Source organism: Cherax quadricarinatus, chromosome 41, assembly GCF_038502225.1.
Source record: "Cherax quadricarinatus isolate ZL_2023a chromosome 41, ASM3850222v1, whole genome shotgun sequence".
Classification (NCBI taxonomy): Eukaryota; Metazoa; Arthropoda; class Malacostraca; order Decapoda; family Parastacidae; genus Cherax; species Cherax quadricarinatus.
In genome coordinates, this window is record NC_091332.1 from 25,651,681 (window position 1) to 25,723,769 (window position 72,089).

Sequence of the window (72,089 nt, forward strand, 5' to 3'; positions counted from 1 at the left end):
AACGGGACACTGGGACAGACGACCACAACAACGGGACACTGGGACAGACGACCACAACAACGGGACACTGGGACAGACGACCACAACAACGGGACACTGGGACAGACGACCACAACAACGGGACACTGGGACAGACGACCACAACAACGGGACACTGGGACAGACGACCACAACAACGGGACACTGGGACAGACGACCACAACAACGGGACACTGGGACAGACGACCACAACAACGGGACACTGGGACAGACGACCACAACAACGGGACACTGGGACAGACGACCACAACAACGGGACACTGGGTCAGACGACCACAACAACGGGACACTGGGTCAGACGACCACAACAACGGGACACTGGGACAGACGACCACAACAACGGGACACTGGGACAGACGACCACAACAACGGGACACTGGGGCAGACGACCACAACAACGGGACACTGGGACAGACGACCACAACAACGGGACACTGGGGCAGACGACCACAACAACGGGACACTGGAACAGTCGACCACAACAACGGGACACTGGGGCAGACGACCACAACAACGGGACACTGGGTCAGACGACCACAACAACGGGACACTGGGACAGACGACCACAACAACGGGACACTGGGTCAGACGACCACAACAACGGGACACTGGGACAGACGACCACAACAACGGGACACTGGGACAGACGACCACAACAACGGGACACTGGGACAGACGACCACAACAACGGGACACTGGGACAGACGACCACAACAACGGGACACTGGGACAGACGACCACAACAACGGGACACTGGGTCAGACGACCACAACAACGGGACACTGGGTCAGACGACCACAACAACGGGACACTGGGTCAGGCGACCACAACAACGGGACACTGGGTCAGACGACCACAACAACGGGACACTGGGTCAGGCGACCACAACAACGGGACACTGGGCAGACGACCACAACAACGGGACACTGGCACAGACGACCACAACAACGGGACACTGGGACAGACGACCACAACAACGGGACACTGGGTCAGACGACCACAACAACGGGACACTGGGTCAGACGACCACAACAACGGGACACTGGGTCAGACGACCACAACAACGGGACACTGGGTCAGGCGACCACAACAACGGGACACTGGGTCAGACGACCACAACAACGGGACACTGGGTCAGGCGACCACAACAACGGGACACTGGGTCAGGCGACCACAACAACGGGACACTGGGTCAGACGACCACAACAACGGGACACTGGGTCAGACGACCACAACAACGGGACACTGGGTCAGACGACCACAACAACGGGACACTGGGTCAGACGACCACAACAACGGGACACTGGGACAGACGACCACAACAACGGGACACTGGGTCAGACGACCACAACAACGGGACACTGGGACAGACGACCACAACAACGGGACACTGGGTCAGACGACCACAACAACGGGACACTGGGTCAGACGACCACAACAACGGGACACTGGGTCAGACGACCACAACAACGGGACACTGGGTCAGGCGACCACAACAACGGGACACTGGGACAGACGACCACAACAACGGGACACTGGGACAGACGACCACAACAACGGGACACTGGGACAGATGACCACAACAACGGGACACTGGGACAGACGACCACAACAACGGGACACTGGGTCAGACGACCACAACAACGGGACACTGGGACAGATGACCACAACAACGGGACACTGGGACAGATGACCACAACAACGGGACACTGGGACAGACGACCACAACAACGGGACACTGGGATAGACGACCACAACAACGGGACACTGGCACAGACGACCACAACAACGGGACACTGGGCCAGACGACCATAACAACGGGACACTGGGTCAGACGACCACAACAACGGGACACTGGGTCAGGCGACCACAACAACGGGACACTGGGTCAGACGACCACAACAACGGGACACTGGGTCAGACGACCACAACAACGGGACACTGGGTCAGGCGACCACAACAACGGGACACTGGGACAGACGACCACAAGAACGGGACACTGGCACAGACGACCACAACAACGGGACACTGGGACAGACGACCACAACAACGGGACACTGGGACAGACGATTACAACAACGGGACACTGGGTCAGACGACCACAACAACGGGACACTGGGTCAGACGTCCACAACAACGGGACACTGGGTCAGGCGACCACAACAACGGGACACTGGGTCAGACGACCACAACAACGGGACACTGGGTCAGGCGACCACAACAACGGGACACTGGGTCAGGCGACCACAACAACGGGACACTGGGCCAGACGACCACAACAACGGGACACTGGGTCAGACGACCACAACAACGGGACACTGGGTCAGGCGACCACAACAACGGGACACTGGGTCAGACGACCACAACAACGGGACACTGGGTCAGGCAACCACAACAACGGGACACTGGGTCAGGCGACCACAACAACGGGACACTGGGTCAGACGACCACAACAACGGGACACTGGGTCAGGCGACCACAACAACGGGACGCTTGGTCAGACGACCACAACAACGGGACACTGGGTCAGGCGACCACAACAACGGGACACTGGGTCAGGCGACCACAACAACGGGACACTGGGTCAGACGACCACAACAACGGGACACTGGGTCAGGCGACCACAACAACGGGACACTGGGTCAGACGACCACAACAACGGGACACTGGGTCAGGCGACCACAACAACGGGACACTGGGACAGACGACCACAACAACGGGACACTGGGACAGACGACCACAACAACGGGACACTGGGACAGATGGCCACAACAACGGGACACTGGGACAGACGACCACAACAACGGGACACTGGGTCAGACGACCACAACAACGGGACACTGGCACAGATGACCACAACAACGGGACGCTGGGACAGATGACCACAACAACGGGACACTGGGACAGACGACCACAACAACGGGACACTGGGTCAGACGACCACAACAACGGGACACTGGGACAGATGACCACAACAACGGGACACTGGGACAGATGACCACAACAACGGGACACTGGGACAGATGGCCACAACAACGGGACACTGGGACAGATGACCACAACAACGGGACACTGGGACAGATGACCACAACAACGGGACACTGGGACAGATGACCACAACAACGGGACACTGGGACAGATGTCCACAACAACGGGGGACAGACGACCACAACAACGGGACACTGGGATAGACGACCACAACAACGGGACACTGGCACAGACGACCACAACAACGGGACACTGGGCCAGACGACCATAACAACGGGACACTGGGTCAGACGACCACAACAACGGGACACTGGGTCAGGCGACCACAACAACGGGACACTGGGTCAGACGACCACAACAACGGGACACTGGGTCAGACGACCACAACAACGGGACACTGGGTCAGGCGACCACAACAACGGAACACTGGGACAGACGACCACAACAACGGGACACTGGCACAGACGACCACAACAACGGGACACTGGGACAGACGACCACAACAACGGGACACTGGGACAGACGATTACAACAACGGGACACTGGGTCAGACGACCACAACAACGGGACACTGGGTCAGACGTCCACAACAACGGGACACTGGGTCAGGCGACCACAACAACGGGACACTGGGTCAGACGACCACAACAACGGGACACTGGGTCAGGCGACCACAACAACGGGACACTGGGTCAGGCGACCACAACAACGGGACACTGGGCCAGACGACCACAACAACGGGACACTGGGTCAGACGACCACAACAACGGGACACTGGGTCAGGCGACCACAACAACGGGACACTGGGTCAGACGACCACAACAACGGGACACTGGGTCAGGCAACCACAACAACGGGACACTGGGTCAGGCGACCACAACAACGGGACACTGGGTCAGACGACCACAACAACGGGACACTGGGTCAGGCGACCACAACAACGGGACACTTGGTCAGACGACCACAACAACGGGACACTGGGTCAGGCGACCACAACAACGGGACACTGGGTCAGGCGACCACAACAACGGGACACTGGGTCAGACGACCACAACAACGGGACACTGGGTCAGGCGACCACAACAACGGGACACTGGGTCAGACGACCACAACAACGGGACACTGGGTCAGGCGACCACAACAACGGGACACTGGGACAGACGACCACAACAACGGGACACTGGGACAGACGACCACAACAACGGGACACTGGGACAGATGGCCACAACAACGGGACACTGGGACAGACGACCACAACAACGGGACACTGGGTCAGACGACCACAACAACGGGACACTGGGACAGATGACCACAACAACGGGACGCTGGGACAGATGACCACAACAACGGGACACTGGGACAGACGACCACAACAACGGGACACTGGGTCAGACGACCACAACAACGGGACACTGGGACAGATGACCACAACAACGGGACACTGGGACAGATGACCACAACAACGGGACACTGGGACAGATGGCCACAACAACGGGACACTGGGACAGATGACCACAACAACGGGACACTGTGACAGATGACCACAACAACGGGACACTGGGACAGATGACCACAACAACGGGACACTGGGACAGATGACCACAACAACGGGACACTGGGACAGACGACCACAACAACGGGACACTGGGATAGACGACCACAACAACGGGACACTGGGACAGATGACCACAACAACGGGACACTGGGACAGATGACCACAACAACGGGACACTGGGACAGATGGCCACAACAACGGGACACTGGGTCAGATGACCACAACAACGGGACACTGGGTCAGATGACCACAACAACGGGACACTGGGACAGACGACCACAACAACGGGACACTGGGGCAGATGACCACAACAACGGGACACTGGGACAGACGACCACAACAACGGGACACTGGGACAGATGACCACAACAACGGGACACTGGGACAGACGACCACAACAACGGGACACTGGGACAGACGACCACAACAACGGGACACTGGGACAGACGACCACAACAACGGGACACTGGGACAGACGACCACAACAACGGGACACTGGGACAGACGACCACAACAACGGGACACTGGGACAGACGACCACAACAACGGGACACTGGGACAGATGACCACAACAACGGGACACTGGGACAGACGACCACAACAACGGGACACTGGGACAGACGACCACAACAACGGGACACTGGGACAGATGACCACAACAACGGGACACTGGGACAGATGACCACAACAACGGGACACTGGGACAGATGACCACAACAACGGGACACTGGCACAGACGACCACAACAACGGGACACTGGCACAGACGACCACAACAACGGGACACTGGCACAGACGACCACAACAACGGGACACTGGCACAGACGACCACAACAACGGGACACTGGCACAGACGACCACAACAACGGGACACTGGGTCAGTGAATACAGTCTGTATCTGTATTTTATTGGATGTGAAAAAAAAAACTCTGACACTGCGTGAGCATCAACACTGCGTGAGCATCAACACTGCGTGAGCATCAACACTGCATGAGCATCAACACTGCGTGAGCATCAACATTGCGTGAGCATCAACACTGCGTGAGCATCAACACTGCATGAGCATCAACACTGCGTGAGCATCAACATTGCGTGAGCATCAACACTGCGTGAGCATCAACACTGCGTGAGCATCAACACTGCGTGAGCATCAACACTGCGTGAGCATCAACACTGCGTGAGCATCAACACTGCATGAGCATCAACACTGCGTGAGCATCAACATTGCGTGAGCATCAACACTGCGTGAGCATCAACACTGCGTGAGCATCAACACTGCATGAGCATCAACACTGCATGAGCATCAACATTGCGTGAGCATCAACACTGCGTGAGCATCAACACTGCGTGAGCATCAACACTGCATGAGCATCAACATTGCGTGAGCATCAACATTGCGTGAGCATCAACATTGCGTGAGCATCAACACTGCGTGAGCATCAACACTGCATGAGCATCAACACTGCATGAGCATCAACATTGCGTGAGCATCAACACTGCGTGAGCATCAACACTGCGTGAGCATCAACACTGCATGAGCATCAACACTGCGTGAGCATCAACACTGCGTGAGCATCAACACTGCGTGAGCATCAACATTGCGTGAGCATCAACACTGCGTGAGCATCAACACTGCGTGAGCATCAACACTGCATGAGCATCAACACTGCGTGAGCATGAACACTGCGTGAGCATCAACACTGCGTGAGCATCAACACTGCATGAGCATCAACATTGCGTGAGCATCAACACTGCGTGAGCATCAACACTGCGTGAGCATCAACACTGCATGAGCATCAACACTGCGTGAGCATGAACACTGCGTGAGCATCAACACTGCGTGAGCATCAACACTGCATGAGCATCAACACTGCGTGAGCATGAACACTGCGTGAGCATCAACACTGCGTGAGCATCAACACTGCGTGAGCATCAACACTGCGTGAGCATCAACACTGCGTGAGCATCAACACTGCATGAGCATCAACACTGCGTGAGCATCAACACTGCGTGAGCATCAACACTGCGTGAGCATCAACACTGCATGAGCATCAACACTGCGTGAGCATCAACACTGCGTGAGCATCAACACTGCGTGAGCATCAACACTGCATGAGCATCAACACTGCATGAGCATCAACACTGCGTGAGCATCAACACTGCGTGAGCATCAACACTGCATGAGCATCAACACTGCATGAGCATCAACATTGCGTGAGCATCAACATTGCGTGAGCATCAACATTGCGTGAGCATCAACACTGCGTGAGCATCAACATTGCGTGAGCATCAACATTGCGTGAGCATCAACATTGCGTGAGCATCAACACTGCGTGAGCATCAACACTGCATGAGCATCAACACTGCATGAGCATCAACATTGCGTGAGCATCAACACTGCGTGAGCATCAACACTGCGTGAGCATCAACACTGCATGAGCATCAACATTGCGTGAGCATCAACATTGCGTGAGCATCAACATTGCGTGAGCATCAACACTGCGTGAGCATCAACACTGCATGAGCATCAACACTGCATGAGCATCAACATTGCGTGAGCATCAACACTGCGTGAGCATCAACACTGCGTGAGCATCAACACTGCATGAGCATCAACATTGCGTGAGCATCAACACTGCGTGAGCATCAACACTGCGTGAGCATCAACACTGCGTGAGCATCAACAGTGCATGAGCATCAACATTGCGTGAGCATCAACACTGCGTGAGCATCAACACTGCGTGAGCATCAACACTGCATGAGCATCAACATTGCGTGAGCATCAACACTGCGTGAGCATCAACACTGCGTGAGCATCAACACTGCGTGAGCATCAACACTGCATGAGCATCAACATTGCGTGAGCATCAACACTGCGTGAGCATCAACACTGCATGAGCATCAACATTGCGTGAGCATCAACACTGCGTGAGCATCAACACTGCGTGAGCATCAACACTGCATGAGCATCAACACTGCGTGAGCATCAACACTGCGTGAGCATCAACACTGCGTGAGCACCAACACTGCATAAGCATCAACACTGCGTGAGCATCAACACTGCGTGAGCATCAACACTGCGTGAGCATCAACACTGCATAAGCATCAACACTGCGTGAGCATCAACACTGCGTGAGCATCAACACTGCGTGAGCATCAACACTGCGTGAGCATCAACACTGCGTGAGCATCAACACTGCGTGAGCATCAACACTGCATGAGCATCAACACTGCGTGAGCATCAACACTGCGTGAGCATCAACACTGCGTGAGCATCAACACTGCGTGAGCATCAACACTGCGTGAGCATCAACACTGCGTGAGCATCAACACTGCGTGAGCATCAACACTGCGTGAGCATCAACACTGCGTGAGCATCAACACTGCATGAGCATCAACACTGCGTGAGCATCAACACTGCGTGAGCATCAACACTGCGTGAGCATCAACACTGCGTGAGCATCAACACTGCGTGAGCATCAACACTGCGTGAGCATCAACACTGCGTGAGCATCAACACTGCATGAGCATCAACACTGCGTGAGCATCAACACTGCGTGAGCATCAACACTGCGTGAGCATCAACACTGCGTGAGCATCAACACTGCGTGAGCATCAACACTGCGTGAGCATCAACACTGCGTGAGCATCAACACTGCGTGAGCATCAACACTGCGTGAGCATCAACACTGCGTGAGCATCAACATTGCGTGAGCATCAACACTGCGTGAGCATCAACACTGCGTGAGCATCAACACTGCATGAGCATCAACACTGCGTGAGCATCAACACTGCGTGAGCATCAACACTGCGTGAGCATCAACACTGCGTGAGCATCAACACTGCGTGAGCATCAACACTGCGTGAGCATCAACACTGCATGACCATCAACACTGCGTGAGCATCAACACTGCGTGAGCATCAACACTGCGTGAGCATCAACACTGCGTGAGCATCAACACTGCGTGAGCATCAACACTGCGTGAGCATCAACACTGCATGAGCATCAACACTGCGTGAGCATGAACACTGCGTGAGCATCAACACTGCGTGAGCATCAACACTGCATGAGCATCAACACTGCGTGAGCATGAACACTGCGTGAGCATCAACACTGCGTGAGCATCAACACTGCGTGAGCATCAACACTGCGTGAGCATCAACACTGCGTGAGCATCAACACTGCGTGAGCATCAACACTGCGTGAGCATCAACACTGCGTGAGCATCAACACTGCGTGAGCATCAACACTGCGTGAGCATCAACACTGCCTGAGCATCAACACTGCGTGAGCATCAACACTGCATGAGCATCAACACTGCGTGAGCATGAACACTGCGTGAGCATCAACACTGCGTGAGCATCAACACTGCATGAGCATCAACACTGCGTGAGCATCAACACTGCGTGAGCATCAACACTGCGTGAGCATCAACACTGCGTGAGCATCAACACTGCGTGAGCATCAACACTGCGTGAGCATCAACACTGCGTGAGCATCAACACTGCATGAGCATCAACACTGCGTGAGCATCAACACTGCGTGAGCATCAACACTGCGTGAGCATCAACACTGCGTGAGCATCAACACTGCGTGAGCATCAACACTGCGTGAGCATCAACACTGCGTGAGCATCAACACTGCGTGAGCATCAACATTGCGTGAGCATCAACACTGCGTGAGCATCAACACTGCGTGAGCATCAACACTGCATGAGCATCAACACTGCGTGAGCATCAACACTGCGTGAGCATCAACACTGCGTGAGCATCAACACTGCGTGAGCATCAACACTGCGTGAGCATCAACACTGCGTGAGCATCAACACTGCGTGAGCATCAACACTGCGTGAGCATCAACACTGCGTGAGCATCAACACTGCGTGAGCATCAACACTGCATGAGCATCAACACTGCGTGAGCATCAACACTGCGTGAGCATCAACACTGCGTGAGCATCAACACTGCGTGAGCATCAACACTGCGTGAGCATCAACACTGCGTGAGCATCAACACTGCGTGAGCATCAACACTGCGTGAGCATCAACACTGCGTGAGCATCAACACTGCGTGAGCATCAACACTGCATGAGCATCAACATTGCGTGAGCATCAACACTGCGTGAGCATCAACACTGCGTGAGCATCAACACTGCATGAGCATCAACACTGCGTGAGCATCAACACTGCGTGAGCATCAACACTGCGTGAGCACCAACACTGCATAAGCATCAACACTGCGTGAGCATCAACACTGCGTGAGCATCAACACTGCGTGAGCATCAACACTGCATAAGCATCAACACTGCGTGAGCATTAACACTGCGTGAGCATCAACACTTCATGCTTATCAACACCGTGAGCATCAACACCGTGAGCATCAACACTTCATGAGCATCAACACTGCATTAGCATCAACTCTGCGTTAGCATCAACATTGCATGAACATCAACACTGCGTGAGTATCAACACTGCATGAGCATCAACACTGCATGAGCATCAACACTGCATGAGCATCAACAGTGCATGAGCATCAACACTGCATTAGCATCAACACTGCATTAGCATCAACACTTCATGAGCATCAACACTGCATTAGCATCAACACTTCATGAGCATCAACACTGCGTGAGCATCAACACTGCGTGAGCACCAACACTGCATAAGCATCAACACTGCGTGAGCATCAACACTGCGTGAGCATCAACACTGCGTGAGCATCAACACTGCATAAGCATCAACACTGCGTGAGCATTAACACTGCGTGAGCATCAACACTTCATGCTTATCAACACCTTGAGCATCAACACCGTGAGCATCAACACTTCATGAGCATCAACACTGCATTAGCATCAACACTGCGTTAGCATCAACATTGCATGAACATCAACACTGCGTGAGTATCAACACTGCATGAGCATCAACACTGCATGAGCATCAACACTGCATGAGCATCAACACTGCATGAGCATCAACACTGCATGAGCATCAACACTTCATGAGCATAAACACTTCATGAGCATCAATACTGCGTGAGCATCAACACTTCATGCTCATCAACACCGTGAGCATCAACACAGTGAGCATCAACACTGCATTAGCATCAACACTGCGTGAGTATCAACGCTGCATGAGCATCAACACTGCATGAGCATCAACACTTCATGAGCATCAACACTGCGTGAGCATCAACACTGCGTGAGCATCAACACTGCATTAGCATCAACACTGCGTGAGCATCAACACTGCGTGAGCATCAACATTGCATGAACATCAACATTGCATGAACATCAACACTGCCTGAGCATCAACACTGCGTGAGCATCAACACTGCGTGAGCATCAACACTGTGTGAGCATCAACATTGCATGAACATCAACACTGCGTGAGCATCAACACTGCGTGAGCATCAACACAGCGTGAGCATCAACACTGCATGGCAACGACCCGTGAGGTGATGATTCTCAAAGTTATGTCTGGGTGTGATACAGACAAACCAGGTCAACTTTGATCTTGTTTCCCCTGGTAACTGTCCGGTCCTTGCCAGAGGAAATCCCTCAACTATTCATTAAAGAAACTTGGTCAGTTAAGAAGCCAGTGGGAGGTAAGGCAATGATCTACTCTAAACTGTGATTACTGTATTACAATAATCATTGGGGAGCGTAAACCCGTACGGATTATACAGTGCCTCAATTCAGGGAACTGGAGCACAGATCCATTTCCCTAGCTCAAGAGCCCTTCGCCAGATGAAAGGAACCTCCCATGAGGGGCTTTAAACTTAGAGAATATTGGATTTTCTTCTGTGGTAAATGTTTAATCTCCCAAGAGGTTTTGCCAGTAGATGACAATCTGCAATATTTAAGAAATCCAGGGATAGGCAGTGTGTATATTGGTAATGGTGGACGTGTTTTATAATATTTATCATTAACTATCTTTACTGCTTTATGCCAAATGAGAAGCAGTGTATCTTCATCCATTTTTAGTTAAACTTTAGCTGTTAGTTTTGCCTGGGAGGTAAAGTGGGCAGCCATGTGATCTGCATGGATCTCATCCATCAGAAATCCGTTTTCTAAAGAAAACTACAAGCTTGTACGTTATATTTTTTTTTATTTGTCAGTGCGTTAAGGAGCACTTTCTGATCACCAGAGCGCTCAGGATCACAAACATGAAATTGTTATTACTGAATCAACAGATGATATTAGTAATCAGGTAGCAAAACTATAGGTTACCTGTAGTCACTACGGGGGTCACAGCCCCCTTTGCCAGGTCTCAGACAAAGTTTCCTGGTTGCTGGTCTGATTAACCAAGCTTTTGGTGGCTGCCGCCCGCAGTCAGGCGTATGCACCACAGACCAGCTGATTAAGTATGGACTCGAGGACAGCCAAGGGTTTGTTGGTAATCTCACTGATGTATGAAGAGAAGGCACTGAAGAATCTTGGTCCCTTTACACTCATTGAATTATCTCTTGAGGTACTTATCGCGCCCGTGTTTTTTATGGAGGTATTTTGTACCATTTGACAATTTTCTTGCTTTTATAACGCGTGCTTTTGGCGTACAGGTTTGGGACCAATCCCTCCAAAATCTTCCAGGCGAAGATTATGATGTAGTCTTCCCTGTATTCTAAGGGTTACAGTAAGAAAGATTTAAAGGGTTCCAAAAATTTAGGTGCTTGAGTAATGTTATAAGAGTTGTGAAGGATTTCTGTTCGGTCTCCGGTTCTGGAATTTCGCCTGCCTTGAAGAGGGCTGTTAGTACTCACCATTGTTCCAGCCAAAAGAGAATGAGTGAAGAGTATCATTGGCTTGGCATCTCTTATTTTGAAAGTTTTAGTTATTCAACTTATCATTTTCCTTGCAGCTGTCATAACAACGTTGTTTTGCTCTTTGACTGTGAGGTCAATATTATCACTCCAAAGACTCACATACAAACTTCCATTCTACTGAGTGATGTGCAGACTAGAGGGGAGGGCGTGTATGTGGGTTCACGACTGGATAGGTTAGTGGTCCTCTGTTCAGTCATGAATCCCCTAGGGCAGTGGTTCCCAAACTTTTTCAGCTTGTTACCCAATTTAACATGCCAAATAAAGCATGTTACCCCTTTCACAAAATGTTGTTATTATTGATATATATGGCTAAACGTGAACGTATACAGCCTCGCATACTCTGCTAATCCTAGCAAAACCATTGAAAACGTAAGAACCACACATACATTATATATAAAATTAATAATAGCTACAAATTCACAGTAACAGTGGGTAAATACTAACTATATACTGCACAGGGCAGTACACATACATACCAGCTTATGTCTACCTCGGCTGATGCTCACAGATAAACTGACAGTGTGAAATAGAGACAGCCTCAGGAAGTGAGTGACGTGTACTGGACAGGTCGATCTGGGCTACTGAGTGACTTTTGTCCTGAAGCATACTTGTCAAAATACTTTTGGGTTTCCACACACTTAGCTATATATTTCTTCTTTTCTAATACTGTATATTAGTTTTTGATGTTTATTGTTATTTGGTTTAACTTTATTACTTACTTATAATAGGTTTACTTTACAACTTTATATACTAAGACAAAGTTAACAATAATCCTCATACCGGGTACCGCATTGTTTTCTTGATTTTCAGAATTCATAACTTTTTTTCTGTCACCCCTCCATTACCCCCCAAAAATGGTTAAATTACCCCCAGGGGGTAATTTACCCCCAGTTTGGGAACCACTGCCCTAGGGCCTGCAGCCTCACCAGAGATTAACTGAAAATAATGGTTTTATACCTTTACGCTACATAGGCGGTGTGGTGTTGGTAGAGAGGCAATTGCAGGTCTCTGTTAAAAGGGAAATAGCCCGGTGGCCTGGTGGCTAAAGCTCCCGCTTCACACACGGAGGGCCCGGGTTCGATTCCCGGCGGGTGGAAACATTTCGACACGTTTCCTTACACCTGCTGTCCTGTTCACCTACCAGCAAATAGGTACCTGGGTGTTAGTCGACTGGTGTGGGTCGCATCCTGGGGGACAAGATTAAGGACCCCAATGGAAATAAGTTAAGACAGTCCTCGATGACGCACTGACTTTCTTGGGTTATCCTGGGTGGCTAACCCTCCGGGGTTAAAAATCCGAACGAAATCTTATATCCTATCTTATCTTATCCCTTGCATGTGGTAAAGTACATGAATGCATTCAAAGACTCGAGTACTTACGTGGAAGGAGATCTGTTGTTGTGTGCTGTCTGTTCCAGTAACCAGAGTCCGATTGCGGTGAATTAACTATCGGGTCGCGCGCGGTAACAAATATTTCAATGCAATGGATGTCACGAAGGAAGTCTCCTCATTTTTTCACTGGAGAAGGTGTGACTGAGTCCACTTGCCCGTAGATGCCGGCTCCTTGGCCTATAGGTCAGGGGGGGGGGGCAAGGTGGTGCCCAGGGTATATAATGTGTAGGACACATTATATACTAAGCTAAATTCTAACATAGCTCTAAAATAAGTATAAACGGTAAGGATAGTGTATAAAGTAACCTAGGGAGTTACTAGACTAAGTCTTAGAGATTAAGTATATGTATAGAATTGTGTCACCCCACCTGGGGGATGTTTAAACGCCTGGAAAATTCAAACGATATTTTCCACAAGTGACTGAGTTTAATTTGCACTCTTCCAAATCCTACAACTCTGCTGCTAACAACTGTTAAGCATGACTTACTTCCACTAGTGCTCCCCGCTCACCTGTTACATCTTCAGCTGCTACCTTTCACTTCTTTCTCCGGTATACAAGTTTCTGACCTCATGCCTTTGTTTCAGGCTAAGGAATTAACCACCTAACAAAGTTGAGCATCTGACCTCAAAAATTACCTCTTAACTTCTCCTACTGTTTGCAATGTTTCAATTGCCTGTATACGACTTGAAAAATCTGTCAGGCAGACAGCGTAAGTACCTAGGTGTTGAACATGTGTCTTGCTCATGATAAAAATTACCATTCACACATTTCATACCCGGGTTCTCCACACTTTCAGCGCTGACGGAAATGTCAGGAAGCTATCGCAACAACAGCAGCGTGGAAGTGAAGAGTGCAAGTGTACTGACGTCCTGATCACACCTGCCGGTTCCCATGACACTTCCCTGGGTGAGTGTGATGACTGGGTATATATACTTCTGGCCATCACTAGTCTCATACACCACTTTCATTCTTCATTTATAAAGGTAAGCCAACCTCTCTTTGTTATGAGTTTAGTAAAGCCTATTAGTTACAGTGGTCTACACAGTGTTGAGTCACAGTGGTCTAGTGTTGAGTCACAGTGGTCTAGTGCTGAGTCACAGTGATCTAGTGCTGAGTCACAGTAGTCTACAGTGCTGAGTCACAGTGATCTAGTGCTGAGCCACAGTGGTCTACAGTGCTGAGTCACAGTGATCTACAGTGCTGAGTCACAGTGGTCTAGTGCTGAGTCAGTGTTGTAATAATGTTGGTAGAATTACTAACAATATGTTTGGTAAAAAGACATTAGTGCAACTAATGAGGCATTTTATTGTAGCAACGTTTCCCTCTCCAGGAGCTTTGTCATTACTCTGTTATTACTCTCATTACTGTAATTACAGTGTCATTACTCTCATTATTGTGTCATTGCTGTCATTACTCTCATTACAGGGTAAAGAGACTAAGCAACACGGATCCTACCTTATGTCTAGAAAAAATTAACTCTGTGGCACTTGAGGTATGCTTAAGGCATATTCCCATAAGGAAAAGGAGAAGAAAACTAGAAAGAGAGAGGCGCTCCCTATACAAGCGAAGGCAAAGAATAACAGAGCGGCTACAAGAGGCCAATATATCTGCAATACGTAGGGAGACACTGGCCAGAGAAATAGCAAACATCGAACTAAAGCTAAAGGAATCTTACAGGAGTCAAGAAACGCGAGAAGAACTAAAAGCCATATATGAAATTGAAAGAAACCCAAAGTATTTCTTTTCTTAGGTCAAATCAAAGTCTAGAACAACATCCAGTATTGGGCCCTTACTTAAACGGGATGGGTCCTACACAGATGACAGCAAGGAAATGAGTGAGCTACTCAAGTCCCAATATGACTCGGTTTTTAGCGAGCCACTAACCAGAGTCGAAGACCTAAATAATTTCTTTATGAGAGACGGAATTTGGTGCACACACACCTATCTAATATTATCCTGACGCCAAATGACTTTGAAAAGGCGATAAATGACATGCCCATGCACTCTGCTTCAGGCTCAGACTCATGGAACTCCGTGTTCATCAAGAACTGCAAGAAGCCCCTATCACGTGCTTTAATATCCTGTGGAGAGGGAGCATGGACACTGGGGTCGTCCCACAGTTACTAAAAACAACAGATATAGCCCCACTCCACAAAGGGGGCAGTAAAGCAATAGCAAAGAACTACAGACCGTTAGCGCTAACGTCCCATATCATAAAAATCTTTGAAAGGGTTTTAAGAAGCAAGATCACCACACATCTAGATACCCATCAGTTACACAACCCAGGGCAGCATGGGTTTGGAGCAGGTCGCTCCTGTCTGTCCCAACTACTGGACCACTATGACAAGGTCCTGGATGCTCTAGAAGACAAACAGAATGCAGATGTAATATACACAAACTTTGCAAAAGCCTTTGACAAGTGTGACCATGGTGTAATAGCGCACAAAATGCGTGATAAAGGAATAACAGGAAAAGTTGGTAGATGGGTCTATAATTTCCTAACAAATAGAACACAAAGAGTAACAGTCAACAGAGTAAAGTCTGAGGCGGCTACGGTGAAAAGCTTTGTTCCATAAGGCACAGTACTCGCTCCCATCTTGTTCCTCATCCTCATATCGGACATAGACAGGGGTATAAGCCACAGTGTTGTGTCTTCCTTTGCAGATGACACCCGAATTTGTAAGACAGTGTCCTCCATTGAAGACACTGCAAGACTCCAGGTGGACATCAACCAAATCTTTAAATGGGTTGCAGAAAACTATATGAAGTTCAATGATGAGAAATTTCAATTACTCCGATATGGAAAACGTGAGGAAATTAAAATTTCATCAGAGTATAAAACAAATTCCAACCACACAATAGATCGAAAAACTAACGTCAAAGACCTGGGAGTGATCATGTCAGAGGATCTCACCTTCAAGGACCATAACATTGTATCAATCGCATCTGCTAGAAAAATGACAGGATGGATAATGAGAACCTTCAAAACCAGGGATGCCAAGCCCATGATGACACTCTTCAGGTCGCTTGTTCTCTCTAGGCTGGAATATTGCTGCAAACTAACAGCACCTTTCAAGGCAGGTGAAATTGCTGACCTAGAAAATGTACAGAAAATCTTCACAACACACATAACTGCGATAAACCACCTCAATTACTGGGTACGCTTGAAGTTCCTAAACCTGTACTCCCTGGAACGCAGGAGGGATAGATACATGATTATATACACATGGAAAATCATAGAGGAACTAGTACCGAACTTGCACACGAAAATCACTCCATATGAAAGCAATAGACTCGGCAGACGATGCAACATCCCCCCAATGAAAAGCAGGGGTGACACTAGCACGATGAGAGACAACATAATAAGTGTCAGGGGCCGAGATTGTTCAACTGCCTCCCAGCATACATAAGGGGGATTACCAATAGACCCCTGGCTGTCTTCAAGCAGGCATTGGACAGGTACCTAAAGTCAGTACCTGACCAGCCGGCCTGTGGTTCGTACGTTGGATTACATGCGGCCAGCAGTGACAGCCTGGTTGATAAGGCCCTGATCCACCATAAGGCCTGGTCACAGACCGGGCCCCGGGAGCGTTGACCCCCGGAACTCTCTCCAGGTATCTCCAGGTGTGCTGTATCATTACACTATCATTACTGTTTCAGTGCGCTCATTACTGTGTTATTGCTGTCATTACTCTTATTATTGTGTCATTATTCTTCATTATTCTGTTACGTCTTCGTTGTTTCCTATAATTGACAGTTAATGAATGCTTGAGTGCCAGGTGACACTCCAGTGAAAGCTTGAGTGCCAGGTGACACTCCAGTGAAAGCTTGAGTGCCAGGTGACACTCCAGTGAAAGCTTGAGTGCCAGGTGACACTCCAGTGAAAGCTTGAGTGCCAGGTGACGCTCCAGTGAAAGCTTGAGTGCCAGGTGACGCTCCAGTGAAAGCTTGAGTGCCAAGTGACACTCCAGTGAAAGCTTGAGTGCCAGGTGACACTCCAGTGAAAGCTTGAGTGCCAGGTGACACTCCAGTGAAAGCTTGAGTGCCAGGTGACGCTCCAGTGAAAGCTTGAGTGCCAGGTGACACTCCAGTGAAAGATTGAGTGCCAGGTGACACTCCAGTGAAAGCTTGAGTGCCAGGTGACACTCCAGTGAAAGCTTGAGTGCCAGGTGACACTCCAGTGAAAGCTTGAGTGCCAGGTGACACTCCAGTGAAAGCTTGAGTGCCAGGTGACACTCCAGTGAAAGCTTGAGTGCCAGGTGACACTCCAGTGAAAGCTTGAGTGCCAGGTGACACTCCAGTGAAAGCTTGAGTGCCAGGTGACGCTCCAGTGAAAGCTTGAGTGCCAGGTGACGCTCCAGTGAAAGCTTGAGTGCCAAGTGACACTCCAGTGAAAGCTTGAGTGCCAGGTGACACTCCAGTGAAAGCTTGAGTGCCAGGTGACACTCCAGTGAAAGCTTGAGTGCCAGGTGACACTCCAGTGAAAGCTTGAGTGCCAGGTGACACTCCAGTGAAAGCTTGAGTGCCAGGTGACACTCCAGTGAAAGCTTGAGTGCCAGGTGACACTCCAGTGAAAGCTTGAGTGCCAGGTGACGCTCCAGTGAAAGCTTGAGTGCCAGGTGACACTCCAGTGAAAGATTGAGTGCCAGGTGACACTCCAGTGAAAGCTTGAGTGCCAGGTGACACTCCAGTGAAAGCTTGAGTGCAAGGTGACACTCCAGTGAAAGCTTGAGTGCCAGGTGACACTCCAGTGAAAGCTTGAGTGCCAGGTGACACTCCAGTGAAAGCTTGAGTGCCAGGTGACACTCCAGTGAAAGCTTGAGTGCCAGGTGACACTCCAGTGAAAGCTTGAGTGCCAGGTGACACTCCAGTGAAAGCTTGAGTGCCAGGTGACACTCCAGTGAAAGCTTGAGTGCCAGGTGACGCTCCAGTGAAAGCTTGAGTGCCAGGTGACACTCCAGTGAAAGCTTGAGTGCCAGGTGACACTCCAGTGAAAGCTTGAGTGCCAGGTGACACTCCAGTGAAAGCTTGAGTGCCAGGTGACACTCCAGTGAAAGCTTGAGTGCCAGGTGACACTCCAGTGAAAGCTTGAGTGCCAGGTGATACCACTGCGGTTGTCAGCTGGATTATTATATGGGGGACGCTAAACCCGTAGGGATTATACAGCGCCTGTGGGGGAGGGGTAGAAGGCCTAGTTCAGGGAACTGAAGCACAGATCCAATTCCCTAGATCAAGAGCCCGTCACCAGCTGGAACACATTTGCTGACACTGGTGTAGAAGAGATGCACTCTACAGAACGTCTTTTAATTGGGACAGCATTTCGCCCTGTGTGCGGCGTCTGGTTGTCTTTGTTGTGGACGTTTCGCCATCCAGTGGCTGGCTGGATGGCGAAACGTCTACGGTGGGGATGCCCGGGTGTTGTGCATGTGTCATTTCATCCTGTCGGTATTATATACAATTCTTGTACTACTACTACTACTACTACTACTACTACTACTACTACTACCACCACCTCTTCCTGCCTATATATAGCCGTCCTGCTCCACCTCTGTTAGTGTGACTTTGTCAATGGTCCAAGTCGGACCGAAACGTCGTCGTAAGCTTCTGTCTTTTATGTGCGGGTTATTTGTGTATTGTTCCAGTCACGGTATTGTGCCTTTTTGTTATTTATTTATTTTGCGTAAAGTGGTATTAAACTGTACCATTGACAAGTATACACTTCCAAGCTTTGTTCCAATTTAATTTTTGTTATTTTTTTTTTTTTGGCAAATTGTCTTTTCTTCATCATATTTGGTCCCTGATTCTATTTCTGAAGCAACGGTATCACTGTTTCAGAAGCAACGGTATCACTGTTTCTGTAGGAACGGCATCACTGTGTCGCAGCGACAGACATCACATCACTACCGCCCAACATGTACAGAATCCTCACTGTTCTTCTGCTGCTCACCACCACATCAGCCACTGTCTTCCAGGACTGTGGTGAGTCTTCCACATATACTGTGTATACATACATATATGTACATGTGTGTGTGTGTGTGTATGTGTGTGAGTATGTGTGTATGTACTCACCTAGTTGAGGTTGCGGGGGTCGAGTCCGAGCTCCTGGCCCCGCCTCTTCACTGATCGCTACTAGGTCACTCTCCCTGAGCCGTGAGCTTTATCATACCTCTGCTTAAAGCTATGTATGGATCCTGCCTCCACTACATCGCTTCTCAAACTATTCCACTTACTGACTACTCTGTGGCTGAAGAAATACTTCCTAACATCCCTGTGATTCATCTGTGTCTTCAGCTTCCAACTGTGTCCCCTTGTTACTGTGTCCAATCTCTGGAACATCCTGTCTTTGTCCACCTTGTCAATTCCTCTCAGTATTTTGTAAGTCGTTATCATGTCCCCCCTATGTCTCCTGTCCTCCAGTGTCGTCAGGTTGATTTCCCTTAACCTCTCCTCGTAGGACATACCTCTTAGCTCTGGGACTAGTCTTGTTGCAAACCTTTGCACTTTCTCTAGTTTCTTCACGTGCTTGGCTAGGTGTGGGTTCCAAACTGGTGCCGCATACTCCAATATGGGCCTAACGTACACGGTGTACAGGGTCCTGAATGATTCCTTATTAAGATGTCGGAATGTTGTTCTGAGGTTTGCTAGGCGCCCATATGCTGCAGCAGTTATTTGGTTGATGTGCGCTTCAGGAGATGTGCCTGGTGTTATACTCACCCCAAGATCTTTTTCCTTGAGTGAGGTTTGTAGTCTCTGACCCCCTAGACTGTACTCCGTCTGCGGCCTTCTTTGCCCTTCCCCAATCTTCATGACTTTGCACTTGGTGGGATTGAACTCCAGGAGCCAATTGCTGGACCAGGTCTGCAGCCTGTCCAGATCCCTTTGTAGTTCTGCCTGGTCTTCGATCGAGTGAATTCTTCTCATCAACTTCACGTCATCTGCAAACAGGGACACCTCAGAGTCTATTCCTTCCGTCATGTCGTTCACAAATACCAGAAACAGCACTGGTCCTAGGACTGACCCCTGCGGGACCCCGCTGGTCACAGGTGCCCACTCTGACACCTCGCCACGTACCATGACTCGCTGCTGTCTTCCTGACAAGTATTCCCTGATCCATTGTAGTGCCTTCCCTGTTATCCCTGCTTGGTCCTCCAGTTTTTGCACCAATCTCTTGTGTGGAACTGTGTCAAACGCCTTCTTGCAGTCCAAGAAAATGCAATCCACCCACCCCTCTCTCTCTTGTCTTACTGTTGTCACCATGTCATAGAACTCCAGTAGGTTTGTGACACAGGATTTCCCGTCCCTGAAACCATGTTGGCTGCTGTTTATGAGATCATTCCTTTCTAGGTGTTCCACCACTCTTCTCCTGATAATCTTCTCCATGATTTTGCATACTATACATGTCAGTGACACTGGTCTGTAGTTTAATGCTTCATGTCTGTCTCCTTTTTTAAAGATTGGGACTACATTTGCTGTCTTCCATGCCTCAGGCAATCTCCCTGTTTCGATAGATGTATTGAATATTTTTGTTAGGGGTACACATAGCGCCTCTGCTCCCTCTCTCAATACCCATGGGGAGATGTTATCTGGCCCCATTGCCTTTGAGGTATCTAGCTCACTCAGAAGCCTCTTCACTTCTTCCTCGGTTGTGTGCACTGTGTCCAGCACTTGGTGGTGTGCCCCACCTCTCCGTCTTTCTGGAGTCCCTTCTGTCTCCTCTGTGAACACTTCTTTGAATCTCTTGTTGAGTTCTTCACATACTTCACGGTCATTTCTTGTCTCTCCTCCTTCCTTCCTTAGCCTGATTACCTGGTCCTTGACTGTTGTTTTCCTCCTGATGTGGCTGTATAACAGTTTCGGGTCAGATTTGGCTTTCGCTGCTATGTCATTTTCATATTGTCTTTGGGCCTCCCTTCTTATCTGTGCATATTCGTTTCTGGCTCTACGACTGTTCTCCTTATTCTCCTGGGTCCTTTGCCTTCTATATTTCTTCCATTCCCTAGCACACTTGGTTTTTGCCTCCCTGCACCTTTGGGTAAACCATGGGCTCATCCTGGCTTTTTCATTAATCCTGTTACCCTTGGGTACAAACCTCTCCTCAGCCTCCTTGCATTTTGTTGCTACATATTCCATCATCTCATTAACTGGCTTCCCTGCCAGTTCTCTGTCCCACTGAACCCCGTTCAGGTAGTTCCTCATTCCTGTGTAGTCCCCTTTCTTGTAGTTTGGCTTCATTCGTCCTGGCCTTCCTGCTTCTCCCTCCACTTGTAGCTCTACTGTGTATTCGAAGCTTAAAACCACATGGTCACTGGCCCCAAGGGGTCTTTCATATGTGATGTCCTCGATATCTGCAATACTCAAGGTGAATACTAAGTCCAGCCTTGCTGGTTCATCCTCTCCTCTCTCTCTTGTAGTGTCCCTTACGTGTGTGTGTGTGTGTGTGTGTGTGTGTGTAGAACCAGGCCTGTGGCAAACACCTTTGCAGTGAACATCCAGTTTATTTATCATTACTTTTTATATGGAAGATTTGTTACAATTTTTTCACCACAGTGAAAAAATAGTGAAATTCCAAGCACTTTCGTGATTTCTTACATTTTCAAGGAATAGTAAAAATATTAGTACAACAGAAGATATATAAGGCCGAGATATGACTCCATATGCTGTCATATTCTCGGAATGAAGACTAAAATAGTGTGAATATATATGTAAAGCTCTTAAAGTTAATGGGGAAATCAAATTTCGAAATCAAATTTCGTTTTTACTGGATAGATAATTTTGTAGCTAAGACAGTAAATGTGTACTGGCGATACAGTGTTTGCTCTCTAACCTATTCTGATCCAAACTCTCTAAATGCCCAAATCTCCTCATAAACCTCTTCTCGGCCCTTTGAAGATAGTGAGGTCCTTTGGTCCACATTATCTACTTTCTACGCTAGGAATTCTCTGCATAATATTCACACCACACATTGTCAACTATGACATCTGCACTACCTCCAACCTCCTCTACGTTGAAATATTTAATGCTCATGTCTTGCTCTCAGTGTTGGGACCAATATACGCTAGTACATTCGCCTTTTTTGCCTCCATAGATTAACTTCTTTTTCTCCATTTTTTCATCACATATACTGTACCACCTTTTCCACCCCCTCATCTATTTTATAGTTTACCTCGTCTTTCATTGACCGATCTTCTGACATAACCACTCCCAAATATATGAAATATTCACTTTTTCCGTACTCCCTCCAGTGTGATATTCAATCTCTTATTCTTTAGCTTTTTGTTATATCACCTTGTACTTGCCTGTATTCGCCTTTAATTTCCTACTTTTACAAACTCTCTCAAAGTCATCCACAAACCTTTGTAAATTCTCTTCAGGATCGCCGAAAAGAACTGTGCCATCGGCAAAGATGACCCCGGCGTTTTCTAGATTTCTTCAGTCAAAAATGATCGACCCGGAAGTGAAGGAATAAAAACCTAGCCTCACTCTAGCAGTAACAATAGTACTGCTAGACTAAGGCTAGGTTATAGGTATCTCTAGCAGTACTGTTGTTACTGCAAGATTGAGGCTAGACTACAAGTTTCTCCTGCAGTGTTGTAGTTTCTGCTAGACTAAGCTATAAGTATTTCTGGCAGTACGGTCTATATGGAGTTGTCAGTGATATAAAATGCAAGGTGTGTGAATGTCCAACCTTTCAGTGACACCTCCGTGCACGCCTTACAGGATATAAAAAAAAATATACGATATCTGAAATATTGTGATTGTATCTACATTTTGCATCGACTAGAATCACTAGATGAAGGAAGTTTTTATATAGGAGATTACAACCCAATTACGACCAATGTTTTTAGTGGTAATATGATATATTTTTTTGAGATTGCATTCTATACTGTATTGTGTCCATTAATTATAAAAAGTTATTATGAAATATGAAATGATTAATACTGTACCTCTTTCTAGCGATGGAACAAAGCTCAGTGAGTCTGACAAAGACCCATTGTGACTTCTGTAATCCTGTTTTTTTTTTCGTTACCACTCGAGGAATGAGCATGGGATGCACAATAAACTAGCTCCTCACAGGATGGGCGTAGGGGGTGCACAATAAACTAGCCGCTGAGGTGGACCTCTGGACGCTCTATCTTTCACACATCCATGACGGATTACATTAGGCTAGAACATTGGACACCCTGGAACTACCAATCATTATTATTTTACCCTTTAACTTGTGTTTGACGCTCGGGTAGGGATTTTGGTTGAATGAGGGTATTAAAGGAAATTAGGTAAAACATTATCATACCAGAGGTAAACCTAATTATAACTTTAATGTGCAGTCCTAGAAGTAAATCTAAATAATATCTGTTTATTCCATAAATATTTTATTCATATTGAGTATGTTTATTATAGGAATTTCATGACTTATGTTACTGAAAGTGCATCAAATTCCAGTGAAGCATTTTATATGATTCTTCAGTTCTATTTGCGCTCTCACTCTGGTTGATGTTATGGAATTTTCTTTGTGAGGAATGCTTGATTCCTCACATGGAATTCTCTGTTCCTCACATAGAATCCTCGATTCCTCACATGGGATCCTTGATTCTTCACATGGAATCCTCGATTTCTCACATGGAATCCTTGATTCATGTGGAAAATACTGTATATTTTCCAAAATACAGTGTATTTTTGCATGTAAATCAGTGAAATACATTTTAGTTAGTAAAAAATTAATTTGAAAATAAAAAAGGAACCAGCGAGAGGGTTAGCGTCTTTGAGGGACGCCATGTTTTGAACTGGGCAAGGCGAGAGTTAGTGAAATGGGAAGAATATTTTGTAGCTCTGCAGGTTAGATGTGGTTGAAACCTCTCAAATAGGAGCAGAAATTATAGGAGTTACAGTCCTACAGAATGTGAGAAACCAACGACTGGGCAGGACTCTGAAATTAGATGGGAAAAGGGATAAGAATTACATCATCCCCAGATAAATAATGTCTTTATATATTGAAATTCTGACAAGTAGTTTCTTCATATCTAGGCAGGGGGTTGTGGATGACAGACCAAGTAATCTCCAGACAAAATTGGTGAGTGCTAGTAATATAAATTCCCCTTCTGATATATAAACATATATATATATTCATTATGTGGAACATACTGTATATATTTTCCAGAAATACAGTAGTTATATGTAAATAGATGGCCATACTGTATTTAATAAAAATTATGTAATAAAAAATGGGAAGAAGCCTGTGCCTGTGCAGAAGATACTCGCCATTGTTGTTTGAATTGAGTAACAGACGTTAGTTAATAATGGGAAGAATTTTCGTGCTCAAGAGGTAAAATTGGGTTGACACCTCTCAAATAGGAGGCGAAATTGTTGGATATGCATTACTGCATAAATTGAGATATCAGATGACTGGACAAGACAGCTCCAGGAACCTCAGATAAGCTATCTAGATTCGTGTTATAATTCTGGCCAGTATTTTCATAAATTTAGTTAGTGAGGTTTTCTGAGTATGATACACCTTGATCTTCAGTCAAATTGGTGAGTGAGTTTAAGATATTCTCCTTCTGTTATGTATATGTGTATATATATAATTTATTATTTTTAATATACAGTTCACAAATTTATATATTTACCAGCATTCCTGGTGATATATATTTTATTTGTAATTAATGGGCCCAGAGCAACTTGTGGATATGACAATGGTAGGTATCGAAGAGGGACATTTTTTGCGACCTAGGTGTCCCAAATTCCTACTTGTCTAACTGATAAATAATAATTATCTTTGTTCATTTACTGTTATGTACATAATGATACATTCAGTTAAATGTAATTTTCCACATATTAATTAAATTAATTCAACATACAGTCCATATAATTTATATTAATAGTTTTACCATAATTACTGGTGATGTTTATTTCATTTGAAGTTAATAAAAGTCCAGAGAGACTTGTGGAAGTATGAGAGTAATAGGTATTCGAAGGGTGACATTTTCTGGCGACCTAGGATGTCTCAAAATTCCTACATGTCTCTATAACACTTGATAAGGAATAATTATCTTTGTTACAAATTACTGGTACGTATCTTATGAGGTTCATCCAGGTAATTTTATTCCACATCTCACATGGAATCCTCTATTCCTCACATGGAATCTTCGATTCTTCACAAGGAATCCTCACAAACGTAATACTAGTCAGGCAGAGTGCATCTTGAGAGTTGCAGCTGGGTGTGGACCATACCCATATAAATTCCAGTTACATATGAAAACCCGAGTATTCTGCATGCCTACCATGTTTCCCCGGAGGTCTGTCTGTAAGCTGTGTCTGTACAACAGGATTCTTATTATCTAATTTTACCATTGCTTACAGCAGGAATGTCTCTCTCTCGGCAGGCTCGGTGGGGTCGCCAGTGACGGTAGATATTGAAGATTGTGAGCTGCCTCCCTGCGTTCTATCCCGTGGACACTTAGCCAACGCCACCGTACAGTATACAGCCAGTGAGTACATCTAGGCAGTAGTCAGTGTACTGTTACCAACAATATCTTATGAGATGTTAGATTACCTAGTACATGTACTCATGGGTTCATTTTTCCAACAGTGAGTACTTGTATTAACATTTAAATTATCTACATTTGATTAGGCTATGCACTTGATAATTACTCCTGTCAACATCTATTTCATGTTACCGAAGAAAAACTATCAGAGTATAATAGCATCATTACCGTTTTCAGGAAAAATCTTCAGAAAGCAATACATTACACAAAGTATATATTATTACACGACTCCCTTTTCCCTGCCACTTAGAAAGTCAACATATCTGGATTAGAGGAAAATCTTTGACGATTTTACGCAACGTAATTTATTTTTTTCATTTATAATGAAATCAGACAATTTTTAAGTTAATACATCCATTAAACTTCCAAATGACATTTACACACAACAGAGTTTTAAACGGTAATATTAAAAATAATTCTTTATTTTTCCGATAATGTATTGGTTTAATTTAAGCAGTCCTTAAACAGTTGTTTATCCCAATAATATTTAATAATAATCGATGTGATAATCTTAATGAAAATTCCATCAATGTATTAGTGACTTGGCCTTTTGTTATTCTTCTACTTTTCGCACAGTCCTACTTTCGATAAATTAGACACATGTGCAACTCTTGGGTATCTTTATTGAGGAAACGTTTCGCCACACAGTGGCTTCATCAGTCCATACAAAGGAGAATCTTGAAGAACAGGAGGAGAATGAGGTAATCAGCCCCTCAACCTTGAGTCGATGTGGTCAGTCCATCAATCTTGAATAGAATACGGCATATGGGCGGAGAAGAAGCTTATAAACCGTTGGCAGGAGAGGTGCAGAAGTCATAGGTCGTGTAACATTTGTTCAATGTTGAAGTAGGTCGTGCCCAAGAATTAGGCAAGCGAAGAATTCCCAAGTATTAAGATCTTAATACTTAAGATCTTATTAAGATCTTATTAAGATCTTAATACTTGGGAATTCTTCGCTTGCCTAATTCTTGGGCACGACCTACTTCAACATTGAACAAATGTTACACGACCTATGACTTCTGCACCTCTCCTGCCAACGGTTTATAAGCTTCTTCTCCGCCCATATGCCGTATTCTATTCAAGATTGATGGACTGACCACATCGACTCAAGGTTGAGGGACTGATTACCTCATTCTCCTCCTGTTCTTCAAAATTCTCCTTTGTATGGACTGATGAAGCCACTGTGTGGCGAAACGTTTCCTCAATAAAGATACCCAAGAGTTGCACATGTGTCTAATTTATCAACATGTCGGTTCTCTGAACCATTCATCTACAAGTCCTACTTTCGCACATCCTTTTCTGCAGCGGTGTGTCACCTTTACGGGTTTAGTGATAAAACTGATGATACTACTACTACTACTAATGATAATATAATCATAAAATGTTACAGTTGAGATTCTAACAGGTTTAACTGACTGTGGCTCTTAATCCTACAGGACAGTTCCTTCCAGGTTCCCAACATGGAGAGGCTCCAAGAGCTAGCTAAATTTTTAATTAGCAGGCTTTTAATGCCACAAATCTTAAGGGTAAATTTACTTTCAGTATCTTAGTAGTTTTGGAGATATTTATGAGATTTTATACTATAGAGTTTTTTTTTTTTTAGTACACTTCATTTATTTCAATAAGCAATTTCGGGTACTGTTGTCCAGTAGCATTTATGCATCTTTCTCGTTTCATCACGATATTCGGAGCTGCTGACCAGCCGGGCTGTGGCTCGTACGTTGGTTTGCGTGCAGCCAGCAGCAACAGCCTGGTTGATCAGGCTCTGATCCACCAGGAGGCCTGGTCACAGACCGGGCCGCGGGGGCGTTGACCCCCGGAACTCTCTCCAGGTAAACTCCAGGTAATAATGATCAGAGTGAAAATGGACACGATATAAGCAACACTGTGAACTTTCTATGTATGTTAAACGTGAAGGATCTCTGAATCCTATGATTTAAAGTATAAACATTACTAAAACATCACGAGTGTTTTGTCAGATCCAGATGGGAATTTAATATTTCGATTTTGCACATGAGGAACACTGGTCATGAAGTTAACTGTGAAATCACTAATTCCTTGTCATTCGCATGAAGACGGTACTATACTTGAATTCTTTCTTATCGGCCAATGTACCTAACATCCTGGAAATTTTTGCACAGGATTATTTATCCTGGAGAGTTATTTGGTCAATAACTTGGTGAATGGAATCTTAATAGCGTAAAAATGAATGGGACTTCTGTACCAGGAGACGCTGTCACTTAAATTTTTTTAAGTAAAATTTTTTACATTTCATCATTCCTGCCGGAAGTTTGATCACAATGGGCCTTCATCTTGAGTTGGTTTGCTCAGTTGTGCTGCCTAGTGGCTCCTTTAGTTACCAGTTTGTCCTAGGCAAATGTCGATTAGACACTAGGCCTGTTGTATATGCGTGCGTGTATGTGAATGCGTGAATGTGAATGTGAATGTGTGTGTGTGTGTGTGTGTGTGTGTGTGTGTGTGTGTGTGTGTGTGTGTGTGTGTGTGTGTGTGTGTGTGTGTGTGTGTGTGTGTGTGTGTGTGTGTGCGCTCGTGCGCGCCTAATGGTACTCGCCTAATTGCGGTTGCAAGGGTCTAGCCTAAGCTCCTGGCCTCACCTCTTCACTGATCGCTACTAGGGTCTCTCTCTCTCCCTACTATATGAGCTTTATCATACCTCGTCTTAAAACTATGTATGGTTCCTGCCTCCACTACATCACTTGCCAGACTATTCCACTTCCTGACAACTCTATGACTAAGGAAATACTTCCTAACATCTCTAACTCATCTGAGTCTTCAACTTCCAAGTGTGACCCCTTGTGTCAGTGTCCCATCTCTGAAACATCCTGTCTCTGTCCACCTTATCTATTCTTCGCAGTATTTTGTATGCCGTTGTCATGTCTCCCCTAACCCCCTGTTCTCCAGTGTCGTCAGACCAATTTCCCTTAACCTTCCTTCGTAGGACATTCTCCTTAGCTCTGGAACTAGCCTTGTTGCAAACCTTTGCACTTTCTCTAATTTCTCAACGTGCCTGACCAGGTGGGGGTTTCAAACTGGTGCTGCATATTCCAGTATGGGCCTGACGTACACAGAGTTTTGAACTATTCCTTACTGAGGTATCGGAACGCTATTCTCAGGTTTGCCAAGCGCCCATATGCTGCAGCAGTTATCTGGTTGATGTGTGCTTCCGCAGACATGCTCGGTGTCATACTCACCCCAAGATCTTTCTCCTTGAGCGAGGTTTGCAGTCTTTGGCCACCTAGCCTATACTCAGTCTGCAGTCTTCTTTGCCCTTCCCCGATCTTCATGACTTTGCATTTGGCAGGGTTAAATTCTAGTAGCCAGTTCCTAGACCACGTATCCAGCCTGTCCAGGTAACTTTGTAGTCATGCCTGATCCCTATTTGATTTGATTTGATTCTTCTCATTAACTTCGCATTGTCTGCAAACAGGGACACTTCTGAATCTATCCCTTCCGTCATGTCATTCACATATACCAAGAACAGCACTGGTCCTAGGACTGACTCCTGTGGAACCCCGCTCGTCACAGGCACCCATTGTGATACCTCATCTCGTACCTTGACTCGTTATTGCCTCCGTGTCACGTATTCTCTGATCCATTGCAGTGCCCTTCCTGTTATATATGCCTGATTCTCTAGCTTCTGCACTAATCTCCTGTGGGGAACTGTGTTGAAGCCCTTCTTGCAGTCCAAGAAAATGCAATCAGTCCACCCCTCTCTCTCGTCTATTACTTCAGTTATTTTGTCATAAAACTCGAGAAGGTTTGTGACCCATCATTTGCCTTCCATGAATCCGTGCTGGTTGTCGTTCATAATCTTGTTCTGTTCCAGGTGCTCTACCACTCCTCCTCCTCTCGTCAGTGACACTGGTTTATAGTTCAGTGTCTCGTTTCTGTCTCATAAGAACATAAGAAAGGAGGAACGCTGCAGGAGGCCTGCTGGCCCATACTAGGCAGGTCCTTTACAATTCATCCCACTAACAAAACATTTTCCCAACCCAATTTTCAATGCCACCCAAGAAATAAGCTCTGATGTGAAAGTCCCACTCAAATCCAACCCCTCCCACTCATGTACTTATCCAACCTAGATTTGAAACTACCCAAAGTCCCAGCCTCAATAACCCAACTAGGTAGACTGTTCCACTCATCAACTACCCTATTTCCAAACCAATACTTTCCTATGTCCTTTCTAAATCTAAACTTATCTAATTTAAATCCATTACTGCGGGTTCTCTCTTGGAGAGACATCCTCAAGACCTTATTAATATCCCCTTTATTAATACCTATCTTCCACTTATACACTTCGATCAGGTTTCCCCTCATTCTTCGTCTAACAAGTGAATGTAACTTAAGAGTCTTCAATCTTTCTTCATAAGGAAGATTTCTAATGCTATGTATTAATTTAGTCATCCTACGCTGAATGTTTTCTAACGAATTTATGTCCATTCTGTAATATGGAGACCAGAACTGAGCTGCAATATCTAGGTGAGGCCTTACTAATGATGTATAAAGCTGCAGTATGACCTCTGGACTTCTGTTGCATACACTTCTTGATATAAATCCCAGTAATCTATTTGCCTTATTACGTACGCTTAGGCATTGCTGTCTTGGTTTAAGGTTGCTGCTCACCATAACCCCCAAGTCCTTTTCGCAATCTGTATGGCTAAGTTCTACATCATTTAACTTATAAGTACGTACTAGGGTTATGGGCACTCCCAAGCTTCAGAACCTTGCATTTATCTACATTGAACTGCATCTGCCACTTTTCTGACCAAGAATAGAGTTTGTTTAAATCCTCCTGAAGTTCCATAACATCTACGTTTGAATCAATTATCCTACCTATCTTTGTGTCATCGGCGAATTTGCTCATATCACTAGTAATTCCCTCATCAAGATCATTGATATATATTATAAACAACAACGGGCCCAAGACTGATCCCTGTGGAACGCCACTTGTTACAGATCCCCACTCGGACTTAACCCCATTTATGGACACTCTCTGCTTCCTGTCAGTGAGCCATGACTCGATCCACGAGAGCACTTTTCCCCCAATGCCATGAGCTGCCACTTTCTTTAACAGTCTATGGTGCGGAACTCTATCAAAAGCCTTACTAAAATCTAAGTAAATAATATCAAATTCTTTATTGTGGTCAACAGCCTCAAAAGCTTTACTGAAGAAAGTTAATAAATTAGTTAGACAAGACCGGCCTCTTGTGAATCCATGCTGAGTATCATTAATCAAGCTATGCTTATCGAGATGGCTTCTTATAATCTTAGCTATAATTGACTTTATTAATTTGCCTACAATTGAGGTCAGGCTTATTGGACGGTAATTTGACGGTAACGACTTGTCCCCTGTTTTAAAAATAGAAATTACATTAGCCATCTTCCACATATCAGACACTACACCTGTTTGAAGAGATAAATTAAAAATATTAGTTAATGGTTCACAGAGTTCCATTTTGCATTCCTTAAGAACCCTTGAAAAAACCTCATCAGGACCCGGCGACTTATTTTGCTTCAGTCTGTCTATCTGCTTCACAACCATTTCACTAGTGACTGTGATGTTACATAATTTATCTTCTTCTAGCCCACTGTAAAAATTAATTACTGGAATATTGTTAGTGTCTTCCTGTGTAAAAACTGAGAGAAAATAATTATTTAAAATCAAGCACATTTCATTCTCTTTGTCAGTAAGGTGTCCATAGTTATTTTTAAGGGGACCTATCTTATCTCTAACTTTTGTTCTATAGACCTGGAAAAAACTTTTTGGGTTAGTTTTAGAATCCCTAGCAACTTTAATTTCATAGTCCCTTTTAGCTTTTCTTATCCCCTTTTTAATGTCCCTCTTAATGTCAATATACTGATTCATAAGATGACCCTCACCTCTTTTGATACGCCTATAAATTCCTTTCTTATGCCCTAGTAGATATTTGAGCCTATTATTCATCCATTTTGGGTCATTTCTATTTGATCTAATTTCTTTATATGGGATAAACGCTCTTTGAGCAGCATGTATAGTGTTCAGAAAACTGTCATATTGATACCTCTCTTCGTTACCCCAGTCAACAGATGATAAGTGTTCTCTAAGCCCATCGTAATCTGCTAAGCGAAAATCTGGGACTGTTACTGAGTTATCGCTACTATCGTACTTCCATTCAATGCTAAATGTAATTGATTTGTGGTCGCTAGCACCCAGTTCCTCTGAAATTTCTAAATTATTAACAAGGGATTCATTGTTTGCCATAACTAAGTCAAGCAGGTTATTTCCCCTTGTAGGTTCTGTCACAAACTGCTTCAAAAAACAATCCTGAAATACTTCTAAGAAGTCGTATGATTCTAAATTCCCAGTCAAGAAATTCCAATCAACATGACTAAAGTTAAAGTCTCCTAGAATTACTACATTATCGTGCCTTGTGGCCTTAACAATTTCCTCCCATAGTAGTTTCCCTTGGTCCCTATCTAAGTTTGGGGGACGGTATATCACTCCTAAAATCAGCTTTTCATGCCCCTCTGAAAATTCTATCCAAACAGACTCTGTATGTGTTACTTCAGACTTAATACCCGTTTTTATGCAACAGTTCAAGCGATCTCGGACATACAATGCCACCCCACCCCCCTTCCCAATACTTCTATCTTCTTGGAACAATTTAAAACCCTGAATATGACATTCCGCAGGCATGTCCCGACTTTTTGAATTAAACCACGTCTCAGTTAAGGCAAATACATCAATGTTACCTGCACTAGCAACTAATCTCAACTCGTCCATCTTATTCCTAGCACTATGGCAATTAGCATAATAAACATTGAAAGACTCTCCTTTCTCTTTACCCTTCCTGCTCATTTCTATTTTTCTACTAAACCTATTACTGTCCTTATCACCCAAGGTCCCTGGCTTTTCAATATCTACCTCGTTCTTATTATTACTAGTTCCCCTAGAACTCGTAATATTACTACACTGGGACTTCACTGTTTTCCTGCCAAAACCCATACCACTAACTACTCCTAGTTTAAAGTCCTAACTGCTCCCTCCACTGCAGTTGCCAGTGCTCCCACCCCACACCTAGATAAGTGAACCCCATCCCTGGCATACATGTCATTTCTGCCATAGAAGAGGTCCCAGTTGTCAATGAATGTTACCGCATTTTCCTTACAGTATTTGTCCAGCCAGCAATTGACACCAATTGCCCTGGACAACCATTCTCCTTTTTTAAAAATGGGAACTACATTTGTCGTCTTCCATACCTCAGGTAGTTGCCCAGCTTCAAGGGATGTGTTGAAGATTGTGGTAAGTGGTACACACAGCATCTCTGCTCCCTCCCGCGATGGGACCGGACATCTCCCACGGGGAGATGTCCGGTCCCATCGCCTTTGAGGTATCAAGGTCGATTAGCATCTTCCTCACCTCCTCCTCAGTTGTGTGTATGTCATCCAACACTTGTTGGTATATTCCTTTTTGGTGCTCCCCTCTGTTTTGTCTTCCCAGAACCCTTCCTGTCTCCACTGTAAATACTTCTTTAAATCTCATGTTGAGCTCCTCACATACCTCTTGATCGTTTTTTGTAAGTTCCCCATCTTCCCTCAGCCTGATCACCTGGTCTTTGACTGTTGTCTCTCTCCTAATGTGGCTATACAGCAGTTTCGGGTCAGATTTGACTTTCGATGCTATGTTGTTTTCGTATTGTCGCTGGGCCTCCCTCCTTACCTGTGCATACTTGTTTCTGGCTCTTCGACTAATCTCCTTATTTTCATGGGTCCTTTGCCTTCTGTACTTTTCTCATTCTCTAGTGCACTTAGCTTTTCCCTCCCTACACCTTCGGGTAAACCAGGGGCTCGTTCTAGTCTTCCCATTATTTCTGTTGCCCTTGGAAATAAACCTTTCCTCTTCCTCCTTGCATTTTGTTGTTACGTATTCAATCATTTCGTTTTCTGACTTTCCTACCAGTTCTCTGTCCCACTGAACCTTCTGCAAGAAGTTCCTCATACCTGTGTAGTCCCCCCTTTTATAGTTTGGCCTTTCCCATTCAACTCCTGTTACCCTCTCCACTTGTAACTCTATGTATTCAAAACTCAGAACCACGTGATCACTAGCTCCAAGGGGCCTCTCATATGTGATGTCCTCAATGTCTGAACTGCTCAGGGGGAACACGAGGTCTAGTCTTGCTGGTTCGTCCTCCCCTCTCTCTCTCTGGTAGTGTCCCTGGCATGTTTTCCAGTACCACATCCATTATCTTGGCTCTCCATGTTTCGGGACCCCCATGTGGCTCCCGGTTTTCCCAGCCTATCTAGCTGTGGTTAAAATCGCCCAAAACCAGTAATCTCGCTTTGCCAGAGTGAGCTCTTCTCGCCACCTCAGCCAGTGTGTGTGTACTCACCTAATTGTACGAATCTAATTGTGGTTGCAGGGGTCGAGACTCAGCTCCTTCCCGCCTCTTCACTGATCGCTAGGTCCTCTCTCTCTCTCTCTCTGCTCCCTGAGCTTTGTCATACCTCGTTTTAAGGCTATGCATGGTTCCTGCCTCCACTACATCACTTGCCAGACTATTCCACTTCCTGACGACTCTGTGACTGAAGAAATACATGTACTTCCTAACATCCCTGTAACTCGTCTGAGTCTTCAGCTTCCAATTGTGACCCCTTGTTTCTGTGTCCCCACTCTGGAACATCCTCTGTCCACCTTATCTATTCCACGCAGTATTTTGTATGTCGTTATCATGTCTTCCGTGACCCTCCTGTCCTCCAGTGTCGCCAGGCTGATTTCCCCAAACCTTCTTTCGTAGGACATTCCCTTGAGCTCCGGAACTAGCCTTGTTGCAAACCTTTGTACTTTCTCTAATTTCTTGACGTGCTTGACCAGGTGTGGGTTCAAAACTGATGCTGCATACTCCAGTATGGGCCTGACGTACACAGTGTACAGTGTCTTGAACGATTCCTTATTAAGGTATCTGAATGCTATTCTCAGGTTTGCCAGGCGCCCATATGCTGCAGCAGTTATCTGGTTGATCTGTGCCTCCAGAGAATGCTCGGTGTTATACACTCCCCAAGCTTTTTCTCGAGTGAGGTTTGCAGTCTTTGGCCACCTAGCCTATACTGTGTGTGTGTGTACTCACCTATTTGTGGTTGCAGGGGTCGAGTCACAGCTCCTGGCCCCGCCTCTTCGCTGATTGCTACTAGGTCCTCTCTCTCCCTGCCCCATGAGCTCTATCATACCTCGCCTTAAAACTATGTATGGTTCCTGCCTCCACCACATCACTTTCTAGGCTATTCCATGGCCTGACTACTCTATGACTGAAGAAATACTTCCTAACATCCCTTTGATTCATCTGAGTCTTCAACTTCCAATTGTGACCTCTTGTGTCTGTGTCCCATCTCTGGAACATCCCGTCTTTGTCCACCTCGTCTATTCCGCACAGTATTTTATATGTCGTTATCATGTCTCCCCTGACCCTCCTGGCCTCCAGTGTCGTCAGGCCGATTTCCCTCAACCTTTCTTCATAGGACAATCCCCGTAGCTCTGGGACTAGTCTTGTTGCAAACCTTTGCACTTTCTCTAATTTCTTGACGTGCTTGACTAAGTGTGGATTCCAAACTGGTGCTGCATACTCCAGTATGGGCCTGACGTATATGGTATACAGAGTCTTAAACGAATCCTTACTGAGGTATCGGAACGCTATCCGTAGGTTTGCCAGGCGCCCGTATGCTGCAGCAGTTATCTGATTGATGTGCGCCTCAGGAGATATGCTCGGTGTTATACTCACCCCCAGATCTTTTTCCTTGAGTGAGGTTTGCAGTCTTTGGCCATCTAAACTATATTGTATCTGCGGTCTTCTTTGCCCTTCCCCAATCTTCATGACTTTGCATTTGGCAGGGTTAAATTCAAGGAGCCAGTTGCTGGACCAGGCTTGTAGCCTGTCCAGGTCTCTTTGTAGTCCTACCTGATCCTCGTCCGATTTGATTCTTCTCATTAACTTCACATCATCTGCAAACAAGGACACTTCTGAGTCTATCCCTTCCGTTATGTCGTTCACGTATACCAAGAACAGCACAGGTCCTAGGACTGACCCCTGTGGAACCCCGCTTGTCACAGGCGCCCACTCTGACACCTCGTCGCGTACCATGACTCGTTGTTGCCTCCCTGTCAGATATTCTCTGATCCATTGCAGTGCCTTTCCTGTTATGTGTGCCTGGTCCTCTAGCTTTTGCAGTAACCTCTTGTGAGGAACTGTGTCGAAGGCCTTCTTGCAGTCCAAAAATACGCAGTCGATCCACCCCTCTCTCTCTTGTCTTACTTCTGTCACCTTGTCATAAAACTCTAGTAGGTTTGTGACACAGGATTTTCCTTCCCTGAAACCGTGCTGGTTGTCAATTATACACTTGTTTCTTTCCAGGTGCCCCACCACTCTCCTCCTGATGATCTTCTCCATGACCTTGCATACTATACACGTTAGTGATACAGGTCTGTAGTTTAGTGCCTCATGTCTGTCTCCCTTTTTAAAAATTGGGACTACATTTGCCATTTTCCATACCTCAGGGAGTTGCCCAGTTTCAAATGATGTGTTGAAGATCTTTGTTAATGGCTCACACAATATCTCTGCTCCCTCTTTAAGGACCCATGGAGAGATGTTGTCTGGTCCCACCGCCTTTGAGGTGTCAAGTTCGCATAGCAGCTTCTTCACCTCCTCCTTGGTTATATGTACCTCATCCAGCACTTGATGGTGTGCCCCCCCCCTGTTCTGATTTCTTGGAGTCCTACTGGTTTCCACTGTAAATACCTCTTTAAATCTTGTGTTGAGCTCCTGACATACCTCTCGGTCGTTTCTTGTGAATTCCCCATCACCCTTCCTCAGTCTGATTACCTGGTCCTTGACTGTTGTTTTCCTCCTGATGTGGCTGTACAACAGCTTTTGATGCTATGTCATTTTCATATTGTCTCTGAGCCTCCCTTCTTATCTGTGCATATTCGTTTCTGGCTCTTCGGCTGATTTCTTTATTTTCCTGAGTTCTCTGTCTTCTGTACCTTTTCCATTCTCTAGTACACCTAGTTTTTGCCTCCCTACACCTTTGGGTGAACCAAGGACTCGTTCTGTTCTTCCCATTATTTCTGTTTCCCTTGGGAACAAACCTCTCCTCTGCCTCCTTGCATTTTGTTGCTACATAGTCCATCATTTCTTGTACTGGTTTTCCTGTCAGTTCCCTCTCCCACTGAATGTCTTGAAGGAAGTTCCTCATGCCTGAGTAGTTCCCCCTTTTGTAGTTTAGTTTTTCCCAGCCTATTCCTGCTACTCTCTCCACTTGGAGCTCAACTATGTAGTCGAAGCACAGAACCACATGATCACTAGCTCCCAGGGGCCTTTCATACATGATACCCTCGATGTCCGAACTACTCATGGTGAATACAAGGTCCAACATTGCTTGTTCATCCTCTCCTCTCTCTCTGGTAGTGTCTCTAACATGTTGATGCATGAGGTTCTCCAGAACCACATCCATCATCTTGGCTCTCCATGTTTCGGGACCCCCATGGGGCTCCAGGTTTTCCCAGTCAATCTCCTTGTGATTGAAATCACCCATAACTAGTAACTAGTGTGTGTGTGTGTGTGTGTGTGTGTGTGTGTGTGTGTGTGTGTGTGTGTGTGTGTGTGTGTGTGTGTGTGTGTGTGTGTGTGTGTGTGTGTGTGTGTGAGAATTTACCTGAAAATTAAGGGTGAATTTACTTGCAAATAATCTGCCATTTAATATTACTCTAAGTTTATTTTATATAGTCACGCAGTTACTGAATTACAACCTCGTGTTAGATTTTATGGTTGAGTTTTTGTTGGGCGACAACTGTGCCGAAAACCTCTCAGCTAGTTTCTGTCTATAATTCCATCTTTACTCCATATTATCTCAGTTAATAATATTCTTGTTGTTATGTGACAGAAAAGACTTCCAACGTTCCCTCAGAGTGGTCAGGCAACTTAACTATTCTTACCACTCTCTGTCTCTTAACAACCCACAATTTTTTCACTGCTTTATCCTTCGTCAATCATTTCCTTCTCTATTCTTACTATCAATCTTATGGCCTAAAAAACGAATGTTGGAAAGCTGCTGATATGTTTCTGCACATCTTCCTGAGCTCGTGAGCTCCGTTACTTCAGTGCTTAAATTTTTTCTTCTCTCATGTGTAAGACTGGTTCCAGCAGGTGTGAGGATTTTAATGAGCACTGAGTACATAAATGAGTAATTAAATATATTACCATCGCTTAAATTTACATTTTAATTGAATAATGAGATACATTTTTTTTTAGGTGGGGATCACAGCTTTAATGTTCTTGTAGATATTTATATTGTATAGAAATTACAATTTAGAGTTGACTGGCTTTCGCTTTTCCCTGGAAGATGATGCTGTTTTCTTGTTCTTGGTCTGGGAGTCGTGGACTGCGCGTAGAAACAATCCGAAGAAGGCAGTCCACTTAATCCCGTCGGACTAATGATTGAAGTAGAGCAAACAGTGAATTCTTACGATGAATTCACACTGATTATAAATAAAAACTGGAAAGAGACACTTCCAGAGCATCAAATGGTCTCCATTTCTCTTCCCAGATAGTAAAAATGTCATTAGCATATCTGTTCTATACCTTGTTATGAAGTTTCTATTAACTATGCATTAATTTCAAAGTTTTCGGTGTATATGTTGGTCAGAACCAGTGCAAATGAGTTGCCAATAATACTTCAGTTTTTTCTGGAGAAAATATTCATCAGTGAAACAAAAAATCTTAATAACAACACATAATTTGGTGAGAGAAATTATTTTTGGACAAAGAAAGTAGTAGTTAACACTAGTATTGATCCAGTTTGCTTTCTATGACAATGACAAAATTTTCAAACTAAAAAAAAAAAAAAAAAAAAAAAGTCAGCACTAGCACTCAGCATCATCAAGTCATATAGACGAGTGTACTCTATTTAACTGCTGAACTCTTGCGAGTGTTCGAGAATTTAGCTAAGAAGGGGTCGAGTACATGGTTAAGAAATTTAGCTAATTCGTTTAAAATTTTGAAATTGTGGATTACGTCAAAATCCTGCCTATCACGCATTTGGCCGAAATATTCAGTACTCTAATAATTTTTACTTTATTAACAAATATGAGTCGGTTTATGCCACTGACGTTTTTGTTTGAAAATGTATTATATATTATGAATAGTCTCAGTGTAATAAACACATCTTGATGTCCATTTTACACAGATCCTTTAAACCAGTAACACAGAAGTTACTGTACATTTACAGATCTCATACATTCCATGTTTATCTGTACTCTATAGGCCGGGCCTCGGAAACGCTGAAGATAGAGGCAACAGCCCAAATAGGGAATGTTGATGTTCCATGGCCCGGTATTGACACTGACGGCTGCCAGGAGACTACCTGTCCCATCTCAGCGGGAACCCACGTCACATGGAGCACCTCCATCTATATCGAACGGGAATACCCTGCGGTCAGTAAGGTGGTTGGTGACTGTAGAGTTTTTATATGATATGTAAATATTTGCTTGAAAACTGAGATTGTACAAGTCAACGAACGCTTAAAAATATATGTAAACAAGGCATTATGTAGACACGATCCTTGATCACTTTACTGGCATCCCCAGAGCACCAAGGCTGTGATAATTTAAGGATTTACATAAATCTGGGAATTGTTTCTTAACACCTGCTCGGCGACTTTTTATATTGTGTGAAGTTAGTGTTACTGGCATGTAGCTTTTCCTCCTCTTGTTTGTCGAGTGGAGCTTCGTCTCGCTCACTTACGATTGAAAACAAACTACCCAACGAGTGAAACTTGAAGCCATGGCAGTGAGTCCTAAAAATCATTGGCCTGTAACTTTTAGAACTCATCTGCCATGGGTTCAAACCCCCACCCGTTCCGGGATTTATTCGCTGACTCCTGGTTTACGCATTTCCTTTATTTACACTGGTGGTATTTATAAACATTAATGCCAGTTTTTGAGAATGAGTGAGCAGTGACTGAGCACTGACTTACACTTATTTTCCTTCAGATCTCGACCGTTGCAACCTTTAAACTGCTGAACTCCGCGAGTGAACCTGAAGTCTGCTTCCTCATACCCATCATCTTGGTCTAGAACACCAGACACATAGTCTGCTTTTTTGTGTAGTTCTTAGCACTTCTTAAGACTGTAATACTTCCTTTCTGTCACTGGAAGAATATGAGACCGGGTCTTGAGGAAGGAAATACTCAGACCCTTCCAACCCCCACTATAAAGACCCCCTCCACCACCATCCAAGGCACTACAACAACCATCTAGGGACTCCATCACAACCTCTACAACCATTCAGAGATTCCACTACCTTCAAAACCATCCAGGGACTCCACTACCACCTCTACAACCATCCAGGGACTCCACTACCACGTCTACAACCATCCAGGGGCTCCACTACCACGTCAACAACCATCTAGGGACTTCACTACCACCTCTACAACCATCCAGGGACTCCACCACCACCACCATTTGGATTAGTCAGGAATTTTCTTCCATGACTAAGTTTTATATCATATTTTCCTCATGACTGCCGAGAACATGCTCTAATTTTGAATTATTTTCATATGATATATATGTAGGTAAAATATACACATGCAATACAATGCAGAACAAGACACATGGGGATGGGAATCTTTAGCTCTAGATCTTTCGCAGTCTCGTGTGTCGTCAGGAGCTATGCAATGTTCCAAGACAGCAACATATAGGAGGGGAAATTCTCTAACACAGAGTGAGGACCGTCACCGACCCAAACACATTACCCCCGCCCAGTCCCCTCACACCTTTCTGGGGTAAGGGGAAGGTGGTCACCTCAGAGGTTGACAGAAGGCAAGTTACAGAATATTAAAGAAACGCAGCAGTCAGCCCAAAACGCATCTAATCGATATCAAGTGATCTAATACCATATGGAATCAATTACCTAAGTCCTAAGTGGTTAATACACCCAGACACTCAAGCTAAATGTAACATTGTATTATTATATGAATCAAATTAGCTAGTTGTCAGCCTATACTATCATACGTCACAGAATGTTCCAGAAAGTGTCAGCAGATAAGATTAAAACACATTTACCTACTACCTACATATTTGCCTAACGAGCTCCGTGACAATTGCACTGTTTCTAAACACTAAGACCACAGAGACGACGTCCATAGGCTATTTTAAGAAACTCACAGATACGATATTATGTAAAATGTAGTCACATAAACCTGTGTAATTGCACTCGTGTGCAGAGCCTAAGCAGACCACAAATATTGTGGAATTTCCCATATACGGCACTCGAGAAGGTGGAACGGGTTAAACGTGTGGGACAGTATCATAGACTACTCTCAAAACGAAACTAGAGTAATTGAGTGCTAACACGGGCACACCCACCTAAGGGAATGTCCAATCTCCATAGCTCCTGACGATGCACTGGAGTGCGAAAGATCTAGAGCAAAGGATTTCCATCCCAATGTGGCTTTTTCCGCATATATTAACACACATTAACACCAAGGTTGGGTGCCCCGAAAAAGATACTTTCACCATCATTCACTCCATCACTGTCTTGCCAGAGGGGTGCTTACACTACAGTTATAAAACTGCAACATTAACACCCGTCCTTCAGAGTGTAGACACTGTACTTCCCATCTCCAGGACTCAAGTCCGACCTGCTCATATAAAATTAAGTCCTTTCTAAAATTTTCTCTTATATGTTTAAAAATATATTTCTTTCATTTATGTTCATGTAAAAATTAACAATTTTGTACCAAAAGAACCTTAGAAAACTTACCTAACCTTATTATAACAAGCAAAATTCAGTTTAGCCTAATCCAACTGAATATATTTTAGATAAGTTTACAATAATTTGATAATAAACAAACACAATGAAATTATATATATATATATATATATATATATATATATATATATATATATATATATATATATATATATATATATATATATATATATGTCGTGCCGAATATGTAAAACTGGTCAATTAGCAAGAACTCATTTAAAATTAAGTCCTTTCTAAAATTTTCTCTTATACGTTTAAAGATATATTTTTTTCATTAATGTTAATGTAAAAAATTTTAATTTTGCACCAAAAGAAACTTTGAAAACTTACCTAACCTTATTATAACAAGTGCAATTTATTTTAGCCTAATCCAACTCAATGTATTTTAAATACGTTTACAATAATTTAATACTAAACAAACACAATGAAATATATTTTTTTCGTTAGGTTCAGAACGATTTGGGCGAAATTATTGCATACACAAATTTTCGCTTGTCCTATATGGCAAGATCGCAAGTTCTGCCTATTCGGCACGACATATCATATATATATATATATATATATATATATATATATATATATATATATATATATATATATATATATATATATATATATATATATATATATATATATTTGTTGTTTTGTTAGGTTCAGAATGATTTTTGCGAAATTACTGCATACGCAAAATTTTCGCTTTCCTTATTCGACAAGCGTTGCTGTTTAAGCCAAAATCGCAAGTTTTATATATTCGGCATGGCGCATATATATATATATATATATATATATATAGATATATATATATATATATATATATATATATATATATATATATATATATATATATATATATATAGATATGTATGTATGTATGTATGCATGCGTTTAATTTTATATACAATAACTTTAATTAAAATAATAAGACTGTTTAATGCAAACATTATAAGAAACACTTTGAAAAATCTGTTCTGAGCACATTGGTAATTTTGACATTATGATAAAAAATAATAATTAAACTGTTGTTACTACAAAATAGGAATAAGCAAAACATTACGATAAATGGAAGAACTGATTATCACAGAAAGAGAGAAACTCATTTCTTCCATTTTCAGAGAAGGAATATTTTCACTTTTGTAAATAAACAACTGATGGGAGATTTGGTCTTTCCATTTCTCGACTTGAAAGTTAATATTAATAAATGGTTCAAAAAACCGATAAATGAGACACTTGTGCAATTTTTGAGTAACTTTATTCTGGAAGAAGCCGCTGGCTGGTCAAACGTTCCCAGAATAACGATACCCAAATACCATGGTTTTTTTTTTTATCCTCCTGGAGCATTAAGTAATAGTGTTATCAAAATATGAACGTTATCTTACCCTCCTAGATCGCTAAATTATTTTAGAGCAGCGAGGAGGAAGCTGGAGGTACAGATGTCATGTCTGAGGGCAATGTTTGGTGTGAATATTAGGTAGAAAATACTTAGTCTGAAATTAGGAAAAGGTGTGAGCTTATGTAAACTATTATTTACGGGGGATATTGAGATGGATTGGGCATACAGAGTGCGCAAAACAGGAGAGTAGGAGGACATGCAGATCTTAGGAAGAAGGAGGAAGGGGTAGGGGGTCGCTCCAGTAAGTGTTGTTGGGAAAAAGTTACATTTATAAAGAGATTCATGAAAACCGATGAGCCGGACTTAAGTTCTGGTTGAGAGAAGTACAGTACCTGCTCTCTAAAGGACGGGTGGGGATGCTGAGGTTCGGAAGGCTGTCTGAGATGTGATGTTGGCACGTTCCTAATAAGACAGTGATTGAGCGAATGGCGGTAAAAATACAGATGGAGATAATCGGTCCCTCAGCCTAGAAGCTGCTGATGTTGAACATTGTCTCTTGATTCTTGATAAATCTGAAGCACGGGCAAGAAAAATGGGTGCTTTATATATATAGTATAAACCTTGGTAATAAATACCGACAAGCTGGTTTAGAAAAACACGTAAGCAAACACTAGGACATTTATTAGAAGACGTTTCGGTCCTGGGACGTTGATATCACACTTTCAACATACAAAGTTTGAAACACATTATATATAGGCGGAGAGTGAGGTGTCAGTGACACATGGTGACCAGAAGAATACCATATTGGGATGAGGACAGGTAGACGATGAGATCATGTGGCTTGTGTTGCTGGGTTGGTGGTGCTTTGCCTGGTTGAGTATCACATATGCTAATGTTTTAGAAATTTTGTAGTTTCCAGTGTAACGTTCTATTGTGTCCGTGACGGCGGTCATCGAGGTTTCCCGACACCGTCAGCGTCTAAGGTCTTGTTCGGTGAGAACGAGTTGTGCCTCATTCCAGTTCATCAAATGCCCCATGGAGTCCCTGTGGCGGACACAGGCGTACTTTAACCCTTTCAGGGTTTCGGCCTTACTAGTACGGCTTACGCACCAGGGTTTTTGACGTACTAGTACGCCTAAATTCTAGCGCCCTCAAATCTAGTGAGAGAAAGCTGGTAGGCCTACATATGAAAGAATGGGTCTATGTGGTCAGTGTGCGCGGTATAAAAAAAAAATCCTGCAGCACACAGTGCATAATGAGAAAAAAAAAATTTGACCGTGTTTTTGGATTAAAATAGCGACTTTGCACTGTATTTTCGTATGGTATTTATTGTTGTATTCTAGTTTTCCTGGTCTCATTTTATAGAATGGAAGACATATTACAGAAATTGCGATGATTTTGACTGGTTTTACAACGAAAAGTACCTTGAAATTGAGCTCAAAGTAGCAGAAATGTTCGATTTTTATCAAAGTTCAAAAGTAAACAAATCATACTATGCGTCCAATACACATCAACTGGTGAGTCTAATATTCTTTCACAAGTGCGCTGATATTATTTATACCATTTCTACACTAATGCAGTAGTCTTCATAACAGTAAATCTTCTATTTTTTGTGAGAATAAAAATTCAACGTGGAAAGCAAAAGAATGTAAGAGGGGCGTGGGGACGTGACTAATGAACAGAGAAAATGTTATTTTAGTGCCAGGAATGTCTTTCTTGTTTATTCTGGACCCTATTCGGAAATTGGCATCTTTTGAAATTTGTGTGAAATTGGCAAAATTGCTAAATTCTGACCACTGTATTGGATAGTTGAAATCGGTAAATGGGTGGTTTCTTGTACTCACTCGATAGAATAAATGGAGTTCTAGCGAAATAGGTATGATTTTTGTCGACTAGTACACTGGAATTGGCCGAAAATAGGGCTCAAAGTGGGCAAAATTGCCGATGCGTAAACATCGTCGAGACCGCTAACTTCGCGAGAGCATAATTCCGTAAGTTTTCCATCAAATTTCATACTTTTGGTATCATTATGATGGGGAAAAGATTCTCTATCTTTTCATAAGAAAAAATAATTTTTTTTTAAATTTGGGCAACCCTGACAACAAGTCTCTGAGAGGGCCTGTCGACCCTGATTCAATCGTCTCGTAATGAAGCTTCCTTCTGAGCATATCGCATTTCATCGGCGCATTCTCTAAGGTAGGCGTAAAAAGAAGGAGAGAAAGGGTGTCTAGATGTCGTGGGTTATCGAGGAGTGGACCTGGGTGCCACCATCATTACGTGCCGCTCAGATTCGTGCTTCAATTCCCACTCCTGACAGAAGAACGGCAGAATATATACTCAGCCAAACTACCACTGCCAACATCCATCAAAAACTGAAGCTATCACGAAAACTACAAGACTTGTGCTCGCACATCAAATGGAGCGAAATGGGACGACCAGAAATCATAAATAACTTATCTTCCTATACACTAACCGCCACCGAGACAAGCCCTGAGCCTGGGGCTCAAGTTCACTACTGGAATCAACAAGAAACATCATCTGGTGGACATGGTAACCAAGAACCAACCTTCTGGGGACTCCGAATTTCATAAGGGTTTCGTTCAAGGAATTATCACTGTTGCAGCTACTGAACCCTTAAGACCAGTCATTCCCAGAAGAATACATTCAAGTACTCAGGGACTTGGCTAACAACGATATCATCATTATTACCACCTCTGACAAAGAAGGTGTAGTGTTACTCAACACTGTAGATTACAACAATAAAGCTTTAAATTTCTTCAGTGATGCCAACACATACCAGCCTGTTTCAAAATCAGTGTTACTTCAAAGCACCCAAACTTTTCTTCAGAAGAAGGCTCGTAGCATCTTACGAAAATGAAAACAAGGCACGAAACTTCTAAAACTTTTACCAAGTGAACCGAAACCAGCACGCCTGTATGGTCTTCCTGAGACACATAAGCTTAGCAACCCACTACGACCTGTCGCTTCGGGCATAGGGAGTGCACAACAAAGATTAGCTGGCCATCTTGCCAAATACCTTTCAGCACTTCTGGGCACAATCAGTCAAGCCCATCTCAAACATTCGGGTGACCTTCTCTTTCGAATTTCCAACCTGTATGCTAAAAACAAAAGCATGCCATCCTTCGATGTCACAGCCCTCTTTACCAACGTTCCTACTGATGATGCAATAAGCATTCTGAGACAGAGGCAGAGCAGAGTAAGAGTAGCTTAGGGAGACAGACACTAGTCCACTGACCCCGACACCATTGATAACAAGAGGGAATGACAGCTGGATTAAGGTCAATTGATTATCTGAGACCAACACCACCAGGCACCTCACCACATAGCATGCCCCACACACCACCAGCATCTCACCAGGCAGCCTGCCTCACAGCACCTCAACAGGCAGCCTACCTCACAGTATCTCAACAGTCAGTCTGCCCCACACCACCAGTAACTTCACCAGACAGTCTGCTACACACCACTAGCAGCTCACGAGGCATTCTATCTCACACCACCAGCACCCCACCAGGCAGCCTGCCACACACCACTAGCACCTCACCAGGCAGCCTTCCACACACCCCAGCACCTCACAAGGCAGCCTTCCACACACCACCAGCACCTCACCAGGCAGCGTGCCACACCCCAACACCTCACCAGGCACCTTTCCACACATCACCAGCACCTCACTAGGCAACCTGTCAAAGACCACCAGCATCTCACTAGGCAGCCTGTCCAACACCACCAGCACCTCACTAGGCAGCCTGTCCAACACCACCAGCACCTCACTAGGCAGCCTGTCCAACACCACCAGCACCTCACTAGGCAGCCTGTCCAACACCACCAGCACCTCACTAAGCAGCCTGTCCAACACCACCAGCACCTCACTAGGCAGCCTGTCCAACACCACCAGCACCTCACTAGGCAGCCTGTCAAACACCACCAGCACCTCACTAGGCAGCCTGTCAAACACCACCAGCACCTCACTAAGCAGCCTGTCAAACACCACCAGCACCTCACTAAGCAGCCTGTCAAACACCACCAGCACCTCACTAGGCAGCCTGTCAAACACCACCAGCACCTAACTAGGCAGCCTGTCAAACACCACCAGCACCTCACCAGGCAGCCTTCCACACACCCCAGCATCTCATCAGGCAGTCTGCCACGCACCACCAGCACCTCACCAGGCAGTCTGTCACACACTACCAACAAGTCACCAGGCAGCCTACCACACCCCCAAACACTTCAACAGGCAGACTGTCACACACCACCAGCACCTCACCATTCAGACTGCCACACGCCAACAGGCAGCCTATCACACATCACCAGCACCTCACCAGGCAGCCTGTCACACATTACCAGCACCTCACCAGGCAGCCTGTCACACACCACCAGCACCTCACCAGGCAGCCTGTCACACACCACCAGCACCTCACCAGGCAGCCTGTCACACACCACCAGCACCTCACCAGGAAGTTTGCTTCACACCACCAGCACCTCACCAGGCAGCCTGTCACACACTACCAGCACCTCACCAGGCAGCCTGTCACACACCACCAGCACCTCACCAGGCAGCCTGTCACACACCACCAGCACCTCACCAGGCAGTTTGCTTCACACCACTAACATCTCACTAGGTAGCTTGCTTCGCACCACCAGCACCTTACTAGGCAGCCTGTCACACACCACCAGCACCTCCCCAGGCAGCCTATCACACACTACCAGCACCTCACCAGGCAGCATGTCACACACCACCAGCACCTCACCAAGCAGCCTGTCACACATCAGCACCTCACCAGGCAGCCTGTCACACATCACCAGCACCTAACCAGGCAGCCTGTAACACATCGCCAGCACTTCACCAAGCAGCCTGTCACACATCAGAACCTCACCAGGCAGCTTGTCACACATCACCAGCACCTCACCAGGCAGCCTGTCACACATCACCAGCACCTCACCAGGCAGCCTGTCACACATCACCTCACCAGGCAGCCTGTCACACATCACCAGCACCTCACCAGGCAGCCTGTCACACATCACCAGCACCTCACCAGGCAGCCTGCCACACATCGCCAGCACCTCACCAGGCAGCCTGTCACACATCACCAGCACCTCACCAGGCAGCCTGTCACACATCACCAGCACCTCACCAGGCAGCCTGTCACACATCACCAGCACCTCACCAGGCAGCCTGTTACACATCGCCAGCACCTCACCAGGCAGCCTGCCACACATCACCAGCACCTCACCAGGCAGCCTGTCACACATCGCCAGCACCTCACCAGGCAGCCTGTCACACATCGCCAGCACCTCACCAGGCAGCCTGTCACACATCGCCAGCACCTCACCAGGCAGCCTGTCACACATCACCAGCACCTCACCAGGCAGCCTGTCACACATCACCAGCACCTCACCAGGCAGCCTGTCACACATCACCAGCACCTCACCAGGCAGCCTGTCACACATCACCAGGCAGCCTGCCACACATCGCCAGCACCTCACCAGGCAGCCTGTCACACATCACCAGCACCTCACCAGGCAGCCTGTCACACATCACCAGCACCTCACCAGGCAGCATGTCACACATCACCAGCACCTCACCAGGCAGACTGTCACACATCGCCAGCACCTCACCAGGCAGCCTGCCACACATCACCAGCACCTCACCAGGCAGCCTGTCACACATCACCAGCACCTCACCAGGCAGCCTGTCACACATCGCCAGCACCTCACCAGGCAGCCTGTCACACATCACCAGCACCTCACCAGGCAGCCTGTCACACATCACCAGCACCTCACCAGGCAGCCTGTCACACATCGCCAGCACCTCACCAGGCAGCCTGTCACACATCACCAGCACCTCACCAGGCAGCCTGTCACACATCGCCAGCACCTCACCAGGCAGCCTGCCACACATCGCCATTACCTTACCAGGCAGCCTGCCACACATCGCCAGCACCTCACCAGGCAGCCTTTCACACATCACCAGCACCTCACCAGGCAGCCTGTCACACATCACCAGCACCTCACCAGGCAGCCTGTCACACATCACTAGCACCTCACCAGGCAGCCTGTCACACATCACCAGCACCTCACCAGGCAGCCTGTCACGCATCACCAGCATCTCACCAGGCAGCCTGTCACACATCGCCAGCACCTCACCAGGCAGCCTGTCACACATCACCAGCACCTCACCAGGCAGCCTTTCACACATCACCAGCACCTTACCAGGCAGCCTGTCACACATCACCAGAACCTCACCAGGCAGCCTGTCACACATCGCCAGCACCTCACCAGGCAGCCTGTCACACATCGCCAGCACCTCACCAGGCAGCCTGTCACACATCGCCAGCACCTCACCAGGCAGCCTGTCACACATCACCAGCACCTTACCAGGCATCCTGTCACACATCACCAGCACCTCACCAGGCAGCCTGTCACACATCACCAGCACCTCACCAGGCAGCCTGTCACACATCACCAGCACCTCACCAGGCAGCCTGTCACACATCACTAGCACCTCACCAGGCAGCCTGTCACACTTCGCCAGCACCTCACCAGGCAGCCTGTCACGCATCACCAGCATCTCACCAGGCAGTCTGTCACACATCGCCAGCACCTCACCAGGCAGCCTGTCACACATCACCAGCACCTCACCAGGCAGCCTGTCACACATCACCAGCACCTTACCAGGCAGCCTGTCACACATCACCAGAACGTCACCAGGCAGCCTGTCACACATCGCCAGCACCTCACCAGGCAGCCTGTCACACATCGCCAGCACCTCACCAGGCAGCCTGTCACACATCACCAGCACCTCACTAGGCAGCCTGCCACACATCGCCAGCACCTCACCAGGCAGCCTGTCACACATCACCAGTACCTCACCAGGCAGCCTGTCACACATATCCAGCACCTCACCAGGCAGCCTGCCACACATCACCAGCACCTCACCAGGCAGCCTGTCACACATCGCCAGCACCTCACCAGGCAGCCTGTCACACATCACCAGGCAGCCTGTCACACATCGCCAGCACCTCACCAGGCAGCCTGTCACACATCACCAGCACCTCACCAGGCAGCCTGTCACACATCACCAGCACCTCACCAGGCAGCCTGTCCAACACCACCAGCACCTCACTAGGCAGCCTGTCAAACACCACCAGCACCTCACTAGGCAGCCTGTCAAACACCACCAGCACCTCACTAAGCAGCCTGTCAAACACCACCAGCACCTCACTAAGCAGCCTGTCAAACACCACCAGCACCTCACTAAGCAGCCTGTCAAACACCACCAGCACCTCACTAGGCAGCCTGTCAAACACCACCAGCACCTAACTAGGCAGCCTGTCAAACACCACCAGCACCTCACCAGGCAGCCTGTCACACATATACAGCACCTCACCAGGCAGTCTGCCACACATCACCAGCACCTCACCAGGCAGCCTGTCACACATCGCCAGCACCTCACCAGGCAGCCTGTCACACATCACCAGGCAGCCTGTCACACATCAGCACCTCACCAGGCAGCCTGTCACAAATCACCAGCACCTCACCAGGCAGCCTGTCACACATCACCAGCACCTCACCAGGCAGCCTGTCACACATCACCAGCACCTCACCAGGCAGCCTGTCACACATCACCAGGCAGCCTGCCACACATCGCCAGCACCTCACCAGGCAGCCTGTCACACATCACCAGCACCTCACCAGGCAGCCTGTCACACATCACCAGCACCTCACCAGGCAGCCTGTCACACATCACCAGCACCTCACCAGGCAGCCTGTCACACATCGCCAGCACCTCACCAGGCAGCCTGCCACACATCACCAGCACCTCACCAGGCAGCCTGTCACACATCACCAGCACCTCACCAGGCAGCCTGTCACACATCGCCAGCACCTCACCAGGCAGCCTGTCACACATCGCCAGCACCTCACCAGGCAGCCTGTCACACATCGCCAGCACCTCTCCAGGCAGCCTGTCACACATCACCAGCACCTCACCAGGCAGCCTGTCACACATCACCAGCACCTCACCAGGCAGCCTGTCACACATCACCAGGCAGCCTGTCACACATCGCCAGCACCTCACCAGGCAGCCTGTCACACATCACCAGCACCTCACCAGGCAGCCTGTCACACATCGCCAGCATCTCACCAGGCAGCCTGTCACACATCACTAGCACCTCACCAGGCAGCCTGTCACACATCACCAGCACCTCACCAGGCAGCCTGTCACACATCACCAGCACCTCACCAGGCAGCCTGTCACACATCGCCAGCACCTCACCAGGCAGCCTGCCACACATCACCAGCACCTCACCAGGCAGCCTGTCACACATCACCAGCACCTCACCAGGCAGCCTGTCACACATCGCCAGCACCTCACCAGGCAGCCTGTCACACATCGCCAGCACCTCACCAGGCAGCCTGTCACACATCGCCAGCACCTCTCCAGGCAGCCTGTCACACATCACCAGCACCTCACCAGGCAGCCTGTCACACATCACCAGCACCTCACCAGGCAGCCTGTCACACATCACCAGGCAGCCTGTCACACATCGCCAGCACCTCACCAGGCAGCCTGTCACACATCACCAGCACCTCACCAGGCAGCCTGTCACACATCGCCAGCATCTCACCAGGCAGCCTGCCACACATCGCCAGCACCTTACCAGGCAGCCTGTCACACATCGCCAGCACCTCACCAGGCAGCCTGTCACACATCACCAGCACCTCACCAGGCAGCCTGTCACGCATCACCAGCATCTCACCAGGCAGCCTGTCACACATCACCAGCACCTCACCAGGCAGCCTGTCACACATCACCAGCACCTCACCAGTCAGCCTGTCACACATCACCAGCACCTCACCAGGCAGCCTGTCACACATCACCAGAACCTCACCAGGCAGCCTGTCACACATCGCCAGCACCTCACCAGGCAGCCTGTCACACATCGCCAGCACCTCACCAGGCAGCCTGTCACACATCACCAGCACCTCACTAGGCAGCCTGCCACACATCGCCAGCACCTCACCAGGCAGCCTGTCACACATCACCAGCACCTCACCAGGCAGCCTGTCACACATCACCAGCACCTCACCAGGCAGCCTGTCACACATATCCAGCACCTCACTAGGCAGCCTGCCACACACCACCACCTCACCAGGCAGCCTGTCACACATCGCCAGCACCTCACCAGGCAGCCTGTCACACACCACCAGCACCTCACCAGGCAGCCTGTCACACATCGCCAGCACCTCACCAGGCAGCCTGCCACACACCACCTCACCAGGCAGCCTGTCACACATCACCAGCACCTCACCAGGCAGCCTGTCACACATCACCAGCACCTCAACAGGCAGCCTGTCACACATCACCAGCACCTCACCAGGCAGCCTGTCACACATCGCCAGCACCTCACCAGGCAGCCTATCACACATCACCAGCACCTCACCAGGCAGCCTGTCACACATCACCAGCACCTCACCAGGCAGCCTGTCACACATCGCCAGCACCTCACCAGGCAGCCTGTCACACATCACCAGCACCTCACCAGGCAGCCTGTCACACATCGCCAGCACCTCACCAGGCAGCCTATCACACATCACCAGCACCTCACCAGGCAGCCTGCCACACATCACCAGCACCTCACCAGGGAGCCTGTCACACATCACCAGCACCTCACCAGGCAGCCTGTCACACATGACCAGCACCTCACCAGGCAGCCTGTCACACATCACCAGCACCTCACCAGGCAGCCTGTCACACATGACCAGCACCTCACCAGGCAGCCTGTCACACATCACCAGCACCTCACCAGGCAGCCTGTCACACATCACCAGCACCTCACCAGGGAGCCTGTCACACATGACCAGCACCTCACCAGGCAGCCTGTCACACATGACCAGCACCTCACCAGGCAGCCTGTCACACATCACCAGCACCTCACCAGGCAGCCTGTCACACATCACCAGCACCTCACCAGGCAGCCTGTCACACATCACCAGGCAGCCTGTCACACATCACCAGCACCTCACCAGGCAGCCTGTCACACATCACCAGCACCTCACCAGGCAGCCTGTCACACATCACCAGCACCTCACCAGGGAGCCTGTCACACATCACCAGCACCTCATCAGGCAGCCTGTCACACATCACCAGCACCTCACCAGGCAGCCTGTCACACATCACCAGCACCTCACCAGGCAGCCTGTCACACATCACCAGCAGCTCACCAGGCAGCCTGTCACACATCGCCAGCATCTCACCAGGCAGCCTGCCACACAACGCCAGCACCTCACCAGGCAGCCTGTCACACATCGCCAGCACCTCACCAGGCAGCCTGTCACGCATCACCAGCACCTCACCAGGCAGCCTGTCACACATCACCAGCACCTCAACAGGCAGCCTGTCACACATCGCCAGCACCTCACCAGGCAGCCTGTCACGCATCACCAGCATCTCACCAGGCAGCCTGTCACACATCGCCAGCACCTCACCAGGCAGCCTGTCACACATAACCAGCACCTCACCAGTCAGCCTGTCACACATCACCAGCACCTCACCAGGCAGCCTGTCACACATCACCAGAACCTCACCAGGCAGCCTGTCACACATCGCCAGCACCTCACCAGGCAGCCTGTCACACATCGCCAGCACCTCACCAGGCAGCCTGTCACACATCACCAGCACCTCACCAGGCAGCCTGTCACACATCACCAGCACCTCACCAGGCAGCCTGTCACACATCGCCCGCACCTCACCAGGCAGCCTGTCACACATCACCAGCACCTCACCAGGCAACCTGTCACACATATCCAGCACCTCACCAGGCATCCTGCCACACACCACCACCTCACCAGGCAGCCTGTCACACATCGCCAGCACCTCACCAGGCAGCCTGTCACACACCACCAGCACCTCACTAGGCAGCCTGTCACACATCACCAGCACCTCACCAGGCACCCTGTCACACATCGCCAGCACCTCACCAGGCAGCCTGCCACACACCACCTCACCAGGCAGCCTGTCACACATCACCAGCACCTCACCAGGCAGCCTGTCACACATCACCAGCACCTCAACAGGCAGCCTGTCACACATCACCAGCACCTCACCAGGCAGCCTGTCACACATCGCCAGCACCTCACCAGGCAGCCTATCACACATCACCAGCACCTCACCAGGCAGCCTGCCACACATCACCAGCACCTCACCAGGGAGCCTGTCACACATGACCAGCACCTCACCAGGCAGCCTGTCACACATGACCAGCACCTCACCAGGCAGCCTGTCACACATCACCAGCACCTCACCAGGCAGCCTGTCACACATCACCAGCACCTCACCAGGCAGCCTGTCACACATCACCAGCACCTCACCAGGCAGCCTGTCACACATGACCAGCACCTCACCAGGCAGCCTGTCACACATCACCAGCACCTCACCAGGCAGCCTGTCACACATCACCAGCACCTCACCAGGTAGCCTGTCACACATCACCAGCACCTCACCAGGCAGCCTGTCACACATCACCAGCACCTCACCAGGCAGCCTGTCACACATCACCAGCACCTCACCAGGCAGCCTGTCACACATCGCCAGCACCTCACCAGGCAGCCTGTCACACATCACCAGCACCTCACCAGGCAGCCTGTCACACATCACCAGCACCTCACCAGGCAGCCTGTCACACATGACCAGCACCTCACCAGGCAGCCTGTCACACATCACCAGCACCTCACCAGGCAGCCTGTCACACATCACCAGCACCTCACCAGGCAGCCTGTCACACATCACCAGCACCTCACCAGGCAGCCTGTCACACATCACCAGCACTTCACCAGGGAGCCTGTCACACATGACCAGCACCTCACCAGGCAGCCTGTCACACATGACCAGCACCTCACCAGGCAGCCTGTCACACATCACCAGCACCTCACCAGGCAGCCTGTCACACATCACCAGGCAGCCTGTCACACATCACCAGCACCTCACCAGGCAGCCTGTCACACATCACCAGCACCTCACCAGGCAGCCTGTCACACATCACCAGCACCTCACCAGGGAGCCTGTCACACATCACCAGCACCTCACCAGGCAGACTGTCACACATCACCAGCACCTCACCAGGCAGCCTGTCACACATCACCAGGCAGCCTGTCACACATCACCAGCACCTCACCAGGCAGCCTGTCACACATCACCAGCACCTCACCAGGCAGCCTGTCACACATCACCAGCACCTCACCAGGCAGCCTGTCACACATCACCAGCACCTCACCAGGCAGCCTGTCACACATCACCAGCACCTCACCAGGCAGCCTGTCACACATCACCAGGCAGCCTGTCACACATCACCAGCACCTCACCAGGCAGCCTGTCACACATCACCAGCACCTCACCAGGCAGCCTGTCATACATCACCAGCACCTCACCAGGCAGCCTGCCACACATCACCAGCACCTCACCAGGCAGCCTGCCACACATCACCAGCACCTCACCAGGCAGCCTGTCACACATCACCAGCACCTCCCCAGGCAGCCTGCCACACATCACCAGCACCTCACCAGGCAGCCTGTCACACATCACCAGCACCTCCCCAGGCAGCCTGTCACACATCACCAGCACCTCACCAGGCAGCCTGTCACACATCACCAGCACCTCACCAGGCAGCCTGTCACACATCAATAGCACCTCACCAGGCAGCCTGCCACACATCACCACCTCACCAAGTAGCCTAACATAAAAACATAAAAAATGAGTAATATTGCAGGCCTACTGGCCCATACAAGGCAGGTCCTTATCTAAACCTCCCTTACCCAAAGCTACCCAAGAATTTACTTCTGTACCCACACCAATCAAACCCAGCCCCTCCCACTCATATATTTGTCCAGTCTCTTTTTGAAGCCACCCAAGGTCCTAGCCTCGATCACCCTACTAGGAAGATTGTTCCACGCTACCACAACTCCGTTCAAAAAGCAGTACTTACCTACCTATGTCCTTTCTAAATCTAAATTTATCCAACTTAAATCCCTTATTTCTGGTTCTTACCTATTTCGACGTCCTCAGCACTTTATTATCACCTTTGTTTATGCCCAACATCCACTTATAAATATCGATGATAAATTCCCTACTCCTTCGTCTCTCCAGAGAGTGGAGATTCAAGGCTCTATGTTTATCTTCATATGGGAGATTCCTTTGACAGTAAATCATTTTAGTCATTCTTCTCTTTATATTCTCCAAAATTGAGCGGCATAATCCAAATGAAGCCTCAATGGTGATGTATAGATCTGTAAAATAACTTTTAAACTTCTGTTACTTATACTTCCTGAAATAAATTCTAGTAATCTGTTCTGGCTCTTCGACTGATCTTATTTTCCTGGGTCCTTTGCCTTCCGTACCTCTTCCATTCTCTAATGCACTTAGTTTTTCCCTCCCTTCCCATTCGGGTAAACCAAGGACTCACTTTGGTCTTCCCATTAATTTTGTTGCCCTTGGGAATAAACCTTTCCTCTGCCGCATTGCATTTTGTTGTTACATATTCCTTATTGAGCACACTTAGGCACTGTTGTCTTGGCTTTAGATTTCTGCTTACCATGACTCCCAAGTCTTTTTCACATTCTGTATGATCAAGCTCTACTTCACCTAGTTTATAACTTCGAGGGTTATTTTTGTTACCAAGGACTAGTACTTTACACATGTTCACATTGAATTTCATCTGCCATTTTTCAGACAAATCCTCCTGGAGTTCATTGGTATCCTCCTCAGAATGAATCATACAGCGTATTTTTGTATCAGCAAATTTGCTTATGTCACTTGTAACTCCTTCGTCAAGGTCATTAATGTAAAGTAAAAGGACACAAGTGCAACTAATGTGACATTTATTGTGGCAACGTTTCGCTCTCCAGGAGCTTTATCAAGCCATTACAAACAATACATGGACACAGAGGGTATATAAAGGCTCAGAGTGAGGTGAATACTAGTGAGGTACCATTTCGATGTTCACTAGTGGTAGTAGTAGTAGTAGTAGTAGTAGTGGTAGTGACAAAAGTAATACAATATGGTAGAGCAATTAATTCGTACATGAGTAAAAGGATATAAAAGCTATTACTTGGGTAACATAAAAAAAAGGTTGGACAAATATAAACTGGAATGAGGCAGCTTGTTTCAGTGTTCACTCTCTGTGCTTTGTGTAGTATAACAGGAGAGACTATGTGATGGCAGGGTTTACTGTTTTCAGGAGGATTCTTGCTAAGACTTCGGAGATGGTGAAGCTGCCGTTGTTTTGTTTAATTGTATTCGAAACAGCGATCAGTGCTGATTCAAGGCACTTGCGTGTGCGGAAATTAGTTTCTTTTATCACTAATTGGGCGTCTCTGAATTTGTCCAACCTTTTTTTTATGTTACCCAAGTAATAGCTTTTATATCCTTTTACTCATGTACGAATTAATTGCTCTACCATATTGTATTACTTTTGTCACTACCACTACTACTACTACTACCACTAGTGAACATCGAAATGGTACCTCACTAGTATTTACCTCACTCTGAGCCTTTATATACCCTCTGTGTCCATGTATTGTTTGTAATGGCTTGATAAAGCTCCTGGAGAGCGAAACGTTGCCACAATAAATGTCACATTAGTTGCACTTGTGTCCTTTTACTTTACATATTGTCGGTAATTCCACCAACTTTATTACAAGGTCATTAATGTAAATTATGAACAGCAGAGGGCCTAACACTGATCCTTGTGGAACGCCACTAGTGAATAATCCCCATTCAGATTTGACCCAATTAATGGAAACTCTCTACTTTCTATTGGTAAGCCATGCCTCTATCCATGCTAGAACTTTACCTCTTATACCATGAGCTGCCACTTTTCTTAAAAGTCTTTTGTGAAGTACTCTATCGAAGACTTTACTAAAATCCAAACAAGCAATATCATATTCTTTAACACTGTTTACTGCCTCAAATGTTTTATTGAAGAACGTCAGTAAATTTGTCAGGCAGGAACGACCTCTCGTGAACCCATGCTGAGATTCATTAATCAAATTATGCTCTTCAAGTTGACTTCTAATAATATCAGCTATAAATGATTCTAATAATTTGCCTACTATAGATGTCAGGCTTACTGGACAGTAATTTCAAGGAATGGACTTATCCCTGATTTGAATATAGGAACCACGTTTGTCATCTTCCACATCTCTGGCACAACACCAGTAAGGATGGACACATTAAACACACTCGTTAGTGGCTGACTAAGTTCCATCTTGCATTTGTTAAGTACCCTGGAAAGGTTGGTAGGTAAGACACATAGGCAACAGCTAGGCAACCTTATTCCGAAACGTTTCGCCTACACAGTAGGCTTCTTCAGTCGAATACAGAAAGTAGGCAGGAACAGTAGAGAAGACGATGTAATCAGTCCATCACCCTTAAAGTCGTAGAATTTGAGGCTGTCAGTCCCTCGGCCTGGAGAAGTTCAGTTCCATAGTCAGGAACTATCTGAAGATCAAGCGACAGTGCGGAGACTTAAATACTGTCGGAAGGAGAGGTGCAGAGTAGTAGTAGTAGTAGTAGTGAGAATGTAACCACTGAAAGGTCAGGTCCCTCTCAGATCCAACAATTCTCACTTGAAAAGTTTGTCCAGGGTGTTTTCTGTATCAAGATGCTATGTGTTGCAGTGTCTGACAAGATGAACATCAAAATGGTATACAATACCGACAGGTTGGTAGGTAAGACACATAGGCAACAGCTAGGCAACCTTATTCCGAAACGTTTCGCCTACACAGTAGGCTTCTTCAGTCGAATACAGAAAGTAGGCAGGAACAGTAGAGAAGACGATGTAATCAGTCCATCACCCTTAAAGTCGTAGAATTTGAGGTTGTCAGTCCCTCGGCCTGGAGAAGTTCAGTTCCATAGTCAGGAACTATCTGAAGATCAAGCGACAGTGCGGAGACTTAAATACTGTCGGAAGGAGAGGTGAGAGGGACCTGACCTTTCAGTGGTTACATTCTCACTACTACTACTACTACTCTGCACCTCTCCTTCCGACAGTATTTAAGTCTCCGCACTGTCGCTTGATCTTCAGATAGTTCCTGACTATGGAACTGAACTTCTCCAGGCCGAGGGACTGACAACCTCAAATTCTACGACTTTAAGGGTGATGGACTGATTACATCGTCTTCTCTACTGTTCCTGCCTACTTTCTGTATTCGACTGAAGAAGCCTACTGTGTAGGCGAAACGTTTCGGAATAAGGTTGCCTAGCTGTTGCCTATGTGTCTTACCTACCAACCTGTCGGTATTGTATACCATTTTGATGTTCATCTTGTCAGACACTGCAACACATAGCATCTTGATACAGAAAACACCCTGGACAAACTTTTCAAGTGAGAATTGTTGGATCTGAGAGGGACCTGACCTTTCAGTGGTTACATTCTCACTACTACTACTACTACTCTGCACCTCTCCTTCCGACAGTATTTAAGTCTCCGCACTGTCGCTTGATCTTCAGATAGTTCCTGACTATGGAACTGAACTTCTCCAGGCCGAGGGACTGACAACCTCAAATTCTACGACTTTAAGGGTGATGGACTGATTACATCGTCTTCTCTACTGTTCCTGCCTACTTTCTGTATTCGACTGAAGAAGCCTACTGTGTAGGCGAAACGTTTCGGAATAAGGTTGCCTAGCTGTTGCCTATGTGTCTTACCTACCAACCTGTCGGTATTGTATACCATTTTGATGTTCTTCAAGTACCCTGGAAAACAACTCTTCGGGTCCCGGGGACTTATTTTGCTTCTGTTTATCTATCTGTTTGATAATCATGTCCCTCGTGACAGTAATATTAGTTAATTTCAATTCTTCAGGAACTGAATAAGTGTTAATTTCTGGATACTTAATTACGTCTTCCTGTGTAAAGACTGACAAAAAAAGAAAGTCATTAAATAGAGAACACATTTCCAGTTCGTTATCTGTCAGCTGTCCATTCCCAATTTTCAGAGGTCCTACTTTTTCCTTCACCTTCTTCCTATACACCTGAAAGAACCCTTCTGGATTAGTCTTTGATTCATAAGCAACTCTAATTTCATTGTCACGTTTAGCCTTTCTAATCCCCCTTTTTACTTCTCTTTTATAATGAATATATTGGTAAATAAGGTTAACCCCTCCTCTTTTGATGCGCCTATAAATTCCCCTTTTCTCCCCTAATAGATACTTTAGCCTCCTGTTAATCCATTTGGGATCGTTATTATTTGACCTAATTTCTCTCTGGGGAATACATATACTGAGCACGTTGTGCATCATTAAGGAAAAAATCATAAACCCAGATCCCTTCGCAATCCTAAGTATGATCATCAATAAAATCGTTAACTAGATTACCCCAATCGAGGTTAGACAGGTGTTCCCTAAGTCCAATATAATCGGCAGAACGAAAATCGGGGACTTTTACCGTTTTACCCTTATTCTGGTACTCCCAGGTAATATTAAAAATAATGGATTTATGATCACTTGCGCCAAGCTCTTCAGTGATCTTCACAATGTTTACAAGGGTTTCTTTATTTGACAAGACCAGGTCGAGCAAATTATTAACTCTGGTAGGCTCTGTTACACACTGTTCCAGAAAACAGTCCTAATCTACTTCCCTTAATTCACTGGATTCCAGATTACTGGTCAAAGAAGTCCAGTCTATTTGACTAAAGCTAAAATCCCCTATCACTACGTTATTGTGTCTAGAAGCCCTAACAATTTAGGTTTTCTTAACCATCTAGAAATTCTACCAAAATAGATTCTGTTACTGATCCATCTATTTTTATACTTGTTTTTATGTAACAATTTATATTTTCTCGTACATATAATGCAACTCCACCCCCTTTCCCGTTATATCTATCTACATGACACTCAACAATCATATGCCGACTCTTTAACTTATTCCATGTTTCAGTTATTACAATGACATAATGTTCCCAGCACATGTTACCAAATGTAATTCCTTAATTTTATTTCTGGCGCTTTGACAGTCAGTATAAAATACATTAGTAAGTTTCTTCTTGTGGACCTTTTTCCTATTCAGCTTTTCTTTTACACAATTTCTGTCACTATCATTACCCTGTGTTACTCGATGATTGTTATTGTTAAGATTTATGATATCAAAGCCTAAATCAATATTTCAACACTCATTATTTTCCATTACTTAACCCATACCTCTAACTAATCCTGGTTTAAAGCCCTAACAACATCAACTGAGCTAGCGAGAAAACCCACACCTACCCTGGATAAGTGAACCCCATCACTGGCATACATGTCATTTCGGTGATAGAAGTTGTCCCAGTTGTCAATGAATTGTACTGCAATATCCTTACAGTGTTTGTCCAGCTAGCAATTTATACCAACTGCTCAGGACAGCCATTCATTTCCAACATCCCTTCTTGGCAAAATGCCACATAAAACAGGGCTCCCTCCCTTCTTCCTAATAATGTCTATTGCTGCCTAATACCTTCTAAATCCTCACTTCTGTGCTTGCCTGCATCACTGCCTCTAACACTGAGGCAGATAATAGGATAGATCCCATTACCATACATGATGTTGTCAAGTCGGCTAACAAAATCCTCCATCCTGGCCCCAGGGAAGCACACCCTCTGTCGTGATAAATGGTTTAAAACCAACAAGTTGAAGATTGAGACACGCAACATATGAACTTTTATCCTACTTGAAAGAAAAATGAAAAATAAAATATAAAAATGATATCTGAATTCAAGGCTAATATGTACAATTAGACTTGGGTATCTGGTTGATGTTGACACCGCGTATTGTAGAAATTGTAGCCGTTGCTGATGATGTGGGGGGAAGGGGTTACAGCTGAGTGACAACCCAACGAATAATCCGTCAAGATGATAGGAACGCAGGTCTTTTACCACTGCAAAGATGAGGGGTAGTTGCCTGGGGTTGGCTACACTTATCAGGTATGTAGATAAAAAGTGACGTCCCAGAACTCATGTGAAGCTCGTCTCCTTCAACACTGTTTCTTTAGTTGCCAGATGACCCGAGCTGACATTCAAAGCTAGAAAGAGACAAAAGTTACACACTGCTTAAGAAATCACTCTCCATGATAAGTGTAAGGCACTTAAAAGAATGGTGAGGATTTAAAGCAAAACCTGGAAATCAAGGCAGAATGAACTAAGTTTTAGAATGGGTTAAAAGTGAAGCTTTTAACCAATATATCCACTAGAATAGGAGCAGAGGCTTTTACTTACAGTTGTGCTGGGAGCTGTGAGTCAAGTGATTATCCATTAGGTTGGAGCCCCACACGTCACCTTTCCGGGTGAAGAATAAGGGGGGGGGGAATAGGGGGAGCTAGACACTGACTGTACCTTAACAAGCAGACTGGCAATCAAACTACTGCCACCATATATTCGCTGGGTACTCCTATCTGTTGAACTTTTCCCTCATAAAGGCTAACAGATTACTAGGATTTATTTCAAGAAGTATAAGTAACAGAACTTTAAAAGTTATTTTACAGCTCTATACATCACTAGTGAGGCTTCATTTGGATTATGCAGCTCAGTTTTGGTCACCTTACTACAGGTTGGATTTATTGGAGAAAATACTGAGAAGAATAACTAAAATTATTTACTGTATAAGGAATCTTCCGTATGAAAATAGACTTTGAGCCTTGAATCTTCACTCTTGAGAGTCGTAGAATAAGGGAATTTATCATCGATATTTATAAGTAGATGTTGGGCATAAACAAAGGTGATATTAATAAAGTACTGAGGGTGTCGAACCAGGTAAGAACCAGAAATAACGGATTTAACTTGGATAAATTTAGATTTAGAAAGGACATAGGTAAGTACTGGTTTTCGAACAGAGTAGTGGTAGCGTGGAACAATCTTCCGTGTAGGGTGATAGAGGCTAGGACCTAGGGTGGCTTTAAAGAGAGATTGGACAAGTATATGAGTGGGAGGGGCTCGGTTTGATTGGTGTTGTTGGTACGGGAGTAAATTCTTGGGTAAATTCATGGACCGGGCAGTGGGGGCGTTGATCCCCAGAACACGCTCCAGATATACTCCAGGTATGAATAGATGGCTGGATGAATAGACAAACTGGCCGAACGATGGATGGGTAGGTGAAAAGGTGGATGGATGGATGTTTGGGTGGATGGATGTTTGGGTGGATGGACAGTTGGGTGGATGGATGGATGGTTGGGTGGATGGATGGTTGGGTGGGTGGATTGTTGGATGGATGCATAGGTGGAGATGGGTGGATGGATGGTTAGGTGGATGGATAGATGGATGGATGGATGGGTGACAAAGGATGGATAGGTGGATAGGTGGCTGAAAGGATGGATAGGTGGATAGGTGACTGCAAGGATAGATAGGTGGATAGGTGACTGCAAGGATAGATAGGTGGATGGATGACAGGTGGATGGATAGATAGGTGGATGGATGAATGGATGGATTTAGGGATGGAAGGGGGGAGATAGGAAGGGAGACATTGAGTGAAGGAAGGAGATAGGGAGGTAGGGAGACATTGAGGGAGGGAGGATGCAGGAAGTGTAAGGCTGTGTACTGGATCAGGAGAATAAGGATGTGCGGAGCAACAGTATTGGCCTCTCATCCTGTCCCTCCTCCTTTCTCTCTCTCTCTCTCTCTCTCTCTCTCTCTCACACACGCACACACACACACACATACACACACACACACACACATATGAAAGACCCCTCGGGACCAGTGATCATGAGGTTCTGAGCTTCAAATTCATAGAGTTACAAGTGGAGAGGAAAGCTGGAAGAGCCGATGAATGAATCAGCCAAACTACAAGACAGGGGACTACGCAGGCATGAAGAAGTTCCTGCATGGGGTTCAGTGGGACAGAGAACTCTGGCAGGGAAATCAGTAAACGAGATAATGGAATATGTGACAATGATATGCAAGGAAGCTGAGGAGAGGTTTGCACCCATGAGTAACAGGAATAACGAAAAAGACAGGATGAGCCCTTGGTTCACCCAAAGGTGCAGGGAGACCAAAACCAAGCGTGCTAGAGAATGGAAGTAGTATAGGAGGCAAAGGACCCAGGAGAATAAGAACAGTCGTAGAGCCAGAAATGAATATGCCCAGGTAAGAAGGGAGGCCCAAAGACAATACGAGAATGACATAGAAGCGATAGCCAAATCTGACTCAAAGCTGTTGAACAGCCACATCAGGAGGAAAACAACAGTCAAGGACCAGGTAATAAGGCTGAGGAACGAAGGAGGGGAGATCACAAGAAATGACCAGCAAGTATGTGAGGAGATCAACATGAGATTTAAAGAAGTATTTACAGTGGAGACAGGAAGAACTCCAGGAAGTCAGAATAGGGAGGTATGCTTACAAGGGATACACCAACAAGTGCTGGATGAAATACTCACAACTGAGGAGGAGGTGAAGAAGTTCCTATGTGAACTTGATACCTCAAAGGCGCTGGGACCAGACATCTCTCCATGGGTCCTTAGAGAGGAGGCAGAAATGCTGTGTGTGCCACTAACCAAAATCTTCAAAACATACATTGAAACTGGGCCACTATCGCAGGTATGAAAGATGGTAAATGTAGTTCCAATTTTTAAGAAAGGAGACAGACATGAGGTATTAAACTACAGACTTATGTCAATGACATGTATAGTATGCAAAGTCATGGGGAAGATTATCAGGAGAAAAGTGGTGGAGCACCTAGATAGACACAAGCTTTTAAACGACAACCATCACGGTTTCAAGGAAGGAAAATCCTATATCCCAAACCTACTGGAGTTTTATGACAAGGTAATGGAAGTAAGACATGAGAGAGGGGTGGATAGATTGCATTTTCATGGACCGCAAGGCCTTCGACACAGTTCCTCACAAGAGGTTAATGCAAAAGCTAGAGGATCAGGCATGCATAAAAAGGAAATGCACTGCAATGGACCAGAGAATATCTGACAGGGAGGCAACAACGAGTCACAGTATGTGACGATGTGCCAGAGTAGGTGCCGGTGACGAGTGGGGTTCCACAGGGGTCAGTCATAGGACCTGTGCTGTTGTTGGCATGCATGAATACAATAACGGAAGGGATAGACTCAACAGTGTCCCTGTTTGCAGATGATGTGAAGTTAATGAAGAGAATTAAATCGGATGAGGATCAGGCAGGACTACAAAGAGACCTGGACAGGCTACAAGCCTGGTCCAGCACCTGACTCCTTGAATTTAACCCCACCAAATACAAAGTCATGAAGAATGGGGAAAGGCAAAGAAGACCACAAACAGAATATAGTCTACGCGGCCAAAGACTGCAAACCTCAATCAAGAAAAAAGATCTAGGGGTGAGTATAATACAAAGCACTTCTCCTGAGGGGCACATCAACAAGATAACTGGTGCAGCACATGGGCGCCTGGTAAACCTAAGAATAGCATTCCGATACCTCAATAAGGAATCGTTCAAGACTCTGTACACCATGTACGTGAGGCCCATATTGGAGTATGCAGCACCAGTTTGGAATCCACACCTGGTCAAGCACGTCAAGAAATTAGAGGAAGTGCAAAGGTTTGTAACAAGACTAGTCCCAGAGCTAAGGGGATTGTCCTATGAAGAAAGGTTAAGGGAAATCGGTCTGATGACACTGGACGACAGGAGGGTTAGGGGAGACATGGTAACGACATATACTGCGAGGAATTGACAAGGTGGACAAAGACAGGATGTTTCAGAGATGGGACACAGAAACAAGGGGTCACAATTGGAAGTTGAAGACTCCAATGAGTCAAAGGGATGTTAGGAAGTATTCCTTCAGTCATAGAGTTATCAGGAAGTGGAATAGCCTAGAGAGTGACGTAGTGGAGGCAGGAACCATACATAGTTTTAAGACGAGGTTTGAAAAAGCTCATGGAGCAGGGAGAGAGAGGACCTAGTAGCAATCAGTGAAGAGTTGGGGCCAGGAGCTATGAATCGACTCCTGCAACCACAAACAGGTGAGCACACATGCGTGCACACACACACACACACACACATACACACACACACACACACACACACAGGAGGCAGGAACCATAGCTTTAAGACGAGGTATGACAAAGCTCATGGAGCAGAGAGGACCTAGTAGCGATCAGTAAAGAGGCGGGACCAGGAGCTGAGTCTCGACCCCTGCAACCATAATTAGGTGAGTACAATTAGGCGAGTACACACACACACACACACACACACACACACTACCCTCCTTCAAACTCTCTCTCCACCTCTCCATCACTCTGTCCCCTTTCCTCCCTCCCTCATCTCATCTCTCCCCCCCTTGTAACTCCCCCCCCACACACACAAAAACAGCTCACACACACAGTACAACACCTAACCCATAAAAATAAATGGTGGCTCAGAGGGGAAGTCGAAGGCTCAGGGGATCAGAGGAAGATAGCTCTGGTAAGGAAGAATGGATGGAAGAGCAATGTAAAGAGGATGGAACAAGAGTTGGAGAGCAAACTAGATGAGCTTTCTGCTAAAATGGAGAAGAGGATGGAGGCAGAGAAGAAATCGGAGTCACAAGCCAAAGCCAGGATACACACCCTAGAATGTGAGGTAAACAGGTTGAAGTGAGTTACAGGACCATTGCCAAGGAAAGACAGCATCTGAAGCAGGTACACCCATACCGAATGAGGAGCCCAACAGAAAGAAGATATGACTTATGCTAAGGCCCTATCAGTCCACCAAGCAGGGCTAAGGAATAAAGGGGAAGAGCTGTTGGGAGCAGGGATAGCAGTAAGGGAGGGGGGAGAAGGTGGAGAGGGGGATATTTCTGATGCAGAGGCATGCCCATGCCACCAAGAGTTACAGGAAAAAATAAGGGAGACAATGGCTATGTACAAATGGGATCTAGAGACACACAGAGCGAGGCACTGGGAGGAGAGAGAGAGAAGTCAATGTTTATTCATGGGCTTCAGGAGAACAATGGGAGGACACACAATGAAAGGTGGCAGGAAGAAAAACAAGAGATTGAAAACATCATCAAAGAAATAGGCAAGGGGGACATGACTGAGACAGTAAATTTTCAGAGAAAAGGGGGATACCTGAAGGAGAGAAACTGACCAGTCAGACTGATTTTCAAGACAGAAACGGTGCAGAACAGGATCTTGCAAGAGACACCACAGCTGAAGGAATCATCAACATACAAGAGGGTGTTCCTAGACCAAGACACAACATGAAGAGAATGACAGTGGCTGAGGGAGAGGAAACAGAAAGGAAAGGGGCTAAGATGAGAAACAAGGAAAGAGTCAGCAGATGACAACCATAGCAGGGCAGAGCAACAAGTGCAAGCACACACAGAACCACCCTCAGAACCCCACAACCGAACATGCTATCCCAACACAAACCAAAATCCACACTTACAGCCCCCACCCTACACTACACTGTAGAATTCCACAGCACACTGCCAGGTCCCCCATCCCTGCAGTCCCCCCAGAACACAATGTTGGAAAGGAAACTGAAGGTATAGTACACCAATGCTGATGGAATAATGAATAAGTGGGAAGAGTGGCATGAAAGAATCAAAGAGGCATCACAGGAATAACAGATGCCATCTTTCCAATGGGATATCAGATCCTGAGGAAAGACAGAGGGAACAGAGGGAGTGGATGAGTGGCACTGCTCATCAAAAACCAATGGAATTTTGATGAGCTGGAGAAAGGAGACAGAGGAGAAGCAAGAAACTATGTAATAGGAACACTTCAGTCTGGAGGTCCCAAGGTGGTAATTGCAGTGATGTATAACCCACCACAGAACAGCAGGTGGCCAATGCAAGAGTATGATGAGAATAATAGAGCAATCGTTGACACACTGGCTGAAGTGGCCAGAAGGGCTCATGCAAGCAGGGCAAAGCTGGATTATGGGTGACTTCAATCACAATGAAATCGACTGGGAGAACTTAGAGCCACATGGGGAACCAGAAACATGGAAGGCTAAGATGATGGAGGTGGTACTGGAAAACCTCATGTACCAACACATAAGGGACACTACCAGAGAGAGACAGGAGAGAATGAACCAGCAAGACTAGACCTAGTATTCACCCTGAGTAGTGCAGATATTGAGGACATCACATATGAAAGACCCCTCTGAGCTTCGAATACATAGTTACAAGTGAAGTGGGAAGCAGGAAGGGCAGGACGAATGAAGCCAAACTACAAGGGAGGGGACTACATAGGCATGAAGAATTTCCTGCACGGGGTTCAGTGGGACAAAGAACTGACAGGAAAGTCAGTAAATGAGATAATGGAATATGTGACAACAATATGCAATTAAGCTAAGGAGGGGTTTGTACCAAAGGGTTTGTGAATTACGGAAGGAATAGACTCAGAAGTATCCCTGTTTGAAGATGTGAAGTTGATGAGAAAAATTCAAGTGGACGAGGACCAGGCAGAGCTACAAAGGGATCTGAACAGGCTGCAGGCCTGGTCCAGCAACTGGCTCCTGGAGTTCAACCCCACCAAGTGCAAAGTCATAAAGATTAGGGAAGGGCAAAAAAGACTGCAGATAGAGTACGGTCTAGGGGGTCAGAGACTACAAACCTCATTCAAGGAAAAGGATCTTGAGGTGAGTATAACACCAGGCATATCTCCTGAGGCGCACATCAACCAAATAACCGCTGCAGCATATGGGCGCCTAGCAAACCTAAGACCAGCGTTCCAATTTCTCAATAAGGAATCGTTCAGGGACTTTGTATATCGTGTACATTAGGCCTATATTGAAGTATTCAGCACGAGTTTGGAACTCACACCTAGCCAAGCACGTAAGGGAACTAGAGAAAGGGCAAAGGTTTGCAGCAAGACTAGTCCCGGAGCTAAGGAGCATGTCCTCCGAGGAGAGGTTAAGGGAAATCGATCTGACGACACTGGTGGAAAGGAAAGATAGGGCGGATATGATAATGACATATAAAATACTGAGAGGAATCGACAACATGGGCAGAGACAGGATGTCCCAGAGATGGGACACAGCAACAAGGGGTCACAGTTGGAAGTTGAAGACTCAGATGAATCACAGCGATGTTAGGAAGTACTTCTTCAGTCACAGAGTTGTCAAGAAGTGGAATAGTCTGGGAAGTGATGTAGTGGAGGCAGGATCCATACACAGCTTTAAGAAGAGGTATGATAAAGGTCATGGAGCACGAAGAGTGGCATAGTAGCGACCAGTGAAGTGGCGGGGCCAAGAGCTGTGAATCGACCCCTGCAATCACAACTAGGTAAGCACACACACATGCACGCACATGCACACAGAAGGCCAGTAGCTGTGAATCGACCCCTGTACCCACAAGTAGATGAGTACACACAGTGATGAGGCGAGGCCAGGAGCTATGGAAGTTGAAGACTCAGATGAATCACGGGGATGTTAGGAAGTATTCCTCCAGTCATAGAGTTGTCAGGAAGTCTGGGAAGTGATGTTGTGGAGGCAGGATCCATACATGACTTTAAGAAGAGGTATGATAAAGCTCATTTAGCACAGTGACCTAGTAGCGACCAGTGAAGTGGCGGGGCCAGGAGCTGTGACTCGACCCCTGCAGCCACAATTAAGTGAGAACGTGACCATGATGTGAAGGGAGACAAAGGAAAAGCTTGTACCCAAAGGCAACAGAAACAGTGGAAACACCAGAATGAGCCCTTGGTTTACCCGGAGGCGTGGAGAGGCCAAAGCCAAGTAGAAGATAAAGGACTCAGGAAAAAAAGATGACTCAAAGAACTAGGAACGAATATGCTTGGATAAGGAGGGAGGTCCGTTTGCAATATGAGAATGAGATAGCATCAAAAGCCAAATCTGACCCAAAGTTGTTATATAGCCACATCAGGAGGAAAACAACAGTCAATCAGGCTGAGGAAGGAAGGAGGGGAGCTCACAAGAAACGACCAGGAAGTATGTGAGGAGCTCAGCACAAGATTTAGGGAGGTATTCACAGTGGAGACGTAAAGACTTCCAGCAAACCAGCAGGTGCTGGACACACTGCACTCAGCCGAGAAGAAACTGCTGGGTGAACTAGATTCCTCCTGGGTCCTGAGAAAGGAAGCAGACGCACTGTGTGAGACGCTAACACCAATCTTCAGTAAATTTATCTTAGTTCGACTCATATGCAACATCTGGGTATCTTTAATGTAGACATTTCGCCATCCATTGGCTTTATCAATACAAATTCTAGGACATAATTTGAAAACAGTAGAACTATATACAGAAGATAAGGTAATCAGTACCTCAGCCTTGGAGTTGGTGTGAAGAGCACCATAGTCGTGACGAATCTGGAGCAGGGGCAAGATCCTCTGAACATCTCCACAACCTTCTTCACTACTACTAACCCGTCCCTTTGGTATGACCTACTTCCACTGGGACATTCCGCCTACCAGTGACAATGCCTTCGTCTGCTACCCGTCCCCCTTTTCACCTGATGCCAGTATGTAAGCGCCAGCCTTCTTGCCTGTGCTCCAGATTCTTCACGACTACGGTGCTCTTCACACCAACTCCAAGGATGAGGGACTGATTACCTCATCTTCTATATATTTTTTTTTTATATTTTATTTAAAACAGTACAGGACAGTTAAGAAAAAAATAATACAAGACCTATCCGGCAACAGATGTGATAACCTTCCATCGCCTAATGAACCACACACAACTCCGTGTGGCTTCCAACCCCCCCCCCCTTTTACCCCCCCTATTCTAAATCAAACAGGTTTACCAAGCCACTGGATGGCAAAACGTCTACATTAAAGATACCCAGATGTTGAATATGCATCTAATTTTAGGTATTGTATACTATTCTTGAACAAATCTATTGAAACAGGACAATTGTCTGAGGTGTGGAAGACAGTAAATGTAGTCCCAATTTTTAAGAAAGGAGAGAGACACGCAGCATTGAACTACAGATCAGTGTCGCTGATATGTACAGTATATAAAGTTATGGAGAAGATTTCAGGAGAAGAGTGGTGGAGCAACTAGAAAGGAGTGGGTTCATACATGACAACTAGCACGGCCTCAGGGAAGGGAAATCCTGCGTCACAAACCTCCTGGAGTTCAACAACAAGTAGTAATACAGGAAAAATGGATGGGTAGACTGAATCTCCTGTAAAAAGGCTTTCGATACAGTACAACACAAGAGACCGGTTGAAAAGTTAGAAAAGAAGGTAGGAATAGCGGGTAAAGCACTGTAATTGATCAGGGAATACCTGACAGGAAGGAAACAACGTATGCGTCGAGGTGTTAAAGTGAACGCATATGTTGAGTGGGATTCCACAAGAAATGTTTCTTGTATGTGTGAATAGCATGAGGGAAGGGATAGATTCAGAGGTGTCCTAGTTCGCAGACGATGTGAAACAAATGTGAATATATGCGGACGATGATCAGGTAAGACTACAAGGTGATTTGGACAGATTGCAAACCTGGTCCGACAAATGGTTCCTGGAGTTTCTCACTAAGTGCAAAGTCATGAAGCTTGGGGAAAGACAGAGAAGACCGCAGACGGAGTACAGCTTACGGGGTTAAAGGCCTCAAAACTCACTCAAGAAAAGGGTCTTGGGGTGAGCATCATACTGAACACATCTCCTGAAGCGCACATCAATCAAATAACTAATGCAGCAA

At 46.3% G+C, this 72,089-nt stretch overlaps 1 protein-coding gene across 1 annotated transcript; it reads left to right on the forward strand.

Annotated features, from left to right (window-relative positions):
- The first annotated feature begins 14,623 nt into the window (after nucleotides 1-14,623).
- LOC128695975 (NPC intracellular cholesterol transporter 2-like) lies at nucleotides 14,624-42,227 on the forward strand. Its single transcript, XM_070093103.1, has 5 exons — nucleotides 14,624-14,777; nucleotides 19,630-19,773; nucleotides 26,175-26,279; nucleotides 39,647-39,816; nucleotides 40,375-42,227. The coding sequence occupies exons 2-5, from the start codon at nucleotides 19,707-19,709 to the stop codon at nucleotides 40,456-40,458; spliced, it is 426 nt and encodes a 141-aa protein (XP_069949204.1). The 5' UTR covers nucleotides 14,624-14,777; nucleotides 19,630-19,706; the 3' UTR covers nucleotides 40,459-42,227.
- The last annotated feature ends 29,862 nt before the right edge of the window (nucleotides 42,228-72,089 follow it).

Bases quoted from the DNA above. Each gene is read 5' to 3' on its own strand.
- LOC128695975 (XM_070093103.1), top strand. From the start codon at position 19,707: ATGTACAGAATCCTCACTGTTCTTCTGCTGCTCACCACCACATCAGCC. The intron at 19,774-26,174 runs GTGAGTCTTCCA...CTCTCTCGGCAG, and splicing joins CACTGTCTTCCAGGACTGTG to GCTCGGTGGGGTCGCCAGTG. The intron at 39,817-40,374 runs GTCAGTAAGGTG...ATTTTCCTTCAG, and splicing joins TCGAACGGGAATACCCTGCG to ATCTCGACCGTTGCAACCTT.